The 72089-nt window shown below is 48.9% G+C and overlaps 1 pseudogene; it reads left to right on the forward strand.

Annotated features, from left to right (window-relative positions):
• Positions 1-9505: 9505 nt before the first annotated feature.
• Positions 9506-19658, forward strand: LOC119283479 (annotated as a pseudogene).
• Positions 19659-72089: the final 52431 nt, after the last annotated feature.

Below are 72089 nucleotides of genomic sequence, written 5' to 3' on the forward strand. Positions count from 1 at the left end.
GCATCCGTCGGAGTTTCTCAGCATCTACACCATCGCGGTGCAGGCTGCCGGGGGATGGGATGACAAGATCCTTGCCAACTACTTCCCGCTGGTACTCAAGCCCAATGTCAGGTCCTGGCTCATGCACTTGCCGGACAATTCCATCTCCTCTTGGGCAGATTTATGCCATCAGTTTGTCGGCGCCTTTACAGGCGGCCACAAGCCACATGGCCAAGAGAGCGATCTTCATCTACTCGCCCAGAAGGAAGGAGAACCACTGCGCAAGTACATTCAGAGATTCAGCCGTGTGCAGCACAACATCCCAGACGTCCACCCCGCCGCGATCATCAGCGCGTTCCATCAGAACGTGCGAAACCGAAGGATGAGGGAGGAGATGGCGATGTGTAAGATCAGAGATGTCAGCGAGCTTTACGCCCTGGCCGACAAGTGTGCACGCGCTGAAGAGGGGAGGAGGCTCCCCAGAGAGAGTACAGGAGCAGGAGGATCCGACAGTGAGGATGCCGCCCCGACAAGGAAAGGCCGGCGATGGAACAACAGAAGGAAAAAGGGCAAGGAAGTGCTAGCTGTCGAGCAGACCGGCAACGGAGGTGGCGCCAAGGAAGCTAAAGCTGGTGGCTCCGACAAGGAGGCCCAGCCTGTGGCGGCCGCCGACAAGCAGGACGGCTCCGGCAAGCAGTATTGCAAGATCCACCGCACCAAGGGCCACGATCTCCAGAACTGCAAGAAAGTCGAACAGCTTGTTGAGCAACAGAAAGTTGAATACGAGCGACGCGACAAGGAGAAGGCCCAGGAAGGTGCTGGTGGATCCGGCAAGAAACGCCCCGGCCGGGGAGGGCGCCGCGGCAAGACCAAGCAGCGGCAAGGAGATAGGCCTCCCCGTGGCCGCGACAAGGATGAAGATGACGACGACGACGAAGACATGGATGATGACGAGGCCGACGAGCAGGAATTTCAGAAAGCCACAGAGGTCCTGTGCGTTGACGGTGGCGCCTCTCTGCATACTTCGCACCGCCAACTCAAGCAGTGGATGCGGGAAGTGAATGCAGCAGAGCCATCCATAGAGTCACGCAAGCCTCTGAAATGGTCCAGCACGCCTATCATCTTCGACATTGAGGATCACCCTGATCGCGTAACTGCGGTCGGGTGCTTGCCGATGTTGGTTTCACCAACTATCCGCAACCTCAAGGTCACGAAGATGCTAGTTGACAGCGGGGCCGGCTTGAATCTGATCTCCTCCGCGGTCCTTCAGAAACTCCAGATCCCTGACAGCGAGCTCGAAGAGACCGGCACATTCCAAGGAATCAGCCCGGGAAGAAGCAAGCCGAAGGGGAAGATCACGCTGCCGGTCACATTTGGCAGCGAGCTGAATTTCAGAACTGAGAGGGTCACATTTGACGTTGCCGATTTTCCATTACCCTACAATGGGATCCTTGGCCGTCCAGCGCTCGCCAAATTTATGGCAGCCTCTCACTATGCATACAACATGCTCAAGATGCCAGGCCCGATAAGTGTCATCTCTGTCCCCGGCGACAAGAAGGATGCCCTTATCTACACCGACAAGATCTACCGGGAAGCAGCAGCTGCAGCTGATCACAACACACTTGCCGCTGAAGCTCTCGGGGGGAAGAAGAAGACCAAGTCCGGCAAGAGCTCTGATGCCCACTCCGGCAAGCGCACCTCTTCGGAGTGCTGCGCTACCGTCGAGGACGCACCATCGAGCTCCACCGGCAAGTGCAAGAAGATGATGGCAGCTCCACCCGAGACCAAGAAGGTGCCCGCCAAGAAGGACGACACTGGTGGTACCTTCACCATCAGTGCCACGCTTGACCCCAAATAGGAAAGCGCGCTCGTTGCTTTCCTGCGGGCGAATGTCGACGTGTTTGCATGGCAACCGTCTAATATCCCCGGTGTTCCCAGGAAAGTAATCGAGCACCACCTTGCCGTCTGTCCTCATGCGCGGCCCGTCAAGCAGAGAGTCGGGAAGCAAGCGGTGGAGCGCCAAGAGTTCATTGCAGAAGAGATCAGGAAATTGGAAGCAGCAGGCCTTGTCAGAGGAGTGCTCCATCCCACATGGTTGGCCAATCCTGTAGTCGTGCGCAAGGCGAACGGGAAATGGAGGCTTTGTATAGACTTCACTGATGTCAATAAAGCTTGTCCCAAAGATCCATTTCCCTTGCCACGCATTGACCAGATTGTTGACTCCACATCTGGATGTGATTTGCTTTCATTTCTTGATGCATACTCAGGATACCATCAGATCTTCATGGCAGAAGAGGATGAGGAAAAAACCGCATTTATCACCCCTTGCGGCACATACTGTTTTGTACGGATGCCCTTTGGGTTGAAGAATGCTGGTTCAACATTTGCAAGGGTAGTCCATGTCGCTTTTGAGCCACAGATACACAGAAATGTGGAAGCCTACATGGATGATATAGTGGTTAAGAGCAAGGACAAGGCTACCCTGATCCAAGATTTAGAAGAAACTTTTGCAAATCTGCGCAAGATCAACCTCAAGCTCAACCCCGAGAAGTGCGTGTTTGGAGTCCCTTCCGGCAAGCTTCTCGGGTTCTTTGTGTCTCAGCGGGGAATTGAAGCCAACCCCGACAAGATCAAGGCCATCGAGCAGATTGAAGCACCGAAGCGCGTCAAGGATGTGCGAAGGCTTGCCGGTTGCGTGGCTGCTCTCAGCAGGTTTATCTCTAAGTCTGCTGAGCGCGCCCTGCCGTTTTTCAAAATATTGAAAAAGGCAGGTCCAATAAAATGGGCTCCGGAAGCGGAGGCCGCGCTGCAGGACTTGAAGAGGTACCTGTCCTCCACTCCAATACTTGTCGCACCTAAGCCACAAGAGAAGTTGTTGCTGTACCTAGCGGCAACCAATCAAGTGGTTAGTGCTGCGTTAGTAGCGGAGAGGGAGGCAGATGATGAGCCAGCGACCGCGACAAGTGAATCCAGCGACAAGCAGGGGGCTTCTCCGACAAGCTCTGGTCCCGACAAAGATGAATCTACGCAGACGTGCAAGGAGGTGCAGAAGAAGATGGTGCAGCGCCCAGTTTACTTTGTCAGCTCCCTTCTCCAGGGGGCTAGGTCGAGGTACTCTGGTGTGCAAAAATTGCTTTTCGGCCTTCTCATGGCCTCGAGAAAGCTGCGCCATTACTTCCAGGCACACGAGATCACAGTTGTCACTCGCTTTCCGCTGAAGAGGATACTGCAGAATCCAGAAGCAACAGGCAGGATTGTCGAGTGGGCATTGGAACTGTCAAGCTTTGGCCTCAAGTTTGAGAGCACTGCAACGATCCAAAGCAGGGCATTGGCAGAGTTCATAGCAGAGTGGACGCCAACTCCAGGTGAAGAAATTCCAGAGACGAGCATCCCCGTCAAGGAGACAAGCAAGGAGTGGCTGATGTACTTTGATGGTGCCTTCCCGCTGCAAGGCGCCGGTGCTGGCGTGCTGCTTATCGCACCCACCGGAGAGCACCTCAAGTACGTAGTCCAGATGCACTTTCCCAAGGAGCAAGCAACGAACAATACTGCAGAGTATGAGGGTTTGCTTGCCGGCCTCAGAATCTCAGCCGACCTTGGGATCAAGAAACTCATTGTAAGGGGTGACTCGCTGCTTGTCGTCCGCCAAGTGAACAAGAACTACCAGAGTCCATTGATGGAAGCTTATGTCGATGAAGTGAGAAAGCTAGAAGCACACTTTGACGGCCTGCAAATGGAACACGTTCCACGAGCTCAGAACGATATTGCTGACGGCCTGTCAAAGTGCGCAGCACTAAAGTTACCTGTGGAACCAGGGATTTTTGTGCTCAAGCTGACTCAACCATCCGTGACACCATCAACTGGACAGAATAAGAAGAGGAAGTTGGTTTCTGGTGACTACTTTCCGGCAGAGCTTCCCAAAGCCGCCGCCAAGAAGGTCCCCAAGATCAACGCCAAGAGTGCCGAGGAGCAGTCTGCTCCGGCGAACCTATTGGTTTGTTCCGTTGAAGAAAACGCTCCCGACAAGTTTTGCTCCGGCAAGCTTGCCGGGGAATATCACGCTCCGGCAGAGCCACAGGTTCTTGCCGTGGAAGCGGATATTCCCGCAGCAACAGATACGCCTTTAGTCCTTGTTGTCGAGCCACAAGCTCCAGCATGGGCGCAGCAGATTGTCCGTTTCCTTCAGACAGGAGAGCTTCCCGAAGAGCAAGAAGAAGCTGAAAGAGTAGCCCGGCAGTCAAGTATGTACAAGTTTGTCGACAACACACTGTACAGAATAAGACTCAACGGTGTGAAATTGAAGTGCATTCGCCGGGAAGATGGACAACAGCTGTTGGCAGAGATACATGGAGGCATATGTGGTCACCACATTGGCGCAAGAGCACTTGCCGGCAAAGCATTCCGACAAGGCTTCTTCTGGCCGACAGCCCTCCAGGATGCAACTGCACAAGTAACCAAGTGTGAAGCGTGCCAGTTCCATTCCAAACAGATACACCAGCCAGCTCAAGCTCTCCAGACGATCCCTTTATCCTGGCCATTTTCGGTCTGGGGGCTCGACATCCTCGGCCCCTTCCCCCGAGCTGTCGGGGGCTTTGAGTTCGTGTACGTTGCAATCGACAAGTTCACAAAGTGGCCGGAAGTTGAACCAGTGAGGAAGGTGACAGCACAGTCAGCAGTCAAGTTCTTCAGGTCGATTGTTTGCCGTTTCGGGATCCCTAACAGGATCATCACTGACAACGGCACACAATTTACGAGCCGCACCTTCATGCAGTACGTCCAAGATCTTGGCGCCAAGGTCTGCTTCGCTTCTGTTGCTCATCCGAGAAGCAACGGTCAAGCGGAGAGGGCAAATGCTGAAGTGCTGCGAGGCCTCAAAACCAGAACTTTCGACAGGCTGCACAAGTGCGGAAGAAACTGGATCGAGGAGCTGGCGGTGGTTCTTTGGTCTATTAGGACGACGCCAAATCGAGCCACTGGCCAGACACCCTTTGCTCTAGTCTATGGAGCAGAGGCAGTTCTCCCCACGGAACTCGTTTACGGGTCACCTCGAGTGCTCGCTTATGATGAGCTCGAGCAAGAGCAGCTGCGACAAGATAATGCGCTGCTCCTTGAGGAAGACCGTCTTCAGGCTGCTGTGCGAGCCGCTCGCTACCAGCAAGCTTTGCGTCGCTACCATAGCCACAAAGTTAAAGCCAGAAGCTTCGATGAAGGCGACCTTGTTCTTCGGCGCGTTCAGTCCGCCAAGAATTCCAACAAGTTGACGCCGAAGTGGGAAGGCCCTTATCGGGTGAAACGAGTCACTAGGCCCGGCGCTGTCCGCCTTGAGACCGAAGATGGCATTCCGGTGAGCAACTCCTGGAACATAGAACATCTTCGTAAGTTTTACCCGTAAGGCGCGGTTGCCGGAAGCTTTTCCGGCAACCACCTTTTGTACAAGTCTTGCCGCTGTTGCATGTAATCCTTTGTACAAAGCCGGGCGCAGACCCCGTGCACCAGCAAAGTTCATGTGCCCCGCACATTTTGTCAGTTTTTCTATGCTATAATCCTTTTTCGCATATGTTATCTGACACTTTGTGCAGCACCAAATCCCGGTAAGCAATAACGAGCCCAAGGCTCCATATCATTACTTTATTTCTCTGTTTCTTTCTCAAAAGAAGGAAGGTTCCCTCGCCCACAAGGTTTACCGGGGGGGAGGAGAAGATAATGGTGTGGACCAGGCCGTTCAAGAAAGTTTCTCCTTGCCGGGAAGCAGACGACAGAAAAGCTAAGTTGCTAAAGCTTGAGCAATCAGTTTTTTAAGTTTTTGAGTTATTTTCCTTGAACGACCGTGCTTTGTATGGAAAACCTGTGCGCGGAGGAACCAACTCGTAGCTAGTTGCGCCTTTACTTTGTTTCGAGTCCGCTCAGCAACTTAAGTGAGCTGCTAGCGCCCTTACTTTGCTTCGAGTCCGCTCAGCAACTTAAGTGAGCCGCTAGCGCCCTTACTTTGTTTCGAGTCCGCTCAACACTTAAGTGAGCTGCAACTAGTTGCGACAAGGTTGCTTGTCGGTAGCGACCCCGCCAGCAGGCTGCTGAAGTTTCGCACTCGGCGCTCGCGGCAAGGGTGCCTGCACCGGCAAGTTTCCCTAGAAAGCGTAGGGCAGAACCATACAAAGCCAAGAGTCGAGTAAAGGAAGTAACACATCAATTTTTTGCCTAAGATAGAGTTATATTACAAAAATAACTTGTCGCGCCTCTAATAAAGTGTTCTCATGACATGACTGGCAACGACAAGAGAAGAAGAAAACGGACGGCACCTGGGCCCCGGCAAGCCAGTATCGCTGGGGGCTGCGAGTGCCAAGAATCGTCCACGGCAAACCAGAGTTGCCAGGGGCTGCAATATCAGATAAGTCTTTCATCCCTCATCATGCAGCCTCTTATGGACTGGGGAATGCGAAACCACGTTTCTTCCCGAAAACTGCCATGCTCCCTCAACTCTAGGCCCTCGAGATCGTTCCCGGGGCCGAGTTTGGTCGTAGTCGCGGCAGCAAAGGGGTGAAACGAGGAGACCGCACCCACCTCGTTCCCGCCTCCGTCAAAGGCGTGAGAGAGGTCGAGCGACGTGGGAAGGTGGCAGGGCCTGTTGCCGGGAGATGAAATGTCTGTCCGAAGGATACCAAGGATTTGCTCCTTGGCGTGGGTTCAACTCGCGAGACAAATAACCCGGCAAGCATCCCCTTTTCATTAAAAAACATCCCACTCAGGTACAGTCCATAGAGGATGAAAAACATGAAAGAGAGGATTACAAGTTTTAGATACAGCTAAAGGCCCGAAGGCTTACAAATTAAAAAGATAAGATGCCCGTAATCTCTTTCCTGTCCCTCTCTTCAGAAGGCAGGTCAAGGAGGCGAAAAGGGCAAAAGGAGCGCCTAGGCGAGCTACGGGTGCCAGAAGACACCAAGAGAACATCCCGGGGGCCGTCCGAAGGCTGGACGGCGATGGCGGCGCTGGAAGCGGGGCTCGAAGACGGGGCGGCAGGACGTCAGCACGCTGTCGAGGGCACCACGCCCTCGTACTCCGACTTGACGGCCTTGTCGCCAGCCCTCTTCCCCTTCCGCAGCCTCCCTACGCCAGCCGCCCAAGGAGACGACCCCGGGGAGTTCAAGGAGCCGGCGACACGGATGATGGGGTTGCCGGTGCCGCGCGAAGCGGCGCCCGACGCCTAGTCGGACCCGTCGCCCGCTTCTCTCATCGTCGCTGTCGCTCTCCTCCTCGTCACTCTCGATCGAGGAGGAGCCTTCGCTGTCGGAGGAGCTGTCCACGCAGCACTTCGCCCGAGTGCCGAAGCACCCGAAGACCTTGACGGAGAGGAGATCGCCCTCCATCAACTTAAAATGGAGGGTAAACCCCTCCATCAGGCTGTGGATACGAGCGAACGTCTTCCACCCTCGATCAAGATACATCACATTAGGGGCTGGGAATACAACGCGGACTCGCGTGCCGCTGATCCCACAGCCCCTCATGTGCAGTCTCAGTGTCTCGGGCGGGTCCAACTCCATCGCGCTCGCAAACAGAGCTGGAAGCCGGAGGCGACGACGAGGCGCCTGGCGCAGCTTGACGAAGAACTCACAAGGGTCGTCCCCTATATGGACCGCCGTGGGGGGAGGAGCCGCCGGCGAAGGCGAAGCAGGCACGCTGCCCCGCCCGCCTCTTCCCCGAGCGCCTCGACCTCATCCTCGACCTCGTCCGCGAACTCGCCCCCTCCCTCTTCCCCTTATGGCTGGCTCTGCCACCACGGGCGCGGGAGAGGGAGGGATGCGCTGTCTGGCGGCGACCCTCGCCGCCACCGATGAAGGGCCCGGGTTCCCTTTCTCCATGGCGAATGAGAGAAAGGGGAGCTGAAGCTGAAGAAAGGAGGAGATGAGAGAGTGCGGGTTTCTGTGCTCCCCTCCCGCTCTTTATAAAGGAGCGAGGTGGGGGCTCGGCCGCCCCGCTCAGTGAATCAAGGCACGGGAAGAGCAGGGAGTCGGGGCCAACCCGCTGCCTCTGCTCGCGACGGCCCAGTTCCCCACTTCCACCGTCCGCGACCCCAAGCGCATGGGAGCCGCGTGGCGGGGATGCAGAACCAAGGCGACGGATGAGGCGGCCTCGCTCCGCCTCGTGATCGCGGGGAGTGGACGTCCCGAAAACCGCGCATCGGCCCCGTCCAGTAAATGCACCACGCCCCCACGCCTACCTCCGTTTAGGGAGGAGGGCGTGAACCGTCCCCATCATCATGGCCTGACGCATGCTCGAGGGGCTTAGCCCCACGCACGCCGCCCGCGTCACCCACGACACCGCGTTTGACGCGTGCCGTCCTGGGCGTGCACGGTGGGAGCGGAGAGATATGCGGCGTGACCTAGGCCGCGCGTGCCCGTGCACTGTTTTGGGCCTGGCCCAACAGCGCTCGGCACCGTGTATGGCCCAGGCCCGGGGGCTCCTGTCGGTGTACTAGAGTAGGGGTACCCTAGTATCCCGAACTCGTGCACAGGCAGTCGCAGCGTCCCGCGGCAAGGCTTGCCAGGTGACCGCCAAGACCCTCCGTGGTTCCCTAGAAGACCATTCAAGAACAAAGTACTCAAACCAAGGCCCCGGCAAGAGGAGCTTGCCGGGAAGGCCAACCAAGGCCCTGTCAAGAGGAGCTTGCCGGGAAGGCCAACCCAGGCCCCGGCAAGAGGATCTTGCCGGGAAGAGACAAGACCCCGGCAAGAGGAGCTTGCCGGGAAGGCCACTCAAGGCATACCAAGAAAGCTTGCCGCGACGCGCCCTGCGTCCCGGCAAGGCCCGGTGAACAACAAGCTCCCAAACACGACAAGACGACGACCGCGGCAAGGAGCTTGCCGCGGGAAACCCCCACTTCGTGCCCGCGCTCCAGCACACCTGCTAACGTGTCGCTCTAGGACTCTCCCAAGCACACGTGGCAGGAGGCCGTGCAGCTAGGGGTGCGCGGTGGCAAGCGGAGATGAAGAGAAGGCCATCGTGGCAAACGGTGGCGCTCCTAACGGTCACTTTTTGCACTGTTTAGGCAACTCAGACAGGCATTCAATGACCTTGTCCCCTGCCGTCAGAGTTAGGTAGGGTGCACTGTGTCCACAGTAGCGGTAGGTGCAGCTACCGCATCCTTTTCCATTTTTACCCTTCTAGTCTACGTTGCCACCTGTCGGTGACCCCTTGAAAGTATAAAAGGAGGCCCTAGCGCAACGTAGAAGGGGGCGGCCGGTTCGGCTTATTCGAAACACCAGGAACACTCTCACGCTCAGTCTGGCAGCGTCCATCGCTCCTGAGCAAGAATTCAATACACACAAACAAGCAGTAGTAGGGTTTTACGCATCCGTGCGGCCCGAAGCTGGGTAAAACTGCTCGCGTGTACCGCCTCGATCCGCTCTTTGTGCGGCCTCCGCCTCCCTCTGAACCGAAAGGGGCCCGGTCCCCATAGGTGTTGGTGGATCAGCCTCCCCGACACCTACATAGCCTCCAAATTCCCTCGTGTGGCGCTAACATTGGGGGAATGCAGATGAGTGGTGCTTATGGTTTAGGTGCGGCTGCTCCTACTCGTATCGCCACCACGACGGCGGTCGTCATCGAGAACTTGCCTAAGGTCATCAGAAGGCAGGTGTACTACGGATCCAAATTGTCATGTCAGGTTCCAATCTATCCCGATCTTTTTTAGCATGTCCAAAGTATAGCTCCTAGCTAAATCCATCCTGAATGACACCCCTCCCCCCAGGAAAGCGATCTGCCGCTGGATCCGGAGCATCACTCCTGACTCCCGCAACACGAGTTCGACTCCGGGTTTTGCGCCACTGAGAAGTACCAAAAGCTGAGTTGTGTGCACGGGCACACTCCCGCTCGACGTGTATGCACGGAGGGATTCGACATTGGCAGGCGGTTTCTCAGTTGCCCCTTAGAGGTTAGTGCTAAGTTCATCATTTTACTTCAGGTAATGCCACCGCTCATCCTGAATGCTATTTAACATTGGGAGGGATATGAGGCTTGTGCCTTTGTTAACTAGCTGGATGAAGAATGGCATGGCAGGGCTCGGAGTGTTATCACCAAGCTCGCAGGAGATAACGTAAAGCTGAAGAAGAAACTGGCTGGTCTGTAATGTGCAATTAGTACGATGAAGCAAGAAAGAATCAATCACAGTAAACAGATGAAAGCAAGAGACAAGAAGGAACTAGCATGTGTAGTTCTGGTTGTCGCATTAGCCATGTTCTATGCGTTGTTTACAATGATGATTAGGGGTTTTGTTTGACAGTATTTCTAAAGCACATCTAGATGTGCTCTAAGTAATGCACATATAGGTCCTATGCCATTGATGTTACGTGAAGATTCATGCAGATATTTTCCTTTGTCTTTTTCCTTTTCCTTTGTAGTTTGATTATTACTGGCTTTATCAATAAGAAGAGCTCAATGTATTGCTTGCCAACTGTCCTACTCCATTCGTACCGGTACCGATGCATAATCCCAAAACTCGTTCCTTCTTTTTGTCCTGAAAATATAAACCAGCCAATAGGAGTCCTGCGCAACCCCGGGAATTTGGAGCGACCGGGTACAGATAATTGCAGTTGATTATATCAGCGGTTAGATAATACGTCAACCCCCGCTTCAATTGGCATTTCCTCTTCTTTGCGTACCCTACTTAAGTGTCCACCATATTCATCGTCTCCGGCAGGCCGTGCTACACACTGGCATACACAGCGCAGCCATGTCGAGCGATAGCGAGGAAGACAGTTTGGCCAACAGTCTGGCGCCCGATGATAGGTCAACATCGGAATCATCCTTCTCGTCTTCCATGAGTCCAGCGTCGATCTCAGACCTCGATTATATCCGGATCATGGAAGGGATGCCGCCTCCGAAGTCGTCAGACAACAACAAACCAACAAGGAGCCGTCAGAGGATGGAGAAGAGGACGACGATGATGATGAGGAGGAATGTTCGAACAAGGAGGAGGAGGACGACGACAGCAATGGCGATGATGACATCGGCGGCGATGAAAAGCCAACCGTCAGCAGCAAGAAGGGTCCTTGCCAAGACGATGTCGCGGGGCCATCCAACAACAACAACAACAAGAAGAAGAAGGACTAAATTAAATAGACTGCACATATCTCTGTTTCCGTTCGCTCATATTAATTTGTTATATCTGTTTATCCGGTCAATCTCATCGCAGACGGTTATTAATAAGTATTTGACAGAGATCTTCTACATTATCACCCACAGGTTGGTCTGTTGGACTGTCTGCCCTGATGAGCACACAATTCACAAAAAAGTCTGTATGGGCTGTCTATAATGATCGCACACAATTCTGATTACCGACCTGTTTGTCGGGTATCACACACATCTTGGTACGCCGAATCATTTGTGTTCACCTTGATCATCGCAAACAGTTCATCGGAGCGAGTTGTATGCCGTATATCGCACACACATTGATATGGCTGCCCGTTTCTGTTGTTCTGTCTAATCGCAAACAGTTCATATGGATCAACCGTATGCTCAACATCACACACGCAACTAAAATCTGAATCATGTTTGATGTGCCTGCCATCGCAAACGTTTTGCACCTTTTTGACAATTATTTTACACCACCATTTGCGATTATTGCATCGCACATAGTTTTATTGAAGGGTCTTTGAGGGAGTCCTGGATTAGGGGGTCTCCGGACAGCCGGATTATATCCTTTGGCCGGACTGTTGGACTATGAAGATACAAGATTGAAGACTTCGTCTCGTGTCCGGATGGGACTCTACTTGGCATGGAAGGCAAGCTTAGGCAATACGGATATGTGTATCTCCTCCTTTGTAACCGACCTTGTGTAACCCTAGCCCCCTCCAGTGTCTATATAAACCGGAGGGTTTTAGTCCGTAGGACAACATACAATCACACCATAGGCTAGCTTCTAGGGTTTAGCCTCTCTGATCTCGTGGTAGATCAACTCTTGTAATACTCATATCATCAAGAACAATCAAGCAGGACGTAGGGTTTTACCTCCATCAAGAGGGCCCGAACCTGGGTAAACATTGTGTCCCCTGCCTCCTGTTACCATCCACCTTAGACGCACATGAAGCTCAAAATGCCAGGGCCCAACGGAATCATCACTCTCGCCAGCGATCCGGACATAGCACTCCGCATCGAAAACAAAACAGCCGCACTGGCCCTCGAGGCATTATCCGAAGCCCTCTCGGCCGAGGAATTAAGCATGCTACGCTCCACAGTGGACAGGGACGACGTGATACTCGAAAAGATGTCCAAGTCCACCTCTTTTAAACCAGCGGATGAAATAGTCAAATTCCAAGTCCACCCAACGGACCCTACAAAAACAGCCTCCATCGGGGCACAGTTAAACCCCGCTGTGGACGCCGCACTACGAGAGTTCCTGTGCGAGAACTGGGGCATATTCGCCTGGCATCCCTCAGACATGCCAGGAATCCCACGCAAGCTGGCCGAGCATAGCCTCAATATCCTAAAGGGATTCAAGCCGGTCAAGCAAGCTCTTCGGCGTTTCTCCGAACCTAAGAGACATGCCATGGGAGAGGAACTAGCCAAGTTATTGGAGGCCGGATTCATCAGAGAAATAAAACACCCGGACTGGCTAGCAAACCTGGTGATGGTACCAAAGAAGGACAAATCCTGACGCCATTGTGTCAATTTCAAAGACCTTAATAAAGCTTGCCCAAAGGATCCCTTCCCCCTCCCACGCATCGATCAAATCATTGATGCTACCGCAGGACACGAGTCATTGTGTTTCCTGGACGCATACTCCGGTTACCACGAAATCAAGATGGCGGAGTCCGACCAAGCCACAACGGCATTCATCACACCATACGGTCTCTTCTGTTTTAACACAATGCCTTTTGGGCTCAAAAATGCCGGCGCAACATATCATCGCATGATTCAGACATGTCTGGAGAAACAAACCGGCAAAACAATAGAGGCATACGTAGACGATGTGGTCGTCAAAACTAAACACGCCAACTCTTTGATAGACGACTTGAGGCTCACATTCGACAACCTCCGAACATACGACATCAAGCTCAATCCGGAAAAATGCGTTTTCGGCGTACCAGCCGGAAAGCTCCTGGGTTTCATTGTCTCCAGTAGAGGTATTGAAGCTAATCCGGCCAAAATCCGAGCTTTGTCACAGTTGGCTACCCAACAGACCTCAAACAAATCCAGAAGTTAACTGGATGCGTGGCGGCTCTAAGCCGCTTTATCTCCCGCTTAGGAGAAAAGGCTTTACCCCTTTATCGCCTCCTTCGGTGCACCGAACACTTCGAGTGGACGGACGTGGCCACAGCCGGATTGGAAGAAATAAAGGCCATCTTGGCAACCAACCCAATCCTGGCCGCGCCAAACATCAGCAAACCAATGCTGCTGTACATTGAGGCAACTCATCAAGTTGTAAGCGCGGTGCTCGTTGTCGAACGGGAAGCGGACGGACATAAATTCCCTCTTCAAAAGCCGGTATACTATGTATCCACTGTCGTCACTCCATGCAAATCACGGTACCCGCGTTACCAAAAGATAGCATATGCGGTATTCATGGCATCGCGGAAGCTACGACACTACTTTCAAGAGTGTTCGATTACAGTAGCCTCGGAAGTGCCACTTAATGATATTATAAACAACCGCGACGCTACGAGCTGGATTGCCAAATGGGCCATTGAGCTCCTCCCGTTCGACATAACATACAAACCTCGACGAGCCATTAAGTCGCAAGTATTAGCCGACTTCGTCGCCGAATGGACGGAGGCCGAACTCCCTAAAGAGTACGGTGCATACTCCAATTGGATCATGCACTTCGACGGTTCTAAAATGCTGGCTGGTCTAGGGGCTGGCGTCGTCCTGACGTCCCCAACCGGAGATACCGTTCAGTACGTATTGCAAATATTGTATACAGACTCCAACAATGCAGCCGAATATGAAGCTCTGTTGCATGGTCTTCGGATGGCAGTCTCCATGGGCATTCAACGCCTGGAGGTGCGTGGGGATTCAAACCTCGCAATATCCCAAATAAATTGAGACTTTGACACCAAGGATCCGAATATGGCGGCCTATTGAAACACCGTCCTAAAAATGCCAGCTCGGTTCGAGGGGCTCGAATTTCACCATGTGGCTCGGGAAAACAATCAGGCGGGGGATATCCTCGCCCGCACCGGCGCAAAACATGATGCGGTACCCCCAACATATTTTTGGAAAGGCTGTTCAAGCCATCCGTAGTATGGGAAGGGGACACCGGTAACAACAGTCTGGACCCGGCCAAAATACCCGATACCGAACTCTCTGGCACAATCGGAGGCTCCGCCACCGAAATAACAACTTCAGCCCACGAAATAATGGCCATTATTGCCCCGTGGACAGAACCATTCCTGGCCTACCTAACTAGACAGGAACTTCCGGAGGACCAAAATGAGGCACGCTGCATAGTGCGGCGATCCAAGGCCTACAGGGTCCATGAGGGAGAATTGTACAAAAAAAGCACTATCGGAGTCCTTCAAAGGTGCATCTCCCAAGAGGAAGGGCTGAATCTTTTGGCATAAATTCACGCCGGACTCGGCGGTCATCACGCCGCAGCCCGGGCTCTTGTAAGCAAGGCCTTCCGTATAGGATTCTATTAGCCAACGGCCCGGGCAGATGCATGGGACTTCGTCCAACGCAGCGCCGGCTGCCAGCTCTTTGCAAACCAAAGCCACATGCCACCCACCGCCCTCCAAACAATCCCCATTACATGGCCCTTTGCGGTCTGGGGGCTTGACATGGTTGGACCCCTTAAAGGGGGAACCCACAAGAAAAAATACTTATTGGTCATGGTGGATAAATTCACCAAATGGATAGAGCCCAAACCTGTTAAAACAGCCGAATCCGGACCGGTGATAGACTTCATATCCGGGGTTGTACACCATTATGGCGTCCCCCACAGCATCATCACTGATAATGGCACGAACTTCACAGCCGACGAGGTAAAACTCTGGTGCAGCAAAATGGGCATCAAGCTCGATTATGCTTCAGTCTATCACCCACAAACCAATGGTCAAGTCGAGCGAGCAAACGGTCTTATAATGAGCAGCATTAAACCTAGATTAGTGCGCTCCTTAACAGATTGTAACACGCACTGGGTAGAGGAGCTCGACTCCGTACTCTGGGGGCTGCGGACCATGCCGAATCGTAGTACCGGATATACACCCTTCTTTATGGTGTACGGCGCAGTGGCAGTCTTGCCCTGTGACATAATTCATGACTCACCTCGAGTGCGCATGTATGAAGAAAGAGAAGCTGAGCTCGATCGGCAGGACAGTTTGGACACCCTGGAGGAGGAGCGCGACATAGCCAAAGCCCGTTCCACATTTTATCAGCAACGGGCTCGCAGATACCAAAGCAGAGAAGTACGGGCCAAAACTTATAATGTTGGCGAACTAGTTCTACGCCTGCCGGATAAGAAAAAGAACAAGCTCGAGCCCAAATGGGAGGGTCCCTTCATTATTGATCAAGTTCTGACCGGTGGAGCGTACCGACTGCGGGATGCATCGACTAGTCGACTCGAGCCGAACCCATGGAACGCGGCCAGGCTCCAAAGATTCTACGCCTAGCACCGGACTCTATGTTAGTCCCCTCCATTTGTTCATTTTCTGCATATACATTATCTGTCTTGTTTCTCTTTCTTTCTTTCTTTTATTATTTCTCTAGGCCTTCAAGGGTCACCTTGTGCCTCGCTTGCACATTACAGATGCGCTAGCCGCACTCTTCATACCTGGGGGCTTCTTTCACAGAAGCTTAACTTATTTATCTGGGCCTCATGTCCCACACATGTGTTATACTTTTGCATGTACCTTTTTTCACCATTATATGCATCGATATGACTTAAGTTTTGGCCAAGCTGGGTTGCTTGGCTCTTGTATTTATGCCCTACGTTCCCGTTAATTCGGCTAGGGCATAAGGGGAGCACCTCTGCGATTGTTTCTGCCGGGTCAGCTGGATGTGTACCTCAGACTGGGTGAAGCCGAAAGCTAGCGTTCTTAAGGGAATATTCGGTTGGTGAACAAAAGATGATTTTTATATCCATATCTGCCCCCAGATGTTTTTCCTGCGTTTCCTATCGCTGTCCGGACATGCACTTCAGGGCATGCTTACCCAGGGAAAGGAACCCTTAACGGAACTATTCTCCCTGGAAGATGTTTCTTACTACCCATGTAATATAACATAACTAGTTGGGCACTTGTCTGATAAAGCACTAATGACCCCTACGCCTGGTCTCCACACATACCCCGGTTCTTATATAACTGAGGGAGTCCTGGATTAGGGGGTCTCCGGATAGCCGGATTATATCCTTTGGCCGGACTGTTGGACTATGAAGATACAACATTGAAGACTTTGTCTCGTGTCCGGATGGGACTCTACTTGGCGTGGAAGGCAAGCTTAGGCAATACGGATATGTGTATCTCCTCCTTTGTAACCGACCTTGTGTAACCCTATCCCCCTCCGGTGTCTATATAAACCGGAGGCTTTTAGTCCGTAGGACAACATACAATCATACCATAGGCTAGCTTCTAGGGTTTAGCCTCTCCGATCTCGTGGTAGATCAACTCTTGTAATACCCATATCATCAAGAATAAATCAAGCAGGACGTAGGGTTTTACCTCCATCAAGAGGGCCCGAACCTGGGTAAAACATCGTGTCCCCTGCCTCATGTTACCATCCGCCTTAGACGCATAGTTCGGGACCCCCTACCCGAGATCCGCCGGTTTTGACACCGACAGTCTCTGATCGTAGTGTCGCCTTAGCAGCATCCTGAAGTAGTGACACAGCTACACCCAAACATGTATACATTTTGGACAGGTTTTTTAATTTCAGAGTATTTACATGTCAGTTGCACAATAAGGGATAATAGTTGCACAACAATCAACTATGTGATTTTTTTTCAATTTATTATGCATGATCAGTTGCATACATATGTACACTAGTTGCACAATTTGTCTGTATTCATTTCCCTTGTTTTTGTGTTAGGTGGGCGAAGTTGGAGTTGAAGGGAACATTCCTCGGCAACGTTCACAAGCTGGAAGGATTAGGGCCTCACCAGGGATGTTTGTGAAGGTGAACAAGGAACTAACACATGTTCAAAGGTCTTTCTTGTATGAGAAGATGTTAGGAGGTTTGGTAAACTTAGCAGACACACTGCCTTCTGACTTGACGAAGTTCCTAGTCCAGTTGTACGACCCAGGTAGTTTAGCTTTGGTATTCCCAGGCATGGGAACTATTCCAGTAGATGCTTCTAGTGTGCACAGGAACTTTGGTTTACCCAACAAAGGGCCGCATCTAAAATACATTGTTGAAAAGGAGGCTATGAAGACTGTTAGTCAGATGTTCAACCACACCGGGCCACCAAACACCCCACAATTACCGAATTCAGCAAGACGATGAAAGCTATGAAGGGAACAACTGATAACAAGTTCCTCACTGGCTGGCTTGCAATTGCTTTCAGCACCTTTTTAGCTCCTAGCACTAGTCTTTCTCTGAGCCCACATTGCTACAGTTTTGTGCTAGAACCTGATGTTCTATTGAAGAGCAATGTGAGCTTATTTGTTGCTGACCACATAAACGAAGCATTCTGCAACATGGGTGAGGACAAGCAAACAGTTTGTTGCTACCAGTATCATTTGATGGTGAGCTCTAATTAAGTTTTGTATCTGTTAGACGTACTTTTCTACAGGTTTTGTGCTTTATCACCAATGTTCTCATATGTTTATTCCCCCCTTTTGTTTGTCTCTTGGGGATGATGCATATACATATTCTTTACATTGATGCACTTGATGTTGATGTGCGAGTAAGCCACTACGAGGTTCGAGCCCATGCCTATGATAAGAATCTAATCAATAATATAATGAAAAAGGACTTGATTTCGCCTGGCATCTTTGGGAAATTTCAAGTGAGTTGGTCATTATGCTCAAAGTCTATAATTGCACATTTTTTCACATATTTGTAAGTAGTTGCACATGTCTATATTGATTGTTGGCACATAGACTTAAGACAGTTGCACACATGCTTATTTCATATTTCCTGTTACAGTACCACTTTCATTTTGGACTTCACATAATAATTTTAGTCAGTTTTTGCTTCTGAGGGCATGTGGTAGTTGCTCACATATATGTAGGTAGTTGCACAAGTCTATGTTGATAGTTGGCACACAGACTTATGATAGTTGCACACATGCTTTGTTTCATATTTTGTGTTACGGTACTACTTCTCATTAGGACTTCACATAGTAATTTTAGTTACCTTTTTTGCTTCTAGGGCATGTGGTAGTTGCTCAGATGTGTGCTTTTTTCTTTTATAGATCCACATAATAACTTTGTTTTTGTTGTTAAATGATCTTTATTTTTGTGAATAGCTCAAGGAGCAGTATAGAAGCAAAGATGATTCAACACTCTTCGGAGGATTGCTGCAGGCAGAAGCGTTTGTGGCGTCAAAGGTTCCATTGAGTTACAATCCCCACGTGAGTTATCCTTTTTGCTGACCCACTTTTTTTACTAGAACAAAAATCATGTTTTTTATTATATCATGTGTTAGTTGTACTAATCATCCCTTGTTGTTTACTTTTCTGCGCCCAATGCATGCATGAGTTGCACATAGTTATTATGTCAGTTGCAACATAGCTTTTGTTTACCTGTACCAAAGTTACACTTTAGTTGCAGCAGCCACCTTTTTTCTACTTGAATAAAACTTATGCTTTCACTTACACAGATTTCACAACTCCCAGTTACAAACTATGTTTTTTTACTTCCTGCAAACTTACCCCTCTTCAGTTGCACACTTTCATTATCTCAGTTGCACATTACTTGGGTATACTTGCACCAAACTTAGGTTTGCAGTTGCAAACAAATATACTTTCATTATCTCCATTTTCCTTTTTAAATTTTGAATTTTGTTTTTTCTAATGTTATGTAGAAGAAGTTCAAGTTAGCAAGTATGGTTCATGATCTATGTAAAGGAATATCGGACAATCTTAGCAACTTCATCGAAGGTTTTGCCAAGCTTGATGAAGAGGAACCATATTTGTCTCCTCTCAAGGGGCCTTCAAGTGGTCAAACAAAGTCTCAAAGCTCACACACTAGGAGACGGAAGCGTCAATCTGTTGCCAAGCAAACAAAAGAGGTGGATGGAAGTGAAGAAGATGAATTTGTGGAGGAAAGTGAGTCAGAGGAAGAAGATGTTGACCTGGGAGTTGGAAATGATTCTGAAGAAAGTGATGAGTTCAAAGAAGAAGATGAGGATGAAGAGGGAAGGAATGTTGAAGAACATGATGATGACAATGGCAACGATGATGGTGATGATGACGGTGACGATGATGCTGACAACAATGAAGACAAAGAACAATCTGGTAATGAAGATGAGGAAGAGGAAGAGCAAGGAGATGGAACAAACAATGGGGAAGCTGAGGATGTCGACAAGGTTGATGGAGATGAGCAAGGAAAGGATGGGGACAATGATGATGATAGCGAGGAGACACACGACGATGACAGGGGGCCTTTGATGGAGGCAATGCTAGTGGGAAGGATGATGACGATGATGATGGCATGGGCGGCGGTGACAACAGTTCAAAGAGGGCAAACACTTCTGGAGATGGAGGAAACAACAACAGCAACTCAATTGATGATAGTGTAACTCTATAGTTTTTCATCCAAAAGGACATTCATCACAAGGGTGAAGATTCGAAATCAGTTGGAACCAAAGCAGTTGTGCCTGAGGAAAGTTTCTCACCTTTTGACTTCTGTAGATCAGAGCCAGCAATCCCCAACAGATTTCAAATCCCCTTGCTAGAAACTCATGCAATCATTGACATGAAAGAGAAGGGTAATACCTTTAAAAAATAATGAACGACGGACTACAAAGCATTGAGGAAGAAATGGAAGAGGCAGGAAAGGGTTTGGACTGGATTGGCTCAAAAACCATGCTTTACAAGATAATGAAGGATGGTGCTGTATTTGAAGATGGTTGCATCCCCACCGCGCCCACCTACTGTCCCAAAGCGCAAGAAGCTCATGACACTTGCAAGAACTTGGTGTTGGGTCAACCAAAAGATAAGATTCCTTGTATGGGAGATAAAAATTCGAAGAACAGTAGTAAATAGAAGGGAAAGGAGGTGCCAACTCCAGAGCCCAAGGAGGCAAGCGCTGTTCTACAGGAGCCAACCGTTGCGCATGTAGATACCAAGCGCACCACTACAACATGCAAACTCCCTGGTAAAAAAAGCAACAAAGCAATGTCTTTTGCCAAGGACACAAAGTTTGCAGAAATGGAAACAAAGGTGCCAAGTCATGTTGTTAAGATTGCATCAAACAGTCAAGAGAAAGTTGTCAGTATGTCATGTAGGAAGTCCGCAACCCCAACATCTTCTGTGGCAACTCCAGCTTCAAGTGAGCCAACTGTTTGTCCAAATAGGCCAACTACAACATCAACTACGCATGATACATCAGCAATTAAGGAAAGTGAAACTACCACTGTGCCAACAACAAGAGGAAATGAGGCATCTGTAGTTGTATGTGTCCTACCCCCATCAGTCAACACAGAACCCCAAGTTGTCATTGTGCCAATCCCAAAAACTGCATTGCCAATCCAAGCAGTCAATGTGCCAACCCCATCACTCAGTGTGCCAACTCCAACCCCAACCCATTCAGTCAACATGGAAATCCTAGCTATCAATAATGTTGTGCAGGCTCAGAAACAACATTCGCCTACATTTCGTGCTCTTGATCAACAACACACCCTTACACAAGAGTAAGTTTACAACCTTGTTTCCAAGTGTATACCGCCAAGACCACCGCCAAGCATAATTGCACGAACCAAGTCAGCGGGTGATGCACCCAAGGATGTCCAAGGAGAGAACAACATTGTGGATCCCATTCGTAGAGCATCGTCAACAAGATCATATCATGGCGATGGGTTCTGTGACGCTCCACCATTTGACTTGGGTTTGGATCTTGATGATGACTCCCTAGTTGCCACAGTTGACGAGCCTAACAAATCACAAGTGACAACACAAGAGGCAGGGTTATCTAAAAGTAGCGAGGAAGATGATTGGGATTCAGCAACTGTGAGAGAGGTTTGTGCTGCTGCAGATAAGGTTGTCACTGGGAAGGCACCAATTCATATCATCCTTTTGGATTCTCCAGATGAGTTTCCCACCCCAGATGTGACAGGTGCTTTAGGGGGTGCAAGTGGGTCCGGCAGTACCACATCTGGCCCACCAGTGCAAAAAACACACAAGGAGGATAATCAAGCCAGCTGCTATCCAGAGGTCTCCCTACATCGACTACAATAAAACAAAGATGTTCAGTTGCAGTGAACAAGCTTTATGCAGCAGTCCTCTATTATGTAAGGAATTTACCTGGAGCAAACGTCACAGAAACAAGGTAAAACTAATACATTGTGGTAAATCTATATTCCCTCTTCTCTTTTTAGTTGCCCAATCAGTCTTTACAGTTGCAGTTTTATGTCTATTGAAATTGCACAAAAATAGTAATATAGTTGAACATCTTTTTTTGTCATAGACATATGTAATAGTAGCACAACAATAGTAATTCTATTTTTTTATAGTTGGAACAATCAGTTTTTGTACTTGCAGTTTCATGCAACATCACTTGCACAACAATATTTATATAGTTGGCACATCAAGCCTGCACACCTTAACAACAGTTACTCATTTTTTCATTCACTTTTCATGCATTTATGGCAACTAGTTAATCCTGTTTTTGTTCTTTTTCTTTGCCCTCGTATTTTTTTCCAAACAACCCTGACATCATTAACTATGGTGGGTACTTTATGAGCCTAAAGGAGTTGGCTGACTCAATGAAGCCTACCAAATGGCTATCAAACGGTGTTGTTGAAGCTGCACTTATCCAAGTCAATGAAACCTTACCTAGTGACTCAAAGAAGGTCATCATGCCACTAAGGGGTGCTGTAAGTTGAATGAGAACTCTTGTTCTTGTTACACACAACATTACTGTCCCTTTCTTTTTATAGTGTGTTTCCTAAGAGTCATCTTTTCCAATGCAGACACGCTTGCAGCAAGGAATATACCACGCTGCTGAGATACATTCTAAATTTGAGAAGACTAATCGCCCAGACTGTCAAGATATGTTCAGTTTTTTCTGTCTACACAAACTTTGTGTTTTTCAACTTTTCTTGTTGCAGAGCTCTTGTTTTTCCCTTGGCAGATCTTCACAAGTCATAATTATTTTTTGCCTTCTTTTTCTGTGCTGTCAATATGTGCAGGTGATGCTCCCTGTGCTCGAGTTCGCTGATCCCAATGACCAAGAAGGAGGCAGACACTACTGGGTGTTTAACATCAACTTAAGGGATCAACATTTCGAGGTGCTAGATTCTTGGAGGAAGCTCGACAACCCTGACTTAATGCACTATGCTTCAACTATAGTGGGGGCAGTGAGGTGTTTATGGAAGCACCATTACCCAAAGCACAATATCAGTCACTTTCAGGTCATCGACATTGATGTACCCAAGCAACTCGGGAAGTAAGTCATGCACACACGCTATTTCCCTCTTTCATTTTTTAAGTTGGCTTCTGATCAAGAGAAAATTCAACTACGGGGGGTGGGCGGTGCATGGTCCTCAGATTGTTTGCACCAACCACACCATCTAGTTGCAGAAAGTCTTCATACAGTTGCACACATGTCAATGGGTAGTTGCACTTGTTTTTGAGCTAGTTGCATGATGCAAAGAGCATCTATAATGTATGTTTGTCCACCTTTCTCTTCTTGGATTTTGAAACAATAGCAGTTCAGGGGGGAAAGTTGCATGGTCAAGAACATGGTTTTGCAAAAGCAAGGCTGTTAGTTGCAATTTTTTTATTTTCTTTTACTATGTTTTCAGTTGCACGAGTATGGCCCCAACTCATGTTGAAATAACAATGTGTTTTTCCTTCTTTTTCTGCATGGCAATGAATGTGGTGTCTTCATGTTGTTCAACACTAGCATTTGGAATGGGAGACAATTGTCAAATTACGACCCAAAAGAGTGCCTAAGCATGAGAAGGATAATGACCCACAAGATGGTTGACTTTGCTCTCAACAAAGCCCTGTGGAAGGATATTCTACGGTACAAAGAGTAAGTTTTGTTTTTGCTCTCTCTTATCCGCTACCATCGGTCTACATGTGTGACACCCCAAGACCGGAGCTTTAGACGCCTTCCATACTTTCCGAGTTTCCTCATGTGATTTGTTTTGCTTGTTGCATTCCTCTTTGCATATTTTGCATTGCATCATGTCATCATGCCATCTTTTTCTCAAAGCTAACTAAAACTCAACTAAATAAATTGCATGGATCTTCGGTCCATTTAAACCGAGGGAATTCACGTGGTGATTCTCTTTACAACATATACCCCAATATTAGGGAGCTATATTAAATATTCCACTATTTTGGAATTCACCTTAACACACTTGCAAAAATCTCAATGCCTTTGTTATCACAACTCTTGGCCTCTAACTTTGCTATATATCCTTTCTCCAATTTCCGGAGCTCCACCAAAAATCCGAACATTTTTGGACCTTCCTAACCCTCACTTCCTATTCAAACCATTTGAATTTAAATCAAATGAGTTTGAATTTAAACTTTGAAAAATGCCCACTCCATTTTTCTTGGATCATACACATTCTTGTGAGTCCGGGAATATAACCCCCATGCCCAAATTCCATCCCCAACCCTCTCTTTCTATTTTTCTTCTATCTATTTTTTTGTCTTAATGGTTAAGAGAAGTGAGTAGAGAGAGAAGAGTGCCAGCCCACTGCTTCTGCCCATCTGCACCTAGGCTGCGGCCTAACCAATCGGGCCTCCCGCGCCGGCCCATTGACCCAGCCGCCTCCTAACCCTAACCCTCTCCCGAAACTCCACAGCCTCCCTCGTCTCCACCCCGCCTCCAGGAGCCCACGTTCGATCCCACTCCTCTCCATCGATCCCTTCCCTCGTCTCCCTCCTCACGCCGCCAGGGGAACCCACGCCCGAACCCCATCTCCATTGATCTCTCTCTCTCTCTCACCATCTCCCTCCCGCAACACTGCCTCCCTCCTCTCGTTCTCTTTTCCCCTCGCGCCCGATCCTCCCTCTACTACACCGCGTCGCCGGACCACTACTGCCTCCCTCTACTCAACCGCGTCGCCGGACCGCCGCCACTATGCTCCCAGCCTCCGGCAGCCGCTGCTGAGGTCCGGCGCCCCTGCTTCTCCTCGTCACCGGTGAGCCGCGCCGTCCTCCACGAGCAGCCAAGCGCCGTCATGGCCGCGCCTCCCTGCTGTCGTGGCCCTGCCGCCAAGTCCTTTCTGCGACCTCCTGTCAAGCGCCCGGATGAATGGCAGTAGCTCCCTTCTGCGCCCTCCGGCGACCCCACCGTCCGGCCATCACATTGTCATCTCCAGCTTCCCGTGCCCTCTGACCTTGGCTGCTACCCAGCGTCGTCACCTTCCTGCCTCCATGGCCGGCCCCTCTGAGAGCTTGGCAGGAACCGCGTCCTTCCACCCCGATAGCGCCCAAGGCCCCATGTTGCCATGGCCTTTCTTGGTGTTAGCTGTTGCTCCACACACGCCCCTGCTAGCTGCTTCGACTCTCTGCCCGAGCTCCGTTTTTCATCATGGACGTGGGGTAGCTGCTGAACCTTGCCATGGTTCTGTCCAACGCTGCAGGTCAGACACCAGGAGCACCTCAAGTTCGACTACCCGTATAAGCAAGTACCACTACGGCCGGAGACCTCGGACCCGTCAAGTACCCCTTCGAGCTATCAAGACCGCAAGCGCCAAGTAACACGATGACCCTCGAAGACTTCGGATTCGACAAGTCCGATGACGCTCTTGTACAACTACGTTGCCGAGTCCGGGACCGCCAAGACCGACGACGCGGAAACGCTAAGTACCCCTACGCACGAAGACGCCTAAGACCGTTTCGGGATTCATCAAGTACCGCTACCGAGGACTTGAACCCCAACGAAAACGTGTTCCACTACGTCGCCGAGATTGCGAGAACCTCTACCGACGACCTCGGAGTGCGAACAACGACTGTCGTCGAAGACCCGTGTAACGCATGTGTCAAGTACCTCTACGGAAGACCTGAACGCCTACGGACGTGTACGACTACCGTTGCCCGAAGAACCGTGGTTCACAAGCATCGTGAATGACAACCGTTGAACGTGGATTCGTCAAGTTCCTCGATGACTGTCGGTGTCAAAACCGGCGGATCTCGGGTAGGGGGTCCCGAACTGTGCGTCTAGGCCGGATGGTAATAAGAGGCAAGGAACACGATGTTTTACCCAGGTTTGGGCCCTCTTGATGGAGGTAAGACCCTACGTCCTTCTTGATTAATATTGATGATATGGGTAGTACAAGAGTAGATCTACCATGAGATCAAGGAGGCTAAACCCTAAAAGCTAGCCTATGGTATGATTGTTGTATGATGAAGTTGTTATACGGACTAAAACCCTCCGGTTTATATAGACACCGGAGAGGGTTAGGGTTACACAAAGTCGGTTACAATGGTAGGAGATCTTGAATATCCGCATCGCCAAGCTTGCCTTCCACGCCAAGGAAAGTCCCATCCGGACACGGGACGAAGTCTTCAATCTTGTATCTTCATAGTCCTGGAGTCCGGCTGAAGGTATAGTCCGGCTACCCGAACACCCCCTAATCCAGGACTCCCTCAGTAGCCCCTGAACTAGGCTTCAATGACGACGAGTTCGGCGCGTAGGTTGTCTTCGGCATTGCAAGGCGGGTTCCTCCTCCAAATTCTTCATAAAAGTTTGTAAACACCAAGAGTAGTGTCCAGCTCTGCAAAATAAGTTTCCACGTATTGCCACAGAGAGAATAATATTAACACAAATCTAATCCGCTGACGTATTCCGCAGCATGACATTACACTACGGCCAAGCCTTTATTTGAATCGTTTTCACTTTTCCACCTCAGCATGTTTTGCGAGGCGGTTTCCTTGGCACGTCTTGTCAAAGCAAAGATCGTGTCCCCTTTATTTACGGGATTCTCATCAATAAGGACGTGGGTAACCCAATCGTGCCTGTTAGCCTGTCTTCTCGATTAAAGGTGAGTCCCAAACGATTACGGGGAGGGCTCCTGGTATTCAACCTCTTATAAAGAGACCAAGGCCTTACTCCTTTTCTCCAATCTCAAAACAAGTTCGCCCGTCGCCTCGAGTTCCAACACCCTAGGCTCCAGATTCCAGGCGCTTCGGACCTTCGACAATGTCCGGTTCTGACCTTCAAGGCCGATGGATGCCCTCCTCCGTCATGGAGGAGGACGTCCTAAAGTTGAGAGAGGCTAAGTTCTTGACCGCCAAAATTTTGCATAGGTTGCCTGCTCAAAGGCAGGCTATTCCCAGTCCCCAGCCCGGTGAGAGCGTAGTGTTCATGTCTCACTTCCTTCAGGGGTTAGGCTTCCCGATGGATCCCTTCGTGAGGAGGCTGATGTTCTATTATGGGCTGGAATTTCATGACTTAGCTCCGGAGTCCATCCTCCACATTTCCTCATTCATCGTTGTGTGCGAAGCGTTCCTCCGTGTTACTCCTCACTTTGGATTATGGCTCAAGACTTTTGGAGTGGAGCCGAAGATGATCGAGGGATGGCACGCAGAGTGCGGAGGCGCTGTCATAAGTAAGAATGCTGATGCTCCATGGCCCGAGGGCTCCTTTCAAGAGGAGCTCGGCTTGTGGCAACGAGAGTGGTTCTATATCACCGCTCCCAGGAGCGCCAAGTGGGTGGCGCCTCCTGCCTTTCGCTCGGGTCCCCCACCACGGCTAACGTCATGGGTCAACAAAGGATTAGATTGGGGGTTATCCAAAGACGTGCCCTTGTTGCAGGGCCGCATTAGGGATCTCTTAGAAAGAGACCTCAACCTGGTCAAGGTGACGCAGGTCATGCTGATTCGCCGAACACTGCCCGGCAAACGTCGCTCCCTTCGTCTGTGGGAGTTTAATCCGGAGGGACCACGAGCTCTCCAGCATTTTATGGGTGCAACGCCCGTGGAGATGTATAAAATGTTCTTCGGATCAGAAGCAATGTGTCCGGATGTGACCGAGGACGCAGGTTTAAGCTGCAATCGCCCGGATACTCAAGTAAGTAACCTTGTGCCCGGACTCGCTATCCGTAAAATTGTCATAAATTCGCCCCTAAAAGAGTTGTCCTTTTAAACAGGAGTGGATAGCGAAGGCAAAGCTGATCAGGTGTCCGGCTCCCCTTCCTGAGACCAGGCCGGATCACGTGCTAGTTAGGATGTTGAAGATCGTGCCTTTGGAGGGAAGTGAGGGGGAGGACAAGGAAACTATGGCCTCCTCGAAGGAGGCTGCTCCGAAGGGAAGAACCGACAATTCCTCTCCTAAGGGGAAGAAGAGGGCCGCCTCTGACGACCCGGAGACCATGGCCTCAAAGCGGGGGGAAAAGTCCTCGTCAGAGGGTCCGACGCCAGGGAGATCCTCGGCCGAACTACGCCCTCAAAGGGATCAGCCCTCCAGTGAGCCGTAAGTAGAGAAAGATTTTCCTTTAGAGGGATGAGAGAAATCCTTGCTTTTTATCTGAGAAGATTAACCGAAATTTTACTTTGTAGCTCGGACCTCAGCCCTTCTCAGCAGAGCTCGTCTTCGGGGGATCTTTTTCCGGAGATGATGGAGAGTGGAACGCCTCCCCCTGCCGTACCGCCTGGCGAGGCGGGCGACCCTGAGGTGTCATCACGGAGGGTTTCTCCGAATCCAGCAGGGGTGGAAGGTAGCCATATGTCCCCCCAAGGTTCTCCGCGTCCGGCCTTCGATGGAGGTCATAGGACAAGTCCGGCACCGTCCGATGCGCGGTCGGAGGAGCTGATGATTCTGCTGGGGCGAGCTTCTATCTCAGAGGAGCACCGTGCATTGATGGGTACGGTGGTTGGAAGGATTTCATCCGCAGAAAGCGGATTGCATGAGGTCGTCAGAAGTTTGCTGACGGGTTTTGAGGTACGTTTGATAATGTACTTCTTTGTCAGTTACGCATAAACAAGATGCGCCCTGTGTAGATAGTATTCCCTGAGACTCTGTGCATTGTCAAAATTGATGGCGCGCAGAGGATCATAATCCCAGGTCTAAAATGTCGCCTTTGTATACAGGTGGCGAAGTGTCCGGAATCGAGCCGAACTGATGATTTTGCCGAACTAAAGCGGCAACTTGACATGGCAGATGCCGACATCGCACTCATCAACGAGCGGCTTGATGAGGCTCAAGGTATGCAATTCCTCGGCCGGCATCTGGTAAGAGGAGCTTTATGCCAGTATCTTACAATGTGTGTGCTTGATGCAGATGGTGCGGCCGCCGTGGAGAGTCTTCGGGCGGAACTTTCCCGAGCTAAGGAACAAGCCAGGAAAAGTGATGCGGCTGCCGAGAAGGCCCTTGAAGAGCTGAGAGCCGAACAGGCTGTTCACTGCCGAAGCAAGAAGGAGATGGTCGTGATGGCAAGTTAAAAAGTGCTGCTGACTGTTGCAAGTTTCTTGAGAAAGAAGACCGGGCAAGACAGACGGACTTAGAGAAGGCCGTTGCTGATGCCAAGGAAGCTCGCTCTGCGATGAGAGCTGCGAAGGAGGAGCTGCGTCAGGCCGGACAGATTGCGGCTGGAAAGCCCTTTATGCCGTGGTGGAAGTTTTGCGATCTGAAGTTTGCTCCGTTGGACTGGATGTGGAGTGCGGAGGACACCTATCTGGATTTGGCAGCGAGTGCTGCTGATGCGACCGAATAATTTCGAGATCAAGAAGATCGCGAAGTGGAAAGGCTTTTCTGGTCGCAGTTCCAGAATCCAGAGCGTCCACTAGTAGTGGACGATCGTCTGGCTCAATGGGCCGAACTGAATAGATTGTCCGGACTCGCCATGAAGTACGTCATGGGTCATCTGTGGCCGGGGAGATCGGAGCCGAAGAGTTATTTCAGCTTGGCGCAGCAATTCCTTGACGCGGTGCCACGTATCAATGCGATGAAGAGGTCAGCATGCATAGAGGGCGCACGGATGGCTCTTGCCCGTGTCAAGACATACTGGGCAGAGATGGAGACCACCGTTGTTGCATCCCGAGATTCGGACAAAAGCCGAGTACCCTTCGAGCACTATTTTCAGGAAGTCCTTGAAGGCGCTCGTGTAATAGAGACGCAGTGCTCGAAGGATGCTATGTTCTGATAGCATATGTAATTATAAAGCAATATTTTGATGAATTGTAGTAGCCTTTTATACTTGTGCCTTCAAGTATTTGGAACACCTCCTGTGCGGCCGTTTTAAGATATATATACAAAATCTGAAAGATTGCAGTCGTTGGCTTCAGCCCCCACACACATAGTGCGGGGGTGCTCGCAGAAGGTGCATTTTCACACTTAATCCAACGTCTTGGTCCTACAAAGGAGGTGGTAGCGCAACGAGCTAGGAAACCGGACTATAATGCTTTAACACTTTCACATAGCCATAGGACCTTGACAATGGGATTATTTAGGTAGCCCCTGGTGGCGACTGCGCTTGCCCGAATTCGGGGCGCGTATGTGCCTGGCCGGGAAACGGCCCTTCGTTAATGCGGAGGAATCCTACAGATTCCGGAGAGTCATCGAGTGGTTGACCAGTCTCACGCCATATCATGACAGTCGGTTTTCGGCTTTCTCTACTGAGGTGCTCGCCTGGCCGGGCACAATTGCAGTAGTTCTCCTGGTGCCGCCTTAGCCAATAGACCGGAACGTAAGGCGGCCGAACACAGGATCCAGGCAACCCAACATTTGACCAAAATCATGACTCGGAGCTGATGCATATAAGGCCAAACTCGCGACGCCGAACACTCCCTAAGGTATTCGGTCTTTATGAGAGCGGGCGAGGTAACGCTCTGAGGTATAAGCCCCTAGTGTCCAGGTACGCGCAAGAATTCTGACGTGGCCACATGCCAAGACGCCAGCCTCCTCCTTGGTCATATAACCAGGGGATGTGTATCAACAAGAGACAGTAAGAAAGGTTTACGCAGGGTCTTAATCTAAAAAGAATCCTTGGAATGGGTCCCTACTGCACGTCTGCGCCTGTGTCTCCGTTGTGCCGTATCCTGGACGGGCGCAGCACGACGTTCATCTGTAAAAAGAGAGCAACTAAGTTGAAAAAAAGGGGCGTGCCGAACAAAAGTTATATGAAATAAACAAAGTGTAAATAAAATATGAAAAATTGAGCTTTATTGTCTCTTATTTTATACGTGTGAAGCCCCTAGTGCAGGGGTATATGGCCACTAAGCCTTTATCAATGATACTTTTGTGCCGGACTCGTCTATCCGTGTCCGTGGTCTTAATGACCTGTTCCGATGTTCTGGCTGGTGAAGCCATTGTATTGTGGGGCTGTTAAAGTGGCCGCACAATCCTCCGCTTGGGGGAGGTGTTCTCACTGCTTCCCCTTTAAGGAGATGATGCCGCGTGGATCGGGCATCTTAAGCGTAAGAGATGCATAATGCGGTATTGCGTTAAAGCGGGCGAAAGCTTCGCGTCCCAGTAGTGCTTGATAGCGACTTGAGAACCGGACGATGTGGAAAGTCAGCTTTTCGCGATGGAAGTTATCGGCAGAGCCGAAAATAACCTCGAGCCGGAGAAAACCCATGGAATGGGTGTCCAGACCTGGCGTTACTCCTTGAAAGGAGGTTTTGCTGTGGCGAATTCTTTTTGGGTCGATCCCCATGTGGCGGATTGAGTCCTGATATATCAGGTTGAGTCCGCTGCCACCGTCCATAAGGACATTTGAAAACTGGAGTCCGCCAATTACTGGATCGAGTACTAGGGCAGTCCAGCCTGGGTTCCTGACACTTCTAGAATAATCCAGATGATCGAAGATGATTGGTTTTGACAACCAGTGGCGGGATTCCTTTGGGATAGGCCGTGGGGCGCGTACCTTTATGGGCGCCGCACGTTTTGTTATGTGGAGTAAATTTACTACTTTTACTTATTGTGGGAAATTCTTTTGTTTCCTGGTACTCTGCTTTTGGGGTTCGTCCTCGTCTTCGCTTGGTGTGTCGAGCCCCTTGTGTTCGGCGTTGAGTCTGCCGGATTGTTTGAAAACCCAACAATCTCTATGGGTATGGTTAGCAGGCTTTCCGGGAGTGCTGTGTATTTGACATATCCTATCCAAGATTTTGTTTAGGTTGGATAGGTCGTCCCTGTTATCTTGGAGGGGCGGCTTTTTCTGATTCTGTCGTGAGATTTTGAATCCGGCGTTGACTGCCGTGCTCTTAGGACTTTTTTCCTTAGTCCGGCGACGGTCCTTATTGCGTCGCTTTTTCCCGTTTCCATCCCTAGTTTCAGATGTACTTGGGTCACTGGTGCTGCATCTTGCCAACTAGTTGTCCTCTCCTGCGCAAAAGCGGGTCATGAGGCTTGTTAGTGCGGCCATTGTTCTTGGCTTTTCTTGGCCGTGGTGTCTGGCGAGCCATTCGTCTCGGACATTATGCCTGAAAGCCGCTAAGGCTTCAGCGTCCGGACAGTCGACTATCTGATTCTTTTTAGTAAGAAATCTATTCCAAAATTGCCGAGCTGACTCTCCGGGCTGTTGAGTTATGTGACTAAGATCGTCTGCATCCGGAGGGCGGACATAGGTCCCTTGAAAATTTGCTCAGAAAGCATCCTCGAGCTCTTCCCAACTTCCGATTGTGTTTTCAGGAAGGCTTTTGAGACAATGCCGGGCTGGCCCTTTAAGATTGAGGGGTAAGTATTTTATGGCATGGAGGTCATCTCCTCTAGCCATATGTATGTGGAGGATATAATCCTCGATCCAGACTCCAGGGTCTGTTGTTCCATCATATGCCTCTATGTTTACGGGTTTGAATCCCGCTGGAAATTCATAATCCAGGACCTCATCGGTGAAACATAGGGGGTGTGCGGCACCCCTGTATTTGGGTGTGCCGGATTCTGATAATGGCTTTACTGCATTGCTTACGAGAGCTTGCTTTCTTGGCCCGTAAATGGACCTGGCTGGGCCATGATGCGAATCCTTAAGTGGGTCGCATGCCGGCTTAAGTGCGGCGCTGCTTGCCGCTTTATGCTGGCCATGGGGTCGTCTATCCGACCGTGTGGCTTTCTCACTTTTGGAATGCGAGGGCTCTAAGGCCTCCTCGTCGAATTCAGGCAGTAGCTTTCTCTTCGGATAGCTTTTAGTGTGGCGACTGTCGCCGTATTTGTCTGCGGTATTGATTACTTTACTCCATCTGATCCTGAGTGCATCTTCCGCAGTTTTTAGCTTCCACTTCTGCTTTTTTAGGCTGCGTGCGGTTGCAACGAGCCGTTTGTGGAGGTTCTTCTGCTTCGTGGGCTTGTCCGGCGTAGGGTCGTCCGGAATGCCATTTTCGTCGGGGGAGGGATGTTCGGTTTCTCTATCCGAGTTGTCCTGTTGGGATGGTTGCTCTAAGGCATGCTCGTCGTCTACCGGCTCATCTTGCTCTATGGCTGGGTCTTTATCGAGGCGGGCCTTGGGTCGGCGTTTACGCCGACGCTTTGATTGTTTTTTGAGAGATCGATCCCTCTTTCCATCCCCATTTTCCTCGTTGTTGCTTCCTTTAGGGGTATCCACCATGTACACATCGTGAGATGAGGTGGCTGTCCAATGCCCTATAGGCGTTGATTCTTGGTTGTCTCCTGCATCGTCGTCCATACCGTCGATGTCTTCCGAGTCGAAGTCGAGCATGTCGGTTAAGTCGTCGACAGTGGCTACGAAGTGGGTGGTGGGTGGGTTTTGAATTTCTTCATCATCCGAATCCCATCCTTGCTGACCGTAGTCCGGCCAGGGCTCTCCTGATGAAGAGAGAGACTTTAGCGAATTCAGGATGTCGCCAAAGGGCGAGTGCTGAAAGATGTCTGCGGCGGTGAACTCCATTATCGGCGCCCAATCGGATTTGATCGGCAGGGGCGCGGGGGGCTCGGAGTTCGAAAAGGAATCCGGCTCCTCGAAGTCACGGGCCATGCGGAGTGCGGGGCTGGAGTTCGGCTCGATCTCCTCTGAGATCGCAGCCCCTGAGGCAGCGTCCAATCGCTGATCCTCGATCGGCGCAGTAGGCTCCGAATCAATGGTCGGAACCGATGCGTGTGCGGCCTCCAAGGCGTTGTTCGGCGGCAGAGCTATATCATGCCCATCGAGACAGTGCGGCACGCTTGGCTGTGGCTCGAATCCGTCGAAGATCAAGTCCTCGCGGATGTCAGCCGTGTAGATTAGGCTTCCAAACTTGACCTGATGGCCAGGGGCGTAGCTTTCGATCTGCTCAAGGTGGCCAAGCGACTTGGCCCGCAGTGCAAAGCCGCCGAAGACAAAGATCTGTCCGGGGCGAAAAGTCTCACCCTGGACTGCATCGTTGTTGATGATCGAAGGAGCCATCGGGCCTAAAGGCGACGACACAGAGGAACTCTCAATGAAAGCACCAATGTCGGTGTCAAAACCGGCGGATCTCGGGTAGGGGGTCCCGAACTGTGCGTCTAGGCCGGATGGTAATAGGAGGCAAGGAACACGATGTTTTACCCAGGTCCGGGCCCTCTTGATGGAGGTAAAACCCTACGTCCTACTTGATTAATATTGATGATATGGGTAGTACAAGAGTAGATCTACCACGAGATCAAGGAGGCTAAACCCTAAAAGCTAGCCTATGGTATGATTGTTGTATGATGAAGTTGTTCTACGGACTAAAACCCTCCGGTTTATATAGACACTGGAGAGGGTTAGGGTTACACAAAGTTGGTTACAATGGTAGGAGATCTTGAATATCCGCATCGCCAAGCTTGCCTTCCACGCCAAGGAAAGTCCCATCCGGACATGGGACGAAGTCTTCAATCTTGTATCTTCATAGTCCTGGAGTCCGGCTGAAGGTATAGTCCGGCTACCCGAACACCCCCTAATCCAGGACTCCTTCAATGACCATGTACCACTACCTCTTCATGAACAAAAACGACTACTTCCTCACTGAGATGTGTACCACTACTTCCACTACCGTCGCGAGAACGTCTACTTCCACTACTTCCTCTACGCCGACTTGACCCGTTCCGAAAATGCACGCTTCAAAGGTATAACCACCAAGACGACACCTGTGAACGAATGTTGTGTGTTGTATGAAATGCTCGCGTTTGCACCGTGCCCGACGTGTTTCTTGCTTGTTCCCCGTTGCCACACCGTCGTCTCGTGGGACACCCTGTTACCGGGATCACCCCACCATCTTTTCACACGCTTCCGTCACTTTTCCTTTTGCACCGGTATCTCCATGAGCTACAGGAACCGATATGTTGCCGTGGCATCATTTGCGGATTCGTCGCCGTGGCACCCTTTCTTTCCACCACGGTGACAAATGCTTCACAATGCTCTTATCAACATTTTCTTTAAAATTGCATAAACTTGCATATGTCATCCGCATCATGGTAACAACTTCAAGAATGTTCAAATTGTTGCTTGCTTCAATTGATAAATGCATATGAGGATCACCAGAATTGTTGTTTGATGTTTCCAGCCTCATTTAAAATGCCTAGCTGTGTATTTTACTCATGTTTCACCTCTTCCCATGTTAACCAACATTTAATTTTGTTGAATTCCTAATCAGGAGTGAAACTAAATAATGGAATGTGGTGTTTTGTCAATATGCATCCCGATGCATATTGAGCTCCACTTAACTTGTAGTGTTGATTGTGCACTTTGCCATGCCATGACTCATTAAACCGGACATGCATCATAGTTGTTTCCGCATCATGCCATGCTTATGTGATCATTGTTTACTATGTTGCTTGCTTCTTTCCGAGTTGCTTCTCGCGTTAGCTTCGGTTTCGTTCCGGAGTTGTGAGGAGTCATTCGACTTCATCTGTTTGTCTTCTTCATGGACTTGTTCCTCTTCCTTGCAGGATCTCAGGCAAGATGACCATACCCTCGAAATCACTTCTATCTTTGCTTGCTAGTTGTTCGCTCTATTGCTATGCCGCGATACCTACCACTTGCTATATCATGCCTCCCATATTGCCATATCAAGCCTCTAACCCACCTTTCCTAGCAAACCGTTGTTTGGCTCTGTTACCGCTTTTGCTCAGCCCCTCTTATAGCGTTGCTAGTTGAAGGTGAAGCTAAAGATTATTCCATGTTGGAACATGGATATGTTGGGATATCACAATATCTCTTATTTTAATTAATGCATCTATATACTTGGTAAAGGGTGGAAGGATCGGCCTTATGCCTGGTGTTTTGTTCCACTCTTGCTGCCCTAGTTTCCGTCATACCGGTGTTATGTTCCTTGATTTTGCGTTCCTTACGCGGTTGGGTGTTATGGAAACCCCTTGACAGTTCGCTTTGAATAAAACTCCTCCATCAAGGCCCAACCTTGGTTTTACATTTGCCTCACCTAAGCCTTTTTCCCTTGGGTTTCCGGAGCCCGAGGGTCATCTTTATTTTAACGCCCCCGGCCAGTGCTCCTCTGAGTGTTGGTCCAAACTAGAGCCCCTTGCAGCGCCACCTCGGGGAAACTTGAGGGTTGGTTTTAGTTGTACGGACTGCTCATCCGGTGTGCCCTGAGAACGAGATATATGCAGCTCCTATCGAGATTCGTCGGCACATTCGGGCGGCTTTAATGGTCTTGTTTTACCATTGTCGAAATGTCTTGTAACCGGGATTCCGAGGCTGATCGGGTCTTCTTGGGAGAAGGAATATCCTTCATTGACCGTGAGAGCTTGTGATGGGCTAAGTTGGGACACCCCTGCAAGGTTTTGAACTTTCGAAAGCCGTGCCCACGGTTATGGGCAGATGGGAATTTGTTAATATCCGGTTGTAGAGAACTTGACACTTATCTTAATTAAAATGCATCATCCGCGTGTGTAGCCGTGATGGTCTCTTCTCGGCGGAGTCCAGGAAGTGAACACAGTTCTTGTGTTATGATTGAACGTAAGTAGTTTCAGGATCACTTCTTGATCACTTCTAGTTTGATGACCGTTGCGTTGCTTCTCTTCTCGTTCTTAGTGCCTGCTGCAGCTCCACCTCATTACCCCTTTCCTACCCATATGCTTAAATAGTCTTGATCTCGCGGGTGTGAGATTGCTGAGTCCTCGTGACTCACAGATACTTCCAAATAGTTGCAGGTGCCGACGATACCAGTGCAGGTGGCGCAACCCAGCTCAAGTGGGAGCTTGATGAAGATCTTGTTCATTGTGTTGTTTCGTTTCCTGTTCATCAGTAGAGGAGCCCAGTTGGGGCGATTGGGGATCTAGCATTTGGGGTTGTCTTCTTTTATTTTGGTTCCATAGTCAGACCTTGATTGTATTCTGGTTGATGTATGTTTAACTTGTTATTTGTGTGAAGTGGCGAATGTAAGCCGTCTCTTTATCCCTTTCTTATTCAGTACATGGGATGTGTAAAGATTACCCCTCTTGCGACATGCCTACCATGCGGTTATGTCTCTAAGTCGTACTCCGACACGTGGGAGATATAGCCGCATCGTGGGTGTTACAAGTTGGTAATCAGAGCCATCCCCGACTTAGGAGCCCCTGCTTGATCGAATCGCTGATGTTGTTGAGTATAGAACAAAATGTTTTGAGTCTTAGGATTATATATATCGGAGAGTAGGATTCTTTTTTACTCCCTAGTCCCTTTGTCGCTTTGGTGAGACCTCCTGACGTAGAAGTTTTGACTCTTCTCTCCTCAAATTTCACGATTTTTTTAGGATCACGCGGGTATCTTGGAATCATTTTGATATTCTTGTGACGAGAACATTGTTCTTGGTGCCTCCTGACATTTAGGGGTTGTGGCAGTGTCCCGGGGAGTTGAGCTCTGAGGTGTTGTCGTCACAATTTTATCGTTGCAGTTCTAGAATACCTGAGTTCGCCGACATCGAAAATCTCTTTTATGCAGTTGTTGGTGAGATAACCTCGATGCCACCCAGTACTGGGGCAGGAGTTCGGGAGTATTGCCATAACTCATATAACGGATGCTTTTCGAAGGTTGAGGTAAATGATTTCCGAAGGTTTCTTGGTTATGTGTTGAAGGATGGATAAAGCTGGATGTAGGATTTGTTAGTTTTGGGTGAGATATGATGCTTCCCCTGTATCCCCAACACCTGATTGCATAACCAGAAAGTTTCGGGAGTTTATAAGTGGGAATTCAAGTAGCACGTAGGATATCTTTCCAACAGACACATGATATGATATGTGATCTATCATATGTTTGTTCCCGGCTTATTTTGCAAGCCAATCCTTTGTTTCATTTTGGTTTTTGGTATCTGAGTTGCTTCGAAGTCAAGTGTTGATTCCATACCTTTCCTAAGTGGTGTTCTCATATTTCTATGTGAATACTAATCCTTCATGATAATTGAGATTGCCATGTCAATCCTTTTCGACCGGCGTGTTTCTCTTCAAGTGGATCCGATCATTTCAACATTTGCAAGATCAATGCTCAGTTATTCACAACGGTGTTTGTTTCATCCGTCCTAAGTTGTCTTTGTTTTTCCCGCCCTCCCACCCTTTTTCTTTAAGGACTCAGATTTCTTATTCAAGTATCCATTTTATTTATGTGAAGTCTCTTCATTCTTTTCAATCAATGTTCTTACCCGATGGTTCTCATGTAGATGATCTTCTAGTTCATCATTCTCCCTTCTCTTTCTTCTCCGGTGGATTCAAGTAAAGCCTTGTCGATCACATCCTTTTCCTCGTTTCAAATGCTTTTCCCATGCCGGTGCGCCTCATAATCATTCCCCGCTTGCTATTCAATTGTTCCGGAGTGCTGAAGATATCTGGAAGATTCATGTTTCCACTCTGCATTCGTTCAAACTTCAAGCCATTTAATTCAACCGATGGAATCTCTCTTTTCAAGTAATTGTTCAACGGGGTATCTTTTGAGTGGGCCCTAACCCACAGGTCTTTTCCCAGGATCTTACCTGACTCCTCTAATCCTTTCCGGAGTGATTTTCAAATTCTTTTCCAAGTTTGACATAAGAATGAATTATCATCAGTCAAATGCCTTTCTCCAAGATCTATCAAATTCTTTTCATCGTTGGTTCAACCTTTCTAATTTTCATCCCAGAGTATATCAATAATTCATGGTGGTGTTTCTCATCATCATTCTCAACAGCTGAAGACCGAAGAAGAGTTTCTCTGCAATCGTATCCGTTCTCTTGAAGATTCAGGGTTCTAGCTTTATGCCATCCTCTCATAATTTTTTTCGATTGTGAGAATTCTTTTCACCCTTCCGGAGCAATTCAGGAGTCTTTTCAGTCTGATTCTCTGACTGCCATCATTTTAGATTTATTCATTCCAGCTTTCAGCTCTTGCTCTCAAATTCTTCTGGGGCATCGTTCAAGTTTTCTCTAATCAGTTCATGATCTCTTTGTTCACTTGTATCTAAATCCTAGCAAGTATCTTCATTCATTTTCCAATTCTTCCCGATGAAATGTGCCTTTGCTACTTTCTTGTTAAATTCTTACGGTGGTTCATTCAAGAGTTTCTGTTCCTTCGTTATCATATAGATTTATTCGTTGTTTCAATCTTACCGGTGGTTCATTGAAGACCTTTCTCAAGTTTATGCTATATCTATCTTAATCCTTTCAACGCGAGTAAGTAGTATGCCAAACCCGTTGCTTGTCATCAATTTAAATTGGTGAAGGATATGCATAACATAATTCTTATTCTTGCTTCGTCCAAGTGATTGATTCATTCTTCTGGAGTTTGTTCATGATGATAAATTATTGGTTCAAGTGCTTCATACTTTTCCCAGAGTTCCAAGCTCTCATCATCACGACGATCCATCTAAATCATTGCAAGGTTACACCTTGTGTTTTCAACTTCTCTTTCTTTTTATCATCCTTTTATACCGTAGTTCTTCATGGAGGCTCTACATGGTGGTTCATCAAGGATTCCTTTCATTCTCCAATTGTCCTCAAGATTTCTCTCGAAGTTAAGATCCGTCAAGCTATACTCTAAGATAAACATGATGTTCAACAGATGCTTTGTTTTGAGGAGTTCAAACATTCTTCATCTTGCATTCCGAAGTGCAATTCTTTCATATATCATCATTTGAGATGGTGTTATGTCATTGTTGATAATTTCCCTTCGTGTTTCATGATTCACAAGTTTTTTCAAGAGTGACATATCTTAAATCCATCATTTTCAGTTCATTCAGGACATCTTTTCAATCCATCTATCTCTTCGTTGGAGTTATATTGGGTTATATTTCACCTAAAGCTTTCCCTAAAGATTGTTGCTAATTATGGTGCTTATAAATGACCCCAGTTGTTCATTTACCCTCCCGATGAAATAAGTTTCTCGTCTCCTTGTTCATAGCAATCCAATCTATTGTTTTTCGTTAGTGGCAGAATTTCACCTCAAGATTTCGAGATGTTTTCCGTAAGTCCACTACAAGCTTACTCTTTTCGTTTTTGGTTTCCCAACAACCCCGTTCAATCCTTCTTTTAAGGAGGCTCTTTCAAATTCAATTGTGATAAAAGTTGTTGTTCTCTTGATTCCACTTTTTTCATTCGTCCTGAAGGCATTGTGATGTTTTCTTTGACCCATCATCTTGTTTTGTCAAGATCATGTTCAATTACTTCCATTTACAGTCGGAGTGCTATCCAAATTATATCATTTGTATTCCTTCTCTATCTTGTTTTAACCAGAGTGTTGTCGTAATTGAGCTTTATCGTTCCTTGTATATCTTGTTTCAACCGGAGTGCTTGCATGTACTTCTTGTCCATTGCAACCCTTTTCTTATGTCTTTCAACCTACAAGGCTCTGGTAATGTTCCTTGTGCCTCTTTTCTAACGAGTGTTTCCAACTTTGTTCATCTCCATTGTATTCTTCTTTCCAATTGTTTCACCTCTCAAGATTCATTGGTTTCACTCGTTTGTCAAAGAAGAAACTTAGTTTTACTTCTTCTCTTCCTCTTCTATTTCTCTCCGGTGCCATCCTAGATCTCGGGACGAGATCCTCTCGTAGTGGTGGAGTGTTGTGATGTCCCAAGACCGGAGCTTCAGACGCCTTCCATGTTTTCCGAGTTTCCTCATGTGATTTGTTTTGCTTGTTGCATTCCTCTTTGCATATTTTGCATTGCATCATGTCATCATGCCATCTTTTTCTCAAAGCTAACTAAAACTCAACTAAATGAATTGCATGGATCTTCAGTCCATTTAAACCGAGGGAATTCACGTGGTGATTCTCTTTACAAGATATACCCCAATATTAGGGAGCTATATTAAATATTCCACTATTTTGGAATTCACCTTAACACACTTGCAAAAATCCCAATGCCTTTGTTATCACAACTCTTGGCCTCTAACTTTGCTATATATCCTTTCTCCAATTTCCGGAGCTGCACCAAAAATCCGAACATTTTTGTACCTTCCTAACCCTCACTTCCTATTCGAACCATTTGAATTTAAATCACATGAGTTTGAATTTAAACTTTGAAAAATGCCCACTCCATTTTTCTTGGATCATACACATTCTTGTGAGTCCGGGAATATAACCCCCATGCCCAAATTCCATCCCCAACCCTCTCTTTCTATTTTTCTTCTATCTATTTTTTGTCTTAATGGTTAAGAGAAGTGAGTAGAGAGAGAAGAGTGCCAGCCACTGCTTCAGCCCATCTGCACCTAGGCTGCGGCCTAACCAATCGGGCCTCCCGCGCCGGCCCATTGACCCACCCACCCGCCTCCTAACCCTAACCCCCTACCGAAACTCCACAGCCTCCCTCGTCTCCACCCTGCCGCCAGGAGCCCACATTCAATCCCACTCCTCTCCATCGATCCCTTCCCTCGTCTCCCTCCTCATGCCGCCAGGGGAACCCACGCCCGAACCCCATCTCCAATGATCTCTCTCTCTCTCTCACCAGCACCCTCCCGCAGCGCTGCCTCCCTCCTCTAGTTCTCTTTTCCCCTCGCGCCCGATCCTCCCTCTACTGCATCACGTCGCCGGACCACTGCTGCCTCCCTTTACTCAACCGCGTCGCCGGACCGCCGCCGCTATGCTCCCAGCCTCCGACAGCCGCTGCTGAGGTCCGGCGCCCCTGCTTTTCCTCGTCGCCGGTGAGCCGCGCCATCCTCCATGAGCAGCCAAGCCCCGCCATGGCCGCGCCTCCCTGCTGCCGAGGCCCTGCCGCCAAGTCCTTTCTGCGACCTCCTGTCAAGCGCCGGGACAAACGGCAGCAGCTCCCTTCTGCGCCCTCCGGCGACCCCACCGTCCGGCCGTCGCGTTGTCATCTCTAGCTTCCCGCGCCCTCTGACCTTTGCTGCTACCCAACGTCATCACCTTCCTGCCTCCATGGCCGGCCCCTCCGAGAGCTTGGCAGGAACCGCGTCCTTCCACCCCGATGGCGCCCAAGGCCCCATGTTGCCATGGCCTTTGTTGGTGTTAGCTGTTGCTCCACACACGCCGCTGCTAGCTGCTTCGACTCTCTGCCCGAGCTTCATTTTTCATCATGGACATGGGGTAGCTGCTGAACCTCGCCATGGTTCTGTCCAACGCCGCAAGTCCGATGCCAGGAGCACCTCAAGTTCGACTACCCGTATCAGCAAGTACCACTACGGCCGGAGACCTCAGATCCGTCAAGTACCCCTTCGAGCTATCAAGACCGCAAGCGCAAAGTAACACGATGACCCTCGAAGACTTCGGATTCGACAAGTCCGATGGCGCTCTTGTACAACTACGTTGCCGAGTCCAGGACCAGCAAGACCGACGACACGGAAACGCCAAGTACCCCTATGCGCGAAGACGCCTAAGACCTTTTCGGGATTCATCAAGTACCGCTACCGATGAGTTGAACCCCTACGAAAACATGTTCCACTACCGTCGCCGAGATTGCGAGAACCTCTACCGATGACCTCGGAGCGCGAACGATGACCGTCGTCAAAGACCCGTGTAACGCATGTGTCAAGTACCTTTACGGAAGACCTGAACGCCTACGGACGTGTACGACTACCGCTGCCCGAAGAACCGTGGTTCACAAGCGTTGTGAATGACTACCGTTGAACGTGGATTCGTTAAGTTCCTCGATGACCATGTACCACTACCGCTTCACGAACAAAAACGACTACTTCCTCACTGAGATGTGTACCACTACTTCCACTACCGTCGCGAGAACGTCTACTTCCACTACTTCCTCTACGCCGACTTGATCCGTTTCAAAAATGCAAGCATCAAAGGTATAACCACTGAGACGACGCCCGTGAACGAATGTTGTGTGTTGTATGAAATGCTCGCGTTTGCACCGTGCCCGACGTGTTTCTTGCTTGTTCCCCGTTGACATACAGTCGTCTCGCGGGACACCCGGTTACCGGGATCACCCCACCATCTTTTGACATGGTTTCGTCACTTTTCCTTTTGCACCGGTATCTCCATGAGCTACAGGAACCGATATGTTGCCGTGGCATCATTTTTGAATTCGTCGCCGTGGCACCCTTTCTTTCCACCACGGTGACAAATGCTTCATAATGCTCTTATCTACATTTTTATTAAAATTGCATAAACTTGCATATGTCATCCGCATCATGATAACAACTTCAAGAATGTTTAAATTGTTGCTTGCTTTAATTGCTAAATGCATATGAGGATTATCGGAATTGTTGTTTGATGTTTCCAGCCTCATTTAAAATGTCTACCTGTGTATTTTACTCATGTTTCACCTCTTGCCATGTTAACCAACATTTAATTTTGTTGAGTACCTAATCGGGAGTGAAACTAAATAATGGAATGTGGTGTTTTGTCAATATGCATCCCGATGCATATTGAGCTCCACTTAACTTGTAGTGTTGATTGTGCACTTTTCCATGCCATGCCTCATTAAACCGGACATGCATCATACTTGTTTGCGCATCGTGCCATGCTTATGTGATGATTGTTTACTATGTTGCTTGCTTCTTTCCGGGTTGCTTCTTGCGTTAGCTTCAGTTTCGTTCCGGAGTTGTGAGGATTCGTTCGACTTCGTCTGTTTGTCTTCTTCATGGCCTCGTTCTTCTTCCTTGCGGGATCTCAGGCAAGATGACCATACCCTCGAAATCACTTCTATCTTTGCTTGCTAGTTGTTCTCTCTATTGCTATGCCGCGATACCTACCACTTGATATATCATGCCTCCCATATTGCCATGTCAAGCCTGTAACCCACCTTTCCTAGCAAACTGTTGTTTGGCTATGTTACCGCTTTTGCTCAGCCCCTATTATAGCGTTGCTAGTTGCAGGTGCAGTTGAAGATTGTTCCATGTTGAAACATGGATATGTTGGGATATCACAATATCTCTTATTTTAATTAATGCATCTATATACTTGGTAAAGGGTGGAAGGCTCGGCCTTATGCCTGGTCTTTTGTTCCACTCTTGCTGCCGTAGTTTTTGTCATACCGGTGTTATGTTCCTTGATTTTGCGTTCCTTACGCGGTTGGGTGTTATGGGAACCCCTTGACAGTTCGCTTTGAATAAAACTCCTCCAGCAAGGCCCAACCTTGGTTTTACATTTGCCTCACATAAGCCTTTTTCCCTTGGGTTTCTGGAGCCCGAGGGTCATCTTTATTTTAACCCCCCCCGGGCCAGTGCTCCTCTGAGTGTTGGTCCAAACTAGAGCCCCTTGCAGCGCCACCTCGGGGAAAGTTGAGGGTTGGTTTTAGTTGTATGGACTGCTCATCTGGTGTGCCCTGAGAACGAGATATGTGCAGCTCCTATCGGGATTTGTCGGCACATTCGGGCGGCTTTAATGGTCTTGTTTTACCATTGTCGAAATGTCTTGTAACCGGGATTCCGAGGCTGATCGGGTCTTTCTGGGAGAAGGGATATCCTTCATTGACCATGAGAGCTTGTGATGGGCTAAGTTGGGACACCCCTGTAGGGTTTTGAACTTTCGAAAGCCGTGCCCGCGGTTATGGGCAGATGGGAATTTGTTAATATCCGGTTGTAGAGAACTTGATACTTATCTTAATTAAAATGCATCAACCGCATGTGTAGCCGTGATGGTCTCTTCTCGGCGGAGTTCGGGAAGTGAACATAGTTCTTGTGTTATGCTTGAACGTAAGTAGTTTCAGGATCACTTCTTGATCACTTCTAGTTTCATGACCGTTGCGTTGCTTCTCTTCTCGTTCTTATTTGCGTATGTTAGCCACCATATGGTCTCAGTGCTTGCTGCAACTCCACCTCATTACCCCTTTCCTACCCATAAGCTTAAATAGTCTTGATCTCGCGGGTGTGATATTGCTGAGTCCTCGTGACTCGCAGATACTTCCAAACAGTTGCAGGTGCCGATGATACCAGTGCAGGCGGCGCAACCCAGCTCAAGTGGGAGCTCGATGAAGATCTTGTTCGTTGTGTTGTTTCGTTTCCTGTTGATCAGTAGAGGAGCCTAGTTGGGGCAATCGGGGATCTAGCATTTGGGGTTGTCTTCTTTTATTTTGGTTCCGTAGTCGGACCTTGATTGTATTCTGGTTGATGTATGTTTAACTTGTTATTTTTGTGAAGTGGCGAATGTAAGCCGTCTCTTTATCCCTTCCTTATTCAGTATATGGGATGTGGAAAGATTACCCCTCTTGCGACATGCCTACCATGCGGTTATGCCTCTAAGTCATGCTCCGACATGTGGGAGATATAGCCGCATCGTGGGTGTTACAACATGATAGTTGCACAATGGTACTGTTGGGGATATGACTATTGGGCATGACCCGCCCAGGAGGGGCCGGGTTATCCCAATGGCGGTTCATCAAACTAAAGCCCATGAAGATATTAAAGATGGCAATTCATGAAGCAGACACACTAAAGGGCCCAAAGCCCAAGAGCAGCTTAAGGCCCATAGGGATAAAACCGCCATGTATGTATGACTTGTATTATAAGGCAAGTGTAATTAGTCACCAGACCGGACACATTTATGAGCCGGCCGAGACTCTGTAAGCCACTGGGCGTCAACCTGTGTATATAAAGGGACGACCCGATGGCGGTTTAGGGCAAGAGACAATAGATCGAAAACTAGGTCAAGCGTATTCGCTCCCTGGTAATCGAGACATAAGCAATACCACCTCAAACTGGATTAGGCCTTTACCTTCACTACAAGGGGATGAACCAGTATAAACTCCTTCTGTCCCTTGTCCCATTTAACCCCTTTAAGCTAACCCTATTGCGATGGCTCCACGACTAAGTCCTTCTGCTAGGACATCTGTCGTGACAATTCCATGACAGTTGGTGCCAACCATGGGGCCAACGCACGGTGGTTTCGAGTTCTTGAAAGGCAACTTTGAAGGGATCAAAGATACACTGTGGGCTGGATGACCAAGAGTCGTCGCGGCAAGCTCTACATCGACGATGCAGGCTAGGGCCTCGGGGCCGGCTCAGTTGAGTACGGCTACCGGGTCCCCTTCGGTGGAATTCATGTCTTCATCGGCAAGATCGGCGAACCGGGCCCTGAGCCGGACATCTACACCAACATCATCGAGACGGCTCAGTGTGCACGACCCGCCCGAGTTCTCTCTCTGCATTTTAGAGCAAAAATTAGTTTAGAGCAAAAGATGTTAAGTAGTAGATGTTAGAGAAAAAATTAGTTTAGAGCAAAAAAATTGGTTTACATCAAAAGTTAGTTAGGGCTGTAGGGTTTAATTAGGGTTTTTTGTTTTCATATATGTTTAAAAAAAAGAAGAAATGTTGTAGTAGTGTTGCTTGTAGTATATAGTGATACTAGTAGATGTTAATTAGGTTAGGGCAGTAGTGGTACTAGTAGATGTTAATTAGATGTTTTTAGTTGGGGCAGTAGGGTTTTGCTAGGTTAATTAGGTTAGTAGTGCTGCTAGTAGTAGTGGTACAGTAGGTTAATTAGGTGAAGTAAATGAATAACCTAAATGAATGAAATTAGTAGTTAACTGAATTTTTTTCCTTTCATCATTATAGAGCACTAAATTTAACTGAATTTTCTTCTATTAGTAGTTAAATGATTTTTCTTCTACACTTAGTTTTTGAATTAGCTTGTGAAATTTGGACATGTATATTTGGACATGTGGTTTCTCGTGTATATTTGGACATGTGTTGCGGTGTTGAAGATGGATATTTGAACACTGTTTCCAGGGAATGAAGCCGAGTGGCCTATGTTTTGCCGGAATGTTGATTCATTTCCATTCCGACAAATTTCAGGTGCTCAATTTGTCCACTTTCTAGCAAAGGTCATGCCAAAATTTTCCGTGAATTTCGGCATGACTTGTGTTTCAAACTAAGACATATCGAGTGCCCGGGATTTGCCGCACCGGGAAGGAGTTAACATTCCTGCAAAACATAGGCCTTTTTATGTCATTATTCATTTTATTAGGTCTAGAATTAATTGACTAGATTTAATCATAGGAAACATGCTAGCAACGATGAAGGACAGGGTTCTGTTGATTGCGACGATGTCTACCTGGCGGCATACGAATTTTTGAGGGAATCTGATGATCAACGGATGTTGTTGCTGGACCCAGCTGTCGCATCGGGGACTGATACCGACATGCAGACCGGCGATGAGACTGAGACCGGCGCCGACACCGGTGCCGAGACTAGCGGAGCCGGTCTAGAACTGAAAGCAAAGAGGCCACGATGCCCAAACCAGCTCATGACTACTAGACTGGTGGTCACGGAGATGGACGATGGAATTTTTGAGCCAATAGCGCCCGTGGAAGCGCGATCGTGCTACGACAATCAAATAGGCTACATCGTATGGACAACCGCCACCATCAACGATGAGAAACTACAGAAGATAGATAATATGAGGCCCTCCCTCCTAAAGAAGCTGCACCAGATATTCTTGTTCCGGGGCAGGAATGAAAAGGATTATAAAGATCCAGATAAGGACCTGACAATGAAGAATATGAACAAACACGCCATGTCCAAGTTTAGCGACGCGTTGGCCGCGTGGAAAACAAGGTTGAAACATCGGATCGTCAACAAAAAGGAACCCTACTCCGAGATTGTAAAGGATAATCCGACAATCACGGAAGAGCACTGAGGGAGTCCTGAATTAGGGGGTCTCCGGACAGCCGGACTATATCCTATGGCCGAACTGTTGGACTATGAAGATACAAGATTGAAGACTTCGTCTCGTGTCCGGATGGGACTTTTACTTGGCGTAGAAGGCAAGCTGGGCAATACGGATATGTATATCTCCTCCTTTGTAACCGACCTTGTGTAAACCCTAGCCCCCTCCGGTGTCTATATAATCCGAAGGGTTTTAGTCCGTAGGACAACAGACAATCATACCATAGGCTAGTTTCTAGGGTTTAGCCTCTCTGATCTCGTGGTAGATCAACTCTTGTACTACTCATATTATCAAGAACAATCAAGCAGGACGTAGGGTATTACCTCCATCAAGAGGGCCCGAACCTGGGTAAAACATCGTGTCCCCTGCCTCCTGTTACCATCCGCCTTAGACGCACAGTTCGGGACCCCCTACCCGAGATCCGCCGGTTTTGACACCGACATTGGTGCTTTCATTGAGAGTTCCACTGTGCCGTCGCTGTAAGGAAGGATGCCTTGTCTCGTTGTTAAAAACAACATTACCGCTGGGGGAGCCCTGGCTGTCGGCCAAACTCTCTGGCTAGGCAGTTTCATCATGACCGCCCGTTCGGCTGTTGCATCGACGATGACTTCTCGGGTCATCGAAAATAACCTCCACGTCGGCTTGGAATTTGTCGAGCAGATGGATCTAATGGAGCTCTCTTCCCTAAACGAGCTCTTGGATCGCATCACCGCCTTGGGAGTCGCTACGGACTATGATCGGATTGGGCTTAAACCCGATCAAAGGGAGATTAACTCTCCACCGGTCACCCATCATATTGTGGTGGTGGAGGAACAATGCGGCGATTCTTCCTCTATCTTGAGAACTAACTATGTTCGGATTCCTGAGCTCTCCGAGACGGATACCCCTTTACGGGAGGACATCACCCAAGCCCTGAACCTAGAGTCAGGCCGCGGGCCAGACTTATCGGGCAACATCCCGGAATCCGAACTTCCAAGATTGGAAACTCCTCGGCCCCTGGGTCTCGGATCGGGTAAGGGCTCATACTCAAATCCACCCACCCACCCATACATAAACGATCTTTCCCACATCAGGCAAGAGCCCCATGAAACAATACATCATTATTGGGCTAGATTCCTCCTTGTGATGAACAAGGTTAAGGACTGTCGCGAGGAAGATGCAGTCTCATTTTTCTGCAATAATTGCACGAACAAGGGAATCCTTAACGCCTTAAGTCGCCGTGACATATCACGCTTCGCTAACTTGGCGTCCATAGTACAAAAGTACTGTGCGATGGAAAGCGCCTGGAAAACTGAAACGAAATTTTGGGATAATCCGGCTCCAAATATACACCCAGTCCGAAGTAAAAGGGTGCACTATCATAAGACACCCGGGTTAATTACAAAGAAACAAAAACCCTCTACAGGGTGTGGAACCGTATTGGAGGGATGGCTCAATGGACCCTGCAAAATTCATAGTACAGCGGATACCATACCAACACATAGCCTTAGAGCATGTTGGGTACTTCGGCAGGTGGACAAAAGTGGTGAGGATCTTCTCATCCCAGATGCCACAGAGCACCATCCCGGGGATAACAATACGGTATTAACAGTCTTTAAAACCTTCGCATCAAATAATAGGTGCAAGCGAACACTCCGCAACCTTGCCGAAATCTGCCACGTGGCAGCAATAAATCCATGGAGTGACACGGCCATTACCTTCAATGCCAGTGACGAACCTAAATTCCGAACAGCCCGAGCACCAGCTGCACTGGTCCTCATTCCAATTGTGGATGGCTTTCAACTCACCAAAGTACTCATGGACGGCGGCAGTGGATTGAACCTCATCTATGAGGAAACTCTTCAAAAAATGGAAATACACTAGAACCGCATTGAGCAAAGAAGCACAACCTTCAGAGGAATCATCCCCAGTCGGGAAGCATGCTGTGCTGGGAAAATCACACTAGATGTGGTATTCGGCACGGCGGAGAACTATAGGTCCGAATAAATTACATTCCAAGTGGCCCCGTTCAGTAGTGGATACCACGCCCTTTTAGGGAGGGAGGCGTTCACGATCTTCCAAGCCGTACCCCATTATGAGTACATGAAGCTCAAAATGCCCGGGCCCAATGGAATCATCACTCTCGCTAGTGATCCGGACACAACACTCCGCGCCGAAAACAAAACAGCCGCATTGGCCCTCGAGGCATTATCCGAAGCCCTTTCGGCCGAGGAATTAACTGCGCTACGCTCCATAGTGGACAGGGACGACATGATACTTGACAAGAGATCCAAGTCCACCTCTTTTAAACTAGCGGATGAAATAGTCAAATTCCAAGTCCACCCAACGGACCCTACAAAAACAGCCTCCATCGGGGCATAGTTAAACCCCGCCGTGGATGCCGCACTACGAGAGTTCCTGCGCGAGAATTGGGACATATTCGCCTGGCACCCCTCAGACATGCCAGGAATCCCACACAGGATGGCCGAGCACAACCTCAATATTCTAAAGGGATTCAAGCCGATCAAGCAGACTCTTCGGTGTTTCTCTGAACCTAAGAGACAAGCTATGGGAGAGGAACTAGCCAAGTTATTGGAGGCCGGATTCATTAGAGAAATAAAACACCCGGACTGGCTAGCAAACCTGGTGATGGTACCAAAGAGGGACAAATCATGGCGCCTATGTGTCGATTTCAAGGACCTCAACAAGGCTTGCCCAAAGGATCCCTTCCCCCTCCCCCGCATTGATCAAATTATCGATGCTACCGCAGGACACGACTCATTGTGTTTCCTCGGCGCATACTCCAGCTACCACCAAATCAAGATGGCGGAGTCCGACCAAGCCGCAACGCCATTTATCACACCATACGGCCCCTTCTGTTTCAACACAATGCCTTTTGGGCTCAAAAACGCCGGCGCAACATATCAGCGCATGATTCAGACATGTCTGGAGAAACAGATCGGCAAAACAGTAGAGGCATACGTAGATGATGTGGTTGTCAAAACCAAACACGTCAACTCGCTAATAGATGACTTGAGGCTCACATTTGACAACCTCCGAACATACGACATCAAGCTCAATCCGGAAAAATGCGTTTTCGGCAAACCAGCCGTTAAGCTCCTGGGTTTCATTGTCTCCAGTAGAGGAATTGAAGCAAATCTGGCCAAAATCCGAGCTCTGTCATAGTTGGCTATCCCAACGGACCTCAAACAAATCCAGAAATTAACCGGATGTGTGGCGGCTCTAAGCCGCTTTATCTCCCGCTTAGGAGAAAAGGCATTACCCCTTTATCGCCTCCTTCGGCGCACCGAACACTTCGAGTGGACGGACGCTGCCACAGCCGGATTGAAAGAAATAAAAGCCATACTGGCAACCAACCCAATCCTGGCCGCGCCAAACATCGGTGAACCAATGTTGTTGTACATTGCGGCAACTCATCAGGTTGTAAGCGCAGTGCTCGTCGTCGAACGAGAAGCGGACGGACATAAATTCCCCCTTCAGAAGCCGGTATATTATGTATCCACTGTCCTCAGTCCATGCAAATCACGGTACCCACATTATCAAAAGATAGCCTATGTGGTATTCATGGCATCCCGGAAGCTGCGACACTACTTTCAAGATTGTTCAATTACAGTAGCCTCAGAAGTGCCACTTAATGATATTATAAACAACCGTGACGCCACGGGCCGGATTGCCAAATGAGCCATTGAGCTCCTCCCATTCGACATAACATACAAACCGCGGCGAGCCATTAAATCGCAAGTATTGGCCGACTTTGTCACCGAATGGACGGAAGCCAAACTCCCTAAAGAGTATGACGCATACACCAATTGGATCATGCACTTTGACGGATCCAAAATGCTGGCTGGTCTGGGGGCTGGTGTTGTCCTGACGTCCTCAACCGGAGATACCGTTCAATACGTACTACAGATACTGTATACAGACTCCAACAACACAGCCGAATTCAAAGCCCTGTTACATGGTCTCTGGATGGCAGTTTCCATGGGCATTCAACGCCTAGAGGTGCGTGGGGATTCAAACCTCACAATATCCCAAATAAATGGAGACTTCGATGCCAAGGATCTGAAGATGGCGGCCTATCGCAACACCGTCCTAAAGATGTCAGCACGGTTCGAGGGGCTCGAATTTCACCATGTGGCTCGGGAAAACAATCAGGCGGCGGATATCCTCGCCCGCATCGGTGCAAAACGTGATGCGATCCCCCCAACATGTTTTTGGAGAGGTTGTTTAAGCCATCCGTGGTATGGGAAGGGGACACCGTTAACAATAGTCCGGACCCGACCAAAATGCTCGATACCGAACACTCTGACATAATCGGAGGCTCTACCACCAAAATAACACCTTCAGCCCACGTAATAATGGCCATCATCGCCCCATGGACAGAACCATTCCTGACCTACCTAACTAGGCAGGTACTTCACGAGGACCAAAATGAGGCACGCTGCATAGTGCGGCGATCCAAAGCCTACAGGGTCCATGAGGGAGAGCTGTATAATAAAAGCACTACCGGAGTCCTTCAAAAGTGCATCTCCAAAGAGGAAGGGCGGAAACTTTTGGCAGAAATTCACGCCGGACTCGGCGGCCACCACACTGCAGCCCGAGCCCTTGTAAGCAAGGCCTTCCGTACATGTTTTTATTGGCCGACGGCCCGGGTAAATGCACATGACTTGGTCCAACGCTGCGTCGGTTGCCAGCTTTTTGCAAACCAAAGCCACATGCCACCCACCGCCCTCCAAACAATCCCCATTACCTAGCCCTTCGTGGTCTGGGGGCTTGATATGGTTGGACCCCTTAAAGGGGGAACCCATAAGAAAAAATACTTACTGGTCATGGTGGATAAATTCACCAAATGTATAGATGCCAAACCTGTTAAAACGGCAGAATCCGGACCGGTGATAGACTTCATATCCAGGGTTGTACACCATTATGGCGTCCCCCACAGCATCATCACTGACAACGGCACGAACTTTACGGCCGACGAGGTAAAACTCTGGTGCAGCAACATGGGCATCAAGCTCTATTATGCTTCTGTCTATCACCCACAAACCAACGGCCAAGTTGAGCGAGCAAATGGTCTTATCATGAGCGGCATCAAACCCAGATTAGTGCGGTCCTTAAAGGAGTCTAACATGCACTGGGTAGAGGAGCTCTACTCCGTACTCTGGGGGCTGCGGACCACACCGAATCGTACTACTGGATACACACCCTTCTTTATGGTGTACGGCGTAGAGGCGGTTCTGCCCTACGACATAATTCATGACTCACCTCGAGTGCGCATGTACGAAGAAAGAGAAGCCGAGCTCGATCGGTAGGATAGTCTGGACACCCTGGAGGAGGAGCGCGATGTGGCAAAATCCTGTTCCGCATTCTATCAGCAACAGGCTCGAAGATACCAAAGCAGAGAAGTACGGGCCAAAACTTATAACGTTGGCGAGCTAGTTCTACGCCTGCCGGAGAAGAAAAAGACCAAGCTCGAGCCCAAATGGGAAGGTCCCTTCATTATTGACCAAGTTCTGACCGGTGGAGCGTACCGTCTGCGGGATGCATCGACTAATCGACTTGAGACTAACCCATGGAACATAGCCAGGCTCCGAAGATTCTACGCCTAGTGCCGAACTCTATGTTCGTCTCCTTCCTCTGTCCATTTTTCGCATATACATTATCTGTCTCTTTTCTCTTTCTTTCTTTTTTTCTTTCTCAAGGCCTTCAAGGGCCAACTTGTGCCTTGCTTGCACACTATTACGCGCTAACCGCGCTCATTATACCTGGGGGCTTCTTACACAGAAGCTTAATTATTTATCTGGGCTTCATGCCCCGCACATGTGTTATTCTTCCGCATGCACCTTTTCTTCGCCATTATATGCATCGATATGACTTAAGTTTTGGCCAAGCTGGGTTGCCTGGCTCTTGTATTTATGCCCTATGTTCCCGTTAATTCGGCTAAGGCATAAGGGAATCACCTCTGTGATTGTTACTGCTGGGTCAGCCGGATGTGTACGTCAGACTGGGTGAAGCCGAAAGCTAGCATTCTTAAGGGAATATTCGGTCGGTGAACAAAAGATGATTTTTATTTATTTTCCATATGTGCCCCCAGATGTTTTTGCCTGCGTTTCCTGTCACAGTCCGGACATGCACTTTAGGGCATGCGTACCCAGGGAAAGGAACCCTTGACGGAACTATTCTCCCTGGAAGATGTTTCTTACTACCCATGTAATATAACATAACTAGTTGGGTACTTGTCTGTTCAAGCACTAATGACCCCTATGCCTGGTTTCCACGCATACCCCGGTTCTTATATAACTGAGCAGGTATTCGGATACACTCCGGACTATCAGGTCCCGAGGTTGAAGCGAAAAGGTCCGCCATGACAAATGATTTACAATCCGGCTAGAAGGCATTATACATGTCACTTTAATTACATAGTCACATAGACTGATTAAATTCCTCTTCTATACCATCCAACAGGCTTTCTAGCCTACAATCCTGTTGGGAATACTTTGAAGCTAATTCTACTTGCCCATACACTAAGCTAACAGGGATCTCTTTCCCATCGAGCCCCACAGGTCCGACCTCGGCCATGTGGTTTGGGTCAGCCTTGGTATACCACGTCTTCACCTTGGCCCAGGCTTCCCTGGCACCTTGACGGCAGGCCGATATCTTCCATAATGGAAGCGCTGCCGTGCTCCCTTGAGCTTCTCCGTAAGCTCTCCAATGCCTGCTGGCATCGAGACGGATGGCCACAAGGCCTGGGCAATACCTTGCATCACCTGCCGAACTTGTTCATGCAGTTGTGAGACCTCGGGTAGAAGATCACCCGCAGACCCAGGCATCTCCTCCACGGGACGACCCGTCAGCATACCTGCAGACATAACTCTGCTAGACGGCTTTTCCGCCGCACCCTTTTAAGGGTTCATTCAAGCACTTACTGAAAATGCCGCGTCGAAGCCGCTTATTCTCCTTCTCGGAGTCCGCAAGCTGAGCTCGAACATCTTTCAGTTCCACGCTCAGCTTGGTATTGGCGTCTTGGAGATTGTTTTTCTCCTGCCTGACCTTAGTCAGCATGCGTTCGCCAGCCTTTAGCTGTCGTACGACATGCTGGTCCTCCGGATTCTCTCCGGAGTCATCTGCAATATCTATTGTTAGATCTGCAGCCATGCCGCAAGCTATATGGTACCTATCATTCTTTGAAACAAATGTTACCACCTGGGGACTTTTCAGGTTCCTTCAATGCGGCAATGGCGGCCCGAAGTTGGGTCTTGCATTCCTCCAGCTCCTGTGATAGTCGAGTATTCTTCTCTGTAAGAACCTGCAAAATAAATGATCCTTAAATCAGTCGTGCCAACTATTTCAAGTCTCAAGGGCTACTGATACATATAATCGTCAGATTTGCTTACCCGTACATCCCTTACATACTGGTCCATGGCTTTGGCTAGACCATTTTGAGCAGCAGGGAGGTACGTGTCTCCAGAATTGAAAGGCATCAAATGCCTCTGGTGAGAAGCAAGCGTCACGGAGTACGGCCCGGTGACGCCTATGATTCATGGCGCTCTCCACTTCTGAATTTGTAGCGGATAGTCTATCCGCATCCTCTGTAGGAGGAGTATCCGGCGTCCGCCCCATGTCGGCTTCTGCCTCTATGTCCGGCCCTGGAGCCCCACTGGTGGAAGCATGATCAGCAACCTCGCCGGACATATTCCGGCAAGCATTTTTTCTATTAAAGAAACATGGACGTCATTACATTTCGAGAAAGACAACAACCACGGAGCAGGGTTTTTTGTCATACCTCTACGCCGGCGTCTTCATCCTGACTGCCTTCCTTTTTGGCCAACCCAGCCTCGGTGCCTCTTGTTGGCGAGTCGCTGTGGGTTCGGCATGGTGTCCCGAATGCCTTCCCTGTAAAACACCATATGTATATGGTAGGTGAAGTGTCTAAAAGGGGATCCTAGTTTTTGGAGTTGGGATTTTGGTTTTTCTTACGTGCGACGCATGGAGCAGTCCGGGATAGTCGGCTGTAATGGACATCATGGCGTCATCACAGCTTAATTGATAGAACTGCCGGTCTATCAGCTCCACGAATATGTTCGGATCTTCTTCGAGTCCGGGACCGAGGGCCCGGTCAGGGTCCTCTGGTTGTGGAGATGGGCTGTTGACCTCCCTTATGGATTTTCGCAGTTCCTTTCGTAAAATGGCAAGGTGAGTACCTACGACAAAGAATGCGGGAAGAATGGGAGTAAGGAGATATAACTCACCCAGCTTGGAGGGTTGTACATGGAGAATCCATCCCGTGGCTTCATGCGGATGAACTCCTCTTCCTCTCCCTAGAACAACTTGAACATAATTTTTGCTAAAGCAGCAGCGTTGTCCGGACCCTTACCCCCGCAACGGATGGCATCATCTTCCCCGTTAAAACACCACAGGGGGTGCCCTTGATATTGAAGTGGCTACACTCCCCACATTATGCATATTGACATAACCTCGATTATTATCAATCCTGATTGAGCCAGCGCTTTAATCCGGTTCATCAGGTAAAGGACTTCCCCGTTGTCTTCCTCCTGGGGGCTCCGTGGGCGCCAACTTCGGCGTTTATTTAGAGGAGCATTGTTGAACTCAGGAAGACCCCTCCGAACAAGGTCCGGAAGGGGGACGTCCTCCATATAAAACCATTCCGAAGGCCAGTCTTCGGACGTCTTCTTCGGAGTACCGGACAGGTATCGGTTTTGGCGATGCGCCATATTTCGGCTCCGCCCACTTGATAAAGTGACCCCTTCTGTGTGTGGGGGACGAGGCAAAATAACCTTTTCCACAGCTCGAAATGAGCCTCGCAGCCCAGGAATAACTCGCAAAGGGCAACAGAGCCGGCGATGTGTAATATGGAAGTAGGGGTGAAATTATGCAGTTGGAGGCCGTAAAACTCCAGGAGCCCACGGAGGAACGGATGAATCGGAAATCCGAGTCCCCTTAATAAGTAAGGAACAAGGCACACCCGCTCCCCGGTAGAGGGGCTGGGGAAGCTCTCCGCTTGCTCCCGGCATTGTAGGTGGCGAGCCCGGCTCGCACGGGAACCATATACGCTGGAGGGAGAAATCCCTGAGTTTGTAGTTCGACTAATCGACTGTGTGAGACAAAACACCTCTCCCAATCACCGGGCTTAGGGCTACGGGGGAGAGAGGAGGAGCTGCGGTGGTCGGCCATGTTGGGGTGGATTTTTCTGAAGCGTGCTCCGATGGATTCTCGCTGTGGGAGGATGGTATGGATTGGATCTAAGAATCCCCATCCCTTTAATAGACAATTTATTTATCTGGCTAGGGGGGCGAATGTAAAAACACCCTGCCTCCTCATATTCATTCGACGCGTGGAAGATAGCCCTTATTGGGCGCAGAAGCCAAGAAGTCCAACATTTATGGTGCCGGACACTACTTGACAAACATTCAAAATTTGGAGAAGAACCCGCCTTGCAATGCCGAAGACAAGACTGCGTGTCAGACTTGACGTCATTGAAGCCTGGTTCAGGGGCTACTGAGGGAGTCCTGGATTAGGGGGTCTCCGGACAGCCGGACTATATCCTTTGGCCGGACTATTGGACTATGAAGATACAAGATTGAAGACTTCGCCTCGTGTCCAGATGGGACTTTTACTTGGCGTAGAAGGCAAGCTAGGCAATACGGATATGTATATCTCCTCCTTTGTAACCGACCTTGTGTAAACCCTAGCCCCCTCCGGTGTCTATATAAACCAGAGGGTTTTAGTCCGTAGGACAACTGACAATCATACCATAGGCTAGCTTCTAGGGTTTAGCCTCTCTGATCTCGTGGTAGATCAACTCTTGTACTACTCATATTATCAAGAACAATCAAGCAGGACGTAGGGTATTACCTCCATCAAGAGGGCCCGAACCTGGGTAAAACATCGTGTCCCCTGCCTCCTGTTACCATCCGCCTTAGACGCACAGTTCAGGACCCCCTACCCGAGATCCGTCGGTCTTGACACCGCCAAGCACTTTGAAATATTCAAGGAGGCTTGTGAGGCCAAAGCTGCCAAAAAAAGTCGAAGTACATGAAGGGGCTTTAATAGAGGAACATGGGGTGCCACCACCTCGGAAGCCGTGTCCGAAGCACGGATCTCGTGAGAAGCCGTCCAAGCATCTATGGAAGGATTGCAGTATCATGAAAGATTTCAAGAGGTCCCATATTTTCCAGAACAATAATGGGTTGAATGGCAGCTCAGGTTCCGGCTCTCATGGTCCGGGTTACGGTGGTGGCGGTTCTCATTCCGGTTTTCAGGGCCAATGCAATCAAAGCAACCAAGTCAACCAGGGCGATTATAATCAGCAATCTAGTCAGGGGAATCAGCAGCATCAATCTGGTTATCAAAGTAATCCAAAGCAATTGAATAGTGGACAGTACCACGTCTTCACCACAAGTTTACGTAAGAGGGATCAAAAGCTTTATAAAAGGGCAGTAAACATCGTTGAGCCGGCGGTTCCGCGTTATTTACGGTGGTCTGAGCAGGCCATTGTCCGGAGTCGTGAGAATCACCCGCCCCGGGTTAATAATCCGGGTCACTTGGCGCTGGTGGTGGCACCTCACACTACTAGGGAAAACCTTATACACAGAACTTTAGCAGTAGCGCTTCTTAAAAAAGCGCGCTACTGCTACATAGTAGTAGCGCGTGCAGAATTACCGTGTTGCAGATACATATATAGCAGTAGCACGTCCTATGGTAAAAGCGCTACTACTAAAATTCCCAGCACTAAGATGATAGGCTACACATAGTAGTAGCGGTCTTTTAGAAACAACGCTACCGCTAATATTGTTGTAGCAGCGCATTTAGGTGTAAGGTGCTACTGCTAATGAAAATAAAATAAAATGAAAAACAAGTATAAAAGTAAATGAAAATGAAAGAAATAAAAAAAGGAGAAAGGAAATAATAAAATGTAAAGAAAAATAAATGAAAAAGGGGAAAAAGGAAAAAGGCATAGAGTAGTGCATTTCTGAAAATGTGCTGTAGCTAACTTAGCTATAGCGCATTTTCAGAAATGCGCTCCGTTATGTTTCACTTAACCAGCGGTTTTCCTCCCCCCGGCCACCACTTCTTCCCCAAATCCCTCGCCCCACTTTGCCGCCGTCTGCCCACTTCGCCGTCGCCCCACTTCGCCGCCGTCTCCTGCCGGCGTGGACGCCCGCAACCTCACTGTCTCCCCCGAGAACGCCCTCAGCCTCACCGCCGTCGCCCGAGGCCGCCCTCGACCTCACCGTCGCTGCCCTCGACCTCACAGCAGCGGCTCTCCACCTCACCGCCGCCCGAGCCCGCCCAGGAACGCCGCTGCCCAAGCCCGAGCCCGCCCTGCCTCCATCGCCGAGCACCTCCCCTCCACCGTCTCTCACCTCTCTATAAGCCCCCACCCTCCCCCCACCACTCCTTTCCCCCTCTGCATTTTAGAGCAAAAATTAGTTGAGTAAAAGTTAGTTTATAGCAAAAAATTTAGTTTAGAGCAAAAGATGTTAAGTAGTAGATGTTAGAGAAAAAATTAGTTTAGAGCAAAAAAATTGGTTTACATCAAAAGTTAGTTAGGGCAGTAGGGTTTAATTAGGGTTTTTGTTTTCATAGATGTTTTTTAAAAGAAAAAAATGAAGAAAATGTTGTAGTAGTCTTGCTTGTAGTATATAGTGATACTAGTAGATGTTAATTAGGTTGGGGCAGTAGTGGTACTAGTAGATTTTAATTACATGTTTTTAGTAAGGGCAGAAGGGTTTTTCTAGGTTAATTAGGTTAGTAGTGCTGCTAGTAGTAGTGGTACAGTAGGTTAATTAGGTGAAGTTAAATGAATAACCTAAATGAATGAAATTGGTAGTTAACTGAATTTTTTTCCTTTCATCATTATAGAGCACTAAAGTTAACTGAATTTTGTTCTATTAGTAGTTAAATGATTTTTCTTCTACACTTAGTTTGTGAATTAGCTTGTGAAATTTGGACATGTATATTTGGACATGTGGTTTCTCGTGTATATTTGGACATGTGTTGCGGTGTCGAAGATGGATATTTGAACACTGTTTCCAGGGAATGAAGCTGAGTGGCCTATGTTTTGCCGGAATGTTGATTCATTTCCATTCCGATAAATTTTAGGTGCTCAATGTGTACACTTTTTAGCAAAGGTCATGCCGAAATTTTCCGTTAATTTCGGCATGACTTGTGTTTCAAACTAGGACATATCGAGTGCCCGGGATTTGCCGCACCGGGAAGGAGTCAATGTTCCTGCAAAACATAGGCCTTTTTATGTCATTATTCATTTTATTAGGTCTAGAATTAATTGACTAGATTCAATCGTAGGAAACATGGCTAGCAACGATGAAGGACAGGGTTCTGTTGATTGCGACGATGTCTACCTGGCGGTAGACAAATTTTTGAGGGAAGCCGATGATCAACGGATGTTGTTGCTGGACCAGGCTATTGCATCGGGGACTGATACCGACATGCAGACCAATGATGATACTGAGACCGGCGCCGACACCGGTGCCGAGACTAGCGGAGCCGGTCTAGAACCGAAAGCAAAGAGGCCACGATGCCCAAACCAGCTCATGACTACTAGACTGGTGGTCACGGAGATGGACGATGGCATTTTTGAGCCAATAGCGCCCGTGGAAGCGCGATCGTGCTACGGCAATCAAATAGGCTGCATCGTACGGACAACCGGCACCATCAACAATGAGAAACTACAGAAGATAGATAATATGAGGCCCTCCCTCCTAAAGAAGCTGCACCAGATATTCTTGTTTCGGGGCCAGAATGAAAAGGATTATGAAGATCCAGATAAGGACCCAACAATGAAGAAGATAAACAAACACGCCATGTCCAAGTTTAGTGACGCGTTGGCCGCGTGGAAAACAAGGGTGAAACATTGGATCGTCAACAAAAAGGAACCCTACTCCGAGATTGTAAAGGATAATCCGACAATCACGGAAGAGCACTTTTGAAATATTCAAGGTGGCTTGCGAGGCCAAAGCTGCCAAAAAAGTTGAAGTACATGAAGGGGCTTCAATAGAGGAACATGGGGTGCCACCACCTCGGAAGACGTGGTTACGTCGGGGAGAGCTCCATATGGGCCAGGGAGGACGCAGAGCGCGAGAGTCTAGGCATCCCAGACCCCTTGGCGGACTTCACCGTCCCGCAGGAGCGTGACGTCCTCAGGGCACGACACCATTGGGACTCAGTCAAGAAGGTTTTCAAGACGGAACTGGTCACGACGGAGTTCACGAGACTGCTGGTAATTTTTGTTTCTGATCAATTGGACTGCACGTTAGTCATATTTGTAAAAGATCCTTATTCCTTTTGCAGAGAGAGCAGCACAGGATTGTGGCCGAAAGCGACTCACCGTCTAAGGCATTGGCAAGGCCCAAGTGGGACACTCCATTCAACCGGGCGTTGAACATATTGAAAGGACTCCTGGTGGAGACTCGACCGTCGTATGGACGCGTGCACGGTGTCGGAGACGGTGCCACGTGGAAGAAGTACTACCGTGAGACCATGGAGGAGAGAAAGGAAAGACAGAGGTTAACTAAAGAAAACATCGACAAGAAGGTTGAGATTGAGGTTGAGAAGAAATCATCTGAGACAACCGCAACAGCGGAAGCTGCCGCAAAATAGGTGGTTGCAGATATGTCTACTCTCTTGGTTCCGACCATTTTCAATTGGAGCAGGCAAAATCCAAAAAAATGCAGCGGACTTTCCCCTTGCTGACTTCTTCGGGAGCAGCACGACTAGCATTGCACCAGCAGTAGCACTTGCTCCGGCACTGGCTCCCACACCGGCTCCGGCACCGGACATGCTCGGCGGTGCTTCGTCTTTGGCTGAGCTCGACGCCCTCACGGTATCTGTCACACCAGCCCTCTTCAAGAAATGTATAATCTCCTGTTTCCGTTGCCTTTTGGATGTCTCACGTCGCAGACATGTCTTGCGGGCCGACGTAACCCCGTGCACCATATTGTACACCATCAGCGACTAGAAGCTGGACGTGGGGAAGGCGATGAAACTGAAGCTGAAAGAACCATTGTTCCACGGCCGGCCGATCCCCCTGGACGTCTTCAAGGTTTCCGTGGCAGTGTCAAACTGGGCCACGAGAATTTGGCTCCTCTGATACTAGGGGGGATGACGACAAGACCCCACGGTGGCTTGGTGATTGCAATGGGTGGGTCTTGTTGTGGCCAAAGAGTCTGCTTCATCTGGAGGCGGCCGGGAGCACACCCACGAGCACACAGTTAGGTATGAACATCAACACCCCACCTACCCAATTAGCATTGGCTATTTTGTTGGGTGATAGCAGACGGGGTGAGGAAGTGGCTCCATTAGTAGCTGGTGACGTCGCGATAGATGAGGATGAGGATGACGATGACACTCAACAGTATCTCAATACTGGCGCCTACTCACGTTTTGAGCGTCATGAGTTCATGACTGAATTGCCGCCTCCGGAGGCTGAACGTATTATAGATGACCTTCCGGTAGCAAAGAAGCCTAGGAAGAGAGCGAGGAAAGGCAACCGAGCTGCTTCTATGATACAGCCGCCTCAGCAGCCTCGGGTTCAAGACCGTATAGATATCCCCGGTGCGGCAAAATGGCATATCCCCGGTCAACCAATCCTACCTAAAGCAGCGCTAGGGGCCAGATTTGGTGATCTAAGGAGACTTCATGATGATGTGTTGCGGATAGAGAAAGGCCTCATCGCCTCAAAAAATCCATGATATCCACTCTACGTGGTTAACACGCCGCGGAAATTGTCGTACGTCAACACATTCCCCGCGGAGAAGTTCTTCCTTCGATTCGATTACATCTTCGACATGTTTCACTTGAAGAAGCTGGATTTTACATTTGTCTGCCTTTATGCCTTGCACATGAACTACCTCATCGGGGTTGAGCAGATACCTCATATCTGTGTCGCTGACCTGTACTTCATGCACGAGGGCTTCTTGGGAGTCTGCGCAGAGCACCATGAATACGTGAGGGAATAAATCACCAATTTCATGCTCGCCAATAAGGACAAGGAGGCGATTCTTGTGCCTTATCATCCCCTGTAAGTCATCCGCGTGGATATCCTTCCTTTGATTTCGATCATTCATTTGCATAGTGGAGGCTAATTAATTTGAGGTGTACTTACTTTGCGCAGCGGCGGGCGCGCCATCCTCATCATCCTCTACCCCGATACTCCCATGCCCTTTATTTGGACTCGTTGAAGAACATTAACAAAAATGATTACACCCACATCAAGTCTGTTCTCGACAGTGCTATGTTTTACTACGACGCACGGGGTGGAGAGGTCAAGGACAAGAAGAAAAGGGACGACAGGCCCGCCTTCGTCCATAAGACCTACTTCTGCTGCATCCAGCAACCGAGTGATTCTCTTAATGATGGATTCTATGTCCTACACCACATGCTGGAGTACATACGGGATCACCAGAACGTTCGCATGTCACCTAGATTCGGCGATGCCCATATTCTGCAATGGGCAAAGAACTTAGGAGATATCGAGTATCATCGACTTCAAGCTGAGTTCTATCACATCTAGCGTGAACTTGCCCAAATCATCATGAAGGAGGTCGTCGAAAAAACAGGGATGTTCTACGAAGAAGGACAAATGTCGCGGGAAGACGTCCGAACACGCGTAGCCGCTCAGTGTCTCGACCTAAAGCCTTTCACTAAGCTCGGGGACTATCTCCCTGACTTGGATGGATGGCAAGACATGTTGGAGTGATTGTTGATATATGACAATGTGTCCATTTAGTCCATACTTTCTATATGACGAAACTTTGAGTTATGCATGACAAAACTTTATTTGTGATGTAATTAAACCGTCCTCCTCGACTAGCAAAGATCACTCTAGTTAGGGCATTTTGGGTATGATGAACTTTGTTATTTATGCTTATTATATGTTGCTTCTATTTTTGCCAAGTATGTCTCTTTCTGTTGCTCAACTATATATGTTGCATATCATCGACTCATGTGACGATGCAGGTGTATAGATCATCGATGGCGAAGAAGTGCTACGCCAGGAGTATACGACGAGTGGCTGGAATGTCAAGCCCAGGTGTACCGGTTTCCAGTTTCCGAGCGACAGCTAGTAGTTAGTTTAGGTTCACGCTAATGCGAGAGAGGGATACGAACTCATGTACTGCATAGTTCTGCTCCCACTCAAAGTGATAGCCCTTCTCGCCTATATCATTGTTTAGATGGATGACGATGTAGTTGCAAGTAATTGAGACTTGTATCGCTTTGAGATGATGATGAGAGACCACATTGTGTTGGATGATGATTATGATGATGACATGATTTGATGAGACTATTTGTATGTATATGCTATGATTACATTTGTATGTGTATGATATGCTAAAGATTATTGTATGAAGCCTATTCAAATACAAAACAAATATGCAAAAACCCAGAAACTAATAAAGCTAGCAATAGCGAGGGGAATAAAGTTAATAGTAGTGCTCCCATACCAGTAGCGCTTCTTGATAAAAAGCGTTGCAGATATTAGCAGCAGCGCTCTGCAACAAACCTCGCTACTGCTAGACATGTATAGCAATAGCGTTGGATGACACGCGCTACTGCTACATGTTAGCTGTAGCGCCTTATCAGTAGCGCGGCATCCCGCGCTACTGATAGGCAAAATACACGCGCTACTGCTAGGGTTTTCCCTAGTAGTGTTAGGTTGGAGGATACAAATTCAGTAAGGTGCTCATGGATGGAGGCAGCAACATTAATATCCTTTACTATGAAACTTTCCGTCGTATGGGGTTGACTGACAAAAATCTTAAAACCATCAAACACTGTTTTTCACGATGTGGTGCCTGGTGAATCGGCATATCCAGTCGGTAAGATATCTTTGGAGGTTGCTTTTGGAGATGAGTATGATTCCAGATCTGAGATGTTGACCTTTGAAGTGGTTAAAATCAAGATCCCTTATCATGCTCTATTCGGGCGGCTGGCTTACGCTAAATTCATGGCGAGGCCTTGTTATGTTTACTTACAGCTTAAGATGCCGGGTCACAAGGGCACCATCACAGTACATGGGAGTTGCAAGGTAGCCTTGGAGTGTGAAGAAGGCGATGCTGCATATGCTGAGTCTGTTTGTGCAACAGAGGAACTGAAGTTTAACAAGGATAATGTTGACCCGACAGATATGAAATCTTTGAAGAAGCCAACTACGGAGCATGATCCGGTCTTGAAGTTTAAGTCAGCAGATGACACTAATCTAGTTGATTTCGTTCCTGGCGATTCATCCAAGCAGTTCAGCATCAGTGCTAATCTGGATCCGAAATAGGAAAGCGCGCTCATCGAGTTCATCCATGAGAACCGGGCCATCTTTGCATGGAAACCTTCTGACATGCCAGGTGTACCAAGGGAACTCACTGAGCACACTCTTAATGTTGATTTAAAGTTTAAACCGTTCAAGCAATTCCTTCGTCGTTTTAATGAAGAGATGCGTAAGGCCATTGGTGAAGAAGTGGCCCGGCTCTTGGCAGCTGGGTTCATTGTCGAAGTTTTTCATCCCGAGTAGTTGGCTAACCCGCTATTAGTACTTAAGAAGAATGGAACTTGGCGTATGTGTGTGGATTACACAGAACTAAACAAGGCTTGTCCGGCTGATCCCTTCGCTCTCCCCCGTATTGATCAAATTATTAATGCTATGACGGGTTGTGAGCGTTTGAGCTTTTTGGATGCTTATTCTGGTTATCATCAGATCAAGATGGCAGTTAAGGACCAGGAGAAGACAACTTTCATTACTCCGTTTGGAGCCTTCTGCTATGTGTCCATGCCTTTTGGGCTCAAGAGTGCCCAAGCGACTTACCAACGGTGTGTGCAAAATTGCCTTCACAATCAAATCGGGCGTAATGTTCATGCTTATGTGGATGACATTGTGGTGAAGTCCGGGAAGAAGGAGACCCTGATTGATGATTTGAAGGAGACCTTTGACAATCTCTGGGTTTATTAGATGACGCTTAACCCGACCAAGTGTGTTTTTGGTGTACCAGCTGGTAAGCTTTTGGGTTTTCTGGTCTCTGAATGAGGAATTGAAGCTAACCCGGAGAAGATAAAGGCTATTACCTCTTTGGCTAAACCGGCGTGTATCAATGATGTCCAGCGTTTGGCGGGTCGTATTACGGTCTTAAGCCAGTTTATAAGCCTGTTGGGTGAAAAGGATATCCCTTTGTACCAGATCATGAAGAAGACGGATCACTTTGTCTGGAGTGATGCTGCTGATCAAGCATTTGCGGCTTTGAAGAAATAGTTGGCTGAGCCACCAGTTCTTGCTGCTCCCATTAATAAGGAACCTTTGTTGTTGTATGTGGCGGCCAATAGTAGAGCTGTCAGTGTAGCCATTGTGGTGGAAAGGAAGGAAACAGGCAAGGAATATCCGGTTCAACGGCCGGTTTACTACATCAGTGAGGTGCTTATTGAGTCCAAGCAGAGATACCCACATTGGCAGAAGCTTGTATATGGGGTTTTCATGGCTAGCTGGAAGCTTAAGCAGTATTTTCAGGGCCATCCTATCACTGTGGTTAGTTCTGCCCCTTTAGGGGATATCATTCAAAATAGAGAAGCCACAGGTTGGGTAGCCAAATGGGCCATTGAGCTCGGACCCCATGATTTAAAGTATGTGCCTCGTACAGCCATCAAGTCTCAAGCACTCGTGGATTTTATCAATGATTGGACAGAGTTGCAGATGCCTGAGGAGAAGCCGGATAACACATATTAGACTATTCACTTTGATGGATCCAGACAGTTGGAAGGCTCGGGGGCTGGAGTAGTCTTGACTTCCCCACGAGGTGATAAATTCTCTTATGTTCTCCGGTTGATGTTCCCTTGTACTAACAATGCAGCTGAGTATGAGGCCTTGCTCCATGGTCTTCGGATGGCGAAGGAGATGAACTTAAGCCGGGTGAGATGTTTCGGCGACTCAGATCTGGTAGCTCAGCAAGTTTCTGGTACTTGGGATTCTAAGGATCCGCTGATGACGGCTTATCGTCGGGAGGTTGATGCTATTTGAACATATTGATCGTAGGAAGAATGAGGCGGCTGATGCTTTGAGTCGGTTAGGATCCCAGCGTAAACCGGTGCCGCCTAACACTTTCCTAGATCTTCTGCATAACCCTTCTGTCAAATTGCCTACAGAGGAGGATCTTGCTGTTCCTGACCCAGAAGCACAACTGGTGGCGGCTCTTCATGCTATTCCTGATTGGACAGTTCCATATTTGGCTTATATGACGCGGGGCGAGTTACCTGAGGATGAAACTTTGGCGAGGTAGATAACCCGACGGTCTAAGTCAATGACTATTGTCAATGGTGAGTTGCATCATCACAGTGTCACAGGGGCGTTTCGATGTTGTGTTTCTCCTGAAGAAGGTTTCGAGATTCTATGAGAGATTCATGAAGGAGATTGTGGTCATCATGCCGACTCTAAATATCTTGTAGCCAAGGCTTTCCGTCATGGATTTTATTGGCTGACGGCTCACATTGATGCTGAGGATCTTGTCAGTAAATGTGATGGCTGTCAAAAGTTTTCATGACGAGCTCATGTGCCGGCTCAAGAATTGAGGATGATTCCAATTACTTGGCCATTTGCAGTCTGGGGACTTGATATGATTGGGCCTTTCAAAAGGTCCAAAGATAAAAAGACACACCTCCTGGTGGCAGTTGACAAGTTTACAAAGTGGGTTGAAGCAGAGCCAGTCAGTAAGTGTGATGCGGAAACGGCGGTTCAATTCATCAAAAAGGTGATTTACCGTTTTGGCACTAATCTGTCCAAGGGTGCTATGAAAGAATTTTGTCAACGTGAGCATATCCGGCTTGATGTATCATCAGTGGCTCACCCCAAGTCCAATGGTCAAGCTGAGAGAGCCAATCAAGAGATCATGAGAGGCATCAAGCCTCGGCTTATGGTTCCTCTGCAGAGGATGCCGAGTTGTTGGGTGGAGGAGTTAGCCTCAGTATTATGGAGTATCAATACTACCCCCGACAGATCTACGGGTTACACACCTTTCTTCATGGTTTACGGAGTAGAGGCGGTTCTCCCTAGTGACATCCGTCACGACTCATCCCGTGTGGCGGCTTATGTTGAAGCTGACAATGAAAAAGCATGTCAAGATGCACTTGACCTGTTAGATGAGGAGCATGACCTCACGGCAGCTCAATCAGCAATTTATCAGCAAGATCTGCACCGTTATCACAACGACCGGGTTAAGACCAGAACCTTTCAAGAAGGTGACTTGGTGCCCCGGCTTATCCAGGATCAGACTGATATGCACAAGCTATCCCCACCTTGGGAAGGGCCTTTCGTGGTCAGCAAAAATCTGAACAATGGGTCATACTATCTTATTGATGTTCGAGACCACAAGGACTCACCCACGTCGGAGGAGGAGACCCACCGGCCGTGGAATATTGCTCATCTTCGGCCTTATTACACCTGAGTTACTGGCTCTTGAGATGTACATATTTATATCAATGTATATACTATGAGGAATATAATGAAATCAGAACCTCTGATAATTCAGGGCCTCTTTTGTTTCAAATCTCAGCATCCGAGTTTTTATTGTCACATCATATGATTACTTCCGCGGCTCGATGCTTGGTTTACTGGGACCAAAGAGAGTTTTGTTGCACAAGCAGATCTCAACCATAGGTACCCGGCGAGCATAACTCACACATAAGTCACTTGGGTGCTTCATGTCCAAACTTAGGTGTATCCACCAAAGAGAACATAGCATTACTACCCTCTTGACAGGGTTACCTTGTTCAAACATAGGTGTATTCACCAAAGAGGACGTAACCCTTTCGGGTCATCCTGCCTATAGGTCAGCTACTTCTCCACCAGGTAATCCTGATTGACCCACCAAACTCTTAACAGTCAATCTTTTAAACAAGACCCTGAACTCGTTAAGGTTAAAACGCTGGATTGTCATGTGAGGGCACGGCTTATAGATAGCGAGGATGAACCTAGGCTACTAATCCGCCTTCATTGAAACTTGGTTAAACCTGCATGTTTGCTTGATGCTACTTCCACCTCGTGTACTCTCGATAAGTCAAATATGAACTTATCCAGGTTAAAACATCGATTGGGTCATGTGAGAGCCAGCTTATAGAAAGTGAGGATACTCTAGTGGCTATCATGCTAGTTTCATTGAAGTTTTATGTTTAAAGGTTTGGTTTTGGCAATTTATGACAACCTCGTTTTTATGGGTTTTTTATCTTGAATTTATGTTACTCCTTTTCTCACCATATGGTTTTCACAAATCGGGCCAAACAACCCTGTCTGTCTCATATTTGAGCATCTTTGGGTTTTTTATAACCCGCCATGATGGCAGACTATAATTCGCCAGTATATGATAATTGGAAGCATTGTATTCTAAGTCTTGGGATATTACCCCATGCTGTATAAGGTGTTGCAAAGCCGACAGTATATGACACTTAAACAAGGCATTATGTGTTCAATCTTTGGGTTGTCACCCTTACTGCACTGGTATGATAAGCTGGCAGTGTGATCAAGCACCACAGGGCACTTGTGATCTGTTTGTGTGCGGGGTATTGCTAAATCTGATCTGTATAAGATGACGCTATCATAAGTATAAAGTGGTCGTCTTTCAACCGGCGGATCAGCAGTTTGCACAAAACAAAATGTACACGATGGCAGGGTAGATCAAAGTTTCACTAGCCTATTACATGACTCAGGGAGCCAAAAAGATCACGTGTTTTTCAGAAGATCAAATATTTGAACTGCCCCGCGGATCAATCTTCCTGGCCTTGATGACTTGAAGCTTCCGGATCATCCTTCTTCGGTTTTTCGTCCTCCACCGTCTATAAGTTTGGTGATGACCAGTCAATGCCATGCAAGGCTTGGAATTTAGCTTCATCATCTATAAGGTCGAACGGATCAACTTCAGTGGCGAAAGTATGCTTACGGATTGGAGGAATCAGATCCATCAATTTATAAGCCGACATGGGCATCTTCTGATTTTTTGTATCATAAGCCGACTGATATTTTGAGAGATTTGTTTCATCAGCAATCAGAGTTGCCAGAGGACGTATTTCTTTAACAAGGCAGCGAAGTCTTTCTCATCAAAAGGAGTGCCATCTTCTTTCAAGCTTGGATACCTAGTAGCTACCTCGGCCGGGTCTAGCTCTGGTAACCATGCCTTAGCACGGCTCAAGGCCATCACGGCGCCGGCTCTTGCACATGACCGTTTTATCTCTTGTATCCTAGCAGGAAGAATCGACAATTTTTTCAAGACGCCACTCAGCAGAATGGGTCCATGATTTGTTGGAGAAATTGTGGCCAGCGTACGCTGAGTTCCGGTATATAGCTGTTCAACAAGCGTATATATGGCTTTAAGCTTCACCAGCATGTCTTGGCCAAGATTGCTGCTCCTAGGACCTGTCTGATCATTAAGGATTGATCAAAGACAGTTTGTAACACACAGAATAAGACTCAACTTTGATGCTGGCAATGTCGGTGTCCTGGGAACGGGGATCCCTAGACTTTCCTGCCTACGGCCCACAATGTTGCTCCATCAGCGGCCCTGTACGACCCATCTTCATCAACAAACACTCAAGACCCTCGCGAGGGGCCAAGCCTCGCGATGCGGATGACACAAGGCTTCCTCAAGGGCGGCCTCACCAGGCTGGCTTGCGAGGGGCGGAGAGATCAAGGCAAGGGATACCTCACGAGGTTTGTGTGATGCAAGCCATGACGACTGGAGCTAGGCGGGCGCCAGACGGGCGCCAGCGCGTAGTGTCCTTGCTTCCTCTTTGTTGTTAAAGGGGCAAGCGCAGACGAGGAGTCCCGAGGCATCAGGCAAAGGTTTCCATATCGGTGCAACAAGACCAAGACCAGCAGGGTAGCAGGACGGAGGTCACCGTGGAGCCCAAGACGGCGTCACCACCATAGCCTTTGGCAGACGAAGACTACTTTTGTCAGGATAGCTTGTACTAGTTGTCCCCCTTTAAACTGGCCATTGTGGGATCCCTTCCTGCCTAATATTTGGGAAGAGGACCTGGGCCTCTGTAAATAGGGCGAGCCACCACCTTAGAAAGAGAGGATCCGGAACCGCATCAACCCTCCCAAGCACAAGAACACCTCTCCTCAGGAGGCTGTTCTTCCCTTGTAACTGTTCATCCTCAGCCCAAGAGGCAATCCACCACACCACACTGGAGTAGGGTATTACACCACATCGGTGGCCTGAACCAGTATAAAATCTCGTGTCTCTTGTTCTTTGGGTTCATCGAGCTAGGCCATGAGATCATGATGTGTGCGAGCTAGAGAGGGGGAGAGATCTTTGTGCGCACCCCAGTGTTCGAACCTCAAGGGTTTTGCCGGAACCCAAAATCTGACATTTGGCGCGCCAGGTAGGGGTGCACCGAAGCTCTGCCGCCCCGACGGCCTCGCCGCTCCGACCGGCTCTCATGGACACCACCGCTTCTCTGACTGGATCGACGGGCGCCCTCCATAGCACCGTGGGGCTCCGGGCCGTCACCCCGGCCTTGCGGCGGGTACGGTGGCCGCACAAGTTCAAGCCGGAGATGCCGCCCCGTTACAATGGTGCGGCGGATCCGGCAGCCTTCCTGCTGGCGTACGAGGAGGCCGTCCTGGAGGCCGGGGGTGATGGTAAAGTCATGGCCAACTGGCTCCCAATGGCCCTTGCTGGCGTGCCGCGCACCTGGCTCCTCCATCTACCGGGATCTTATGTGGCCTCCTGGGAGGAGCTGTGCGACCTCTTCATCGCGCGCTTCGGGCGACCAGAACCCCCCGTCGTCGTGCCTCTCCTTGGTGGCTCGCAGGCGCCGCCCTAGGACCGTCACACCAAGCCGTTCTTTTGCCAGATCGGCGCCATCTCCACGCGGTTGGGGGCTGCCCTGGGTTGGGCGGTGCCCAAGGCCGACCTGACCTTCGACTCAAGGGATCACCCGGTCACCACCGTCGGTTCGGGCATGCTCCCGATGCTTTGCACGCCCACCATGTGCAGCGTAGCCGTCACCAAGACCCTCATCGATGGCAGCGCCGGCGTCAACGTGCTCTCCGTGGAGGCTTTTAGTCTCCTTCACGTACCGCTTGAGTGGCTCCGCCCCAGCAAGCCCTTCTCCAGAGTCGGCAGCGGCTCCTCCAACCCCCTAGGGCAGATCCGTTTCCCCGTGACCTTCGGCACACGTGACAACTACCGCACCAAGCTAATCGACTTCGACATCGCCCGCATCGGCTTGCCGTACAACGCCATCCTCGGGTACCCGGCGCTGGCCCAGTTCATGGCAGCTACCCATCCTGCCTACAACCTCATAAAGATGTCAGGAATCAAGGGCGTCCTCACTGTGGCTGAAGACACCAAGGAAGCCGTGGCGGCCCTCAAGCTCGCCTTCAGGGCCACAGCGGCAGCTCGCCCGGCCGAAAAGGCCGTGTCTAGGACTAAGGGAGCCGCGCTGACCAAGAAGAAGTAGCTATTCACTCAAGGTCAAGCCAAGACGAAGTAGATACCGGTCGATGCGGACGAGGCCTCTGGCGCTACCTTTACCATAGGCACCGATCTCGCCCCAGATCAAGAAAGGGAGTTGGTGGACTTCTTGCGGGCGAACAAGGAAGTATTTGCCTGGCAGCCCAAGCAGCCTGTTGGGGTCCCGCGAAGAGTGATTGAGCATCATCTGAGAGTATGCCCCAACGTGCGCCCTGTGAAGCAAAGGGCAAGGCGGCAGTCCACGGAGAAGCAGTCCTTCATCGTTCAGGAAACCCGCAAGCTAGAGGCAGCGGGTGTCATTCGTGAATTATGGTACCCAGAGTGGCTGGAGAACCCGGTCGTCGTGCCGAATAAAGGAGGGAAGGAGCGCATGTGTGTCGACTTCACCGACCTCAATAAGGCTTGCCCTCAAGACCCATTCCCGCTGTCGTGCATCGACCAGACTGTCGACTCCACCGCCCAGTGTGATCTGTTATGTTTCCTGGATGCGTTTTCAGGCTACCACCAGATCAAGATGGCGGTGGAAGATGTGGAGAAAACAACTTTCTTAACCCCATGCAGGGTATACTGCTACACTTGCATGCCATTCGGACTGCGCAATGTAGGAGCGACCTTCCAGCGACTGATGCACATCGCCTTGGGGCAG

This window comes from Triticum dicoccoides, chromosome 4A (assembly GCF_002162155.2).
Source record: "Triticum dicoccoides isolate Atlit2015 ecotype Zavitan chromosome 4A, WEW_v2.0, whole genome shotgun sequence".
Classification (NCBI taxonomy): domain Eukaryota; kingdom Viridiplantae; phylum Streptophyta; class Magnoliopsida; order Poales; family Poaceae; genus Triticum; species Triticum dicoccoides.